At 42.7% G+C, this 72,089-nt stretch overlaps 1 protein-coding gene across 1 annotated transcript; it reads right to left on the bottom strand.

The window, feature by feature from the left end:
* Positions 1-56,319: 56,319 nt before the first annotated feature.
* Positions 56,320-57,099, bottom strand: LOC124805525 (mucin-4-like). The gene has a single exon (XM_047266093.1). It carries the CDS (start codon positions 57,097-57,099, stop codon positions 56,320-56,322), a length of 780 nt encoding a protein of 259 aa, XP_047122049.1.
* Between the last annotated feature and the right edge of the window lie 14,990 nt (positions 57,100-72,089).

The following is a 72,089-nucleotide window of genomic DNA, read 5'->3' as shown; positions in this document are numbered from 1 at the left end:
TAAATGAGTCTTGATAATACCTTTACGTTATTTGATTTCATTTACTGAACAGACGTAGATTATAACACATTAAAGATGAAAGCAACAGTTTCAAAATAGAAAATAAAATGTGTAAAACTTCTATTAGCGGTTTTGTAAAGGTGAAAATCAGGAAATTGTCCTACGATAAAACGCTCTTCTTACAGTGTTTGCCACAGACAACACTTTATAGCGTAGTGTAAAACAGACAAAGACGAAATTTTCTGACGAGTCAGTACAGTATGTCAACTATGAAACAGAGGGAACAAGAGAACTTTAGAGACGGTGATAACTGGATGCTTACATATTTTTTTTAAAGTACCATATATGTGGTAATTGTGTCAGTTACACCTATTATGTAATTTAGTATGTTGTTAGCGCAAGTTTGAGATGAAACATACTCACACGGGCATATAGAGTTCGAAATATAATATTTTTAGGGAAATGTGAGACCGAGAGAGAGAGAGAGAGAGAGAGAGAGACAGAGATGAAATTTACTGATGGTACAATACAATATTTGACGTAAACATTTGACACTGGATACGTTTGTACATGGAAGCGTAATTACAGCTGGAGCAAGTGGTCAGATTCCAGCATCATGAATATTTTTTAAATTTCCAGCTAGTATAAATGAATTTGTTCGGCAGTCCTGCATTCCTTGAGTTTCCCGCCACCCCATCTTGTTTTTTGTAACTTCCCGCCATGATCTTCTCGAAATTTTGGATTTTCCTTCAACGCTATCTGCGATATCTCGGCGACGCCGACTAGCGGTGGACGTTAGAACACTGGTCTAAAGGTGGTTGAGCTACCTTTACGTCGGATAGTCGAATGATTTTACCGTATTTATGTCTCGCGCCTGTCGTATGTATCGTAACAAAATCTGTTTTATCATTATTCAAGGCTACTGTGAAAAGGAAATGACTCGGTTACTTCAGTTGTTAATACTGATCATAGCTGAATTATTTTTAACATGCACAATGAGGTGGCAAAGATATATTCAGGAATCTATATTATGTCAACAGACATATAGTCCTGTTCGCAGGTTGGGATTCCAAAAGCTTCCAGAGACAACATGTACTGGATTTTCAGTATTTTTCGTGCAATAATTGACCTAATTTAAATTTAAAAAGCTGTCATAATCTGTTTATTAAGAGACATAATCTTAGCTTAATGATTTTATACAGTAAGTCAAATGTTAAAGTCGGAAGTGGAGTATATATCTTAAGGATGTATAACTCACGTAACAGAAATTACCCAAGCTACATACATCATGTATTAGACGATGAGAGCACTTTCTGTTTTGCAATAAACTTCATATATCATTGCAATCCTTTTAGAAACTGTTGTCTCTGACAACCTCCACAAATAATAACATGAAAAAAGTTTATCTCTTACTACTTCACCACTGCTCATGCAGTAAAACTTCAGGCATGACATTTCAATTTATTACGTATTCACTTGGAATTATCTTAGCAAAAGATTTTGCAAACTGAATCCACATATGCTCCTGAATGTACTTTCAAATTATTTAAGACCACGACATAATAATTAGAGAGAAGTGACGTCATAAACACTGAGATCAGTTTTGGTATCCACTTTTTCATTAGTCTGTGGATGAATCACACGAAACTAATAAAACATCTTTGATAAGGGTTCTACACCTTCAACCATAAACGTTTTACATATATTGCGTCAAATATTTAACATTTCAACTCATTTAAAGTATTTAGACATTAGACTCTGTGAGTTTGATTTTTTAAAGAACCGCTGGTGGAGGGTCGTTGTTCACCATCTAAGTAATATCATCAGACATGGCAATCAAGAGGAGAACATCCCATGAAATAGTCTCGTGTACGTGGACATTTTGCGTTTATTTCAACTAATATATAAATTAACACTGCAATTTAATATATTTTAACTGACAAGAGTCACGTTTGTTCAATGAAAGGGATGTTTTCGTATGAACGTGAGATATTTTCATCATATACGGGAGGTAAATAACGTATCTTTGAAGAATCTCAGGACTGATCCCCTAGACGAATACAAGAATTAAACATAGCCTCTGAAATGCAGCTAGGAGCACATGTTCATCTTAGATACTGTGAAACACACCTTTTCCATTGAACAGGTGCTCATAGCTCTGAAGGTATGCTTTTTAGAGCCCATGCTTAGTGAGTACTTTTTTTTTTTGTTTTGCCGTGAGGAATATGGTCTTAAAATCTGTAAAGGGAATTTAATCACCAATTGCACATGCGTTTTTGTAACACGTTGCCGGCTGCCGTAATTATAATGTAATATTGGTCTCTCTTCGCGATTTAAACTCCTACGGCAGGGAGTTCCCATACACGTCAATCATTAGTAATTTAATGCCCATCTGTCACTGTGCTGACGTTACATATTACTTTATTTAGAAACCGTGTTGCGGATTTAGTAATTGGATGGCGAGGTGACGGGCAAAGGTGACAGAAGTCACAAATGTAAAACAGTATTAAGTGTCATACAACAGAGCCACAGTACGCCACTGAAATATCATTACATAGTGGTAACGGATTCTTTCACATCGGCGTAACAAGAAAAGCTTCAAAAAATTAATAAAATAAATTAGAGTTGCTAATTAAGTTTTTACTGATTGAGTAATTAAATTGAATATTATATTTCAAAAACAAAAGAAAATTCTTTTACATAAACATAAAGCAACAAAAATGCTTTAATTTAGAACGGAAGCAAAAATAATATGCCGCCAGCAGCGGAACACGGCAAGCATTAGTTCTTTCCTTAGCGTGTCACTTTTTAGGATCTCTAGACGGCATTATCCTATCAAAACTACCCGTCTACAAAGTAGACGCACCGCAGGTGGTCTTCACTGATGACATAGCAACGTAGCAGGACGGTGGTTTCCATCTTGTGGGGTAATTAACTCCTTGGGGTTGAAATGAGATTTTCTGACGGTAAAATGAAAGAAATGGTTGCAACGTTTTTATAGTCACAACAATAAATTGTAAACCAAAATGTGTTAACTGTATTCTGATGTTCATTACGTCTTTATAATTATCATGAGCGACGAGACATCCACTGGCGCATAAAGACTTGCTACAGTCTCTTCTGTACATTGTGGTTTTCAGCTACACGAAGCTACTTTCATCGTGAATGTTATCTAATGTCATCCACTGATTTCGTCGACTTACTCTTCTATTACAGCTTCGTACCAGTCAAAGAATTGTCTTGGGCTACCATCACCCTTCGCCTGATTTCATCTTTGATTCACCGGCGATAGATTTCCGTGACAGTCATAATTACGTACAGAACACTGGGCTGATCTCCGATTAGATTGTTTTCAAGTTTCTCTTCATAATTTCCAGTATGAATCTCCCTGTTGCTCGCAAAAATACCATCAGTTTGCTTATACCTGAAAGACCATATTGACGGAAAAAGACATGCAAATTTAAATAGACCCAAAATCTCCAAGATTGATGATACTTTACAGAAGCTCTAAATTTAGTGAGGACTTCAATGTCAGATGCTTATAATAGTTTTCACAAACCTGGCAGGAAATCCAAAGAGATTCTGTTTGTATGTGACGTATGTTAGTGGAAAATTGCAATCATTGCTTCTCTGCGCGATAGCAATGGAGATACTATCGAAGACAGTGCTGCACAAAGCAGAGTTACAAAACACAACCTTCCGAAATGCCTTCACAAAAGAAGACGAAGTAAATATTCCAGAATTCGAATCGAGAACAGCTTCCAACATGAGTGAAGCAGAAGCAGATATCCTCGGAGTAGGGAAGCAACTTGAATCACTTAATAAAAGCAAGTCTTCTTGTCCAGACTGTGTAACAAATTGGTATGCTGATGCAATAGCTCCTTACTTAACAATCATATACAACCATTCGCTCGACGAAAAATTGGTACCCAAGGACTGGAAAGTTGCACAGGTCACACCAATATTCAAGAAAGGTTAGAGGAGCAATCCACTAAATTACAGGCTCATATAATTAACGTCGATATGCAGCAGGAATTTGGAACATATATTGTGTTCCAACATTATGAATTATCTAGAAGAAAATTGTCGTAACACCCAGTCAGCACGGATTTAGGAAATATCGTTCTTTTGAAACACCACTAGCTCTTTACTCTCGTGAACTAGTGAGCGCTATTGACAAGGGATTTCAGATTGATTCCGTTTTTCTGGACGGCCATTGACACTGTACAAATCTAGTGGTTTGTTGTGAAATTGGGTGCTTATGGAATATCGTCTCAGTTATGTGACTGGATTCGGGATTTCCTATCAGATATGTCACAGTTCGTAGTAATAGACGGAAAATCGTCGAGTTAAACAAAAGTGAATTCTGGCGTTCCCCAAGGTAATGTTATAGGACCTTTCCTGTTCCTTATCGATATAAACGATTTGGGAGACAATCTGAGCAGCCGTCTTACGTTGTTAGCAGGGGACCCTATCGTTTATCGACTAGTAAAATCACCAGAAGTTCGAAACAAATTGCAAAAAGATATAGGAAAGATATCTGGATGGTGCGAAAATTGGAAATTAATCCTAAATAACAAAAAGTGTCAAGTTAACCACATGAGTGCTAAACGTAACTCGTTAAACTTCGGTTACACGATAAATCAGTCAAATCTAAAGGCAGTTAATTCGTCTAAATACCTATGAATTACGAATACGAACAACTTAAATTGGAAGGAACACGTAGAAAATGTCATGGGGAAGGCTAACCTAAGCCTGCCTTTTATTGGCAGGACACTTAGAGAATGTAAGAGATCTACTAAGGACACTGCCTACACTACGGTTGTCCATCCTCTTTTACGATACTGCTGCACGGTGTGGTATCCTTACCGGATATGATCAACGGAGAACGTCGAAAAAGTTCAAAGTAGGGCAGCACGTTTTGTATCAAGAATTAGGTGGGGGGGGGGGGGAGTGTATCTGGAATATTACAGGATTTGGAGTGGACATCATTAAAACCATGGCGTTGTTCGTTGCGGAGGAATCTTCTCGCGAAATTCCAATCACCAACTTTCTCCTCAGAATGCGAAAATATTTTTTCTTCGTTGACGATCGCCATGACAAAATAAGGGAAATCAGAGCTCTTACGGAAAGATATAGATGTTCGTTGTTTCGGCGCGCTATATGAGATTCTAATAATAGAGTATTGTGAAGATGGTTCGATGAACTCTCTGTCAGGCACTTATAAGTGATTTGAAGAGCACCCATGTAGATGTGTATGTAGATATAGAATGTCCTGAGTCAATACTAATGAAACACAGAGTTGGTAAAGTTCTAGTTTGAGACTAACCAGGAATTCGATTAATCAATTTAGTTTGCAAGAAGTACTTCCTTTCATTATTTCCTCCTATTCACGCATTTTGTGCTAAATCCAATCACAGTTGTCAGCAGATCATGAAATAATAAATTATTAGGCAACAATATTCCTGATTTGCATGCTCGATACCATAATAACCGACTAATACGAACAATTTAAATTGGAAGGAACACACAGAAAATATCGTGGGGAAGGCTAACCAAAGACTGCCTTTTATTGGCAGGACACTTAGAGAATGTAAGAGATCTTGTTCTTCACGTTTTTCTTCACTTGTTTTCTTCACTTTCGAGAAGACAATACACTGAAATGAGAGTTCGTTACAACAGAATACGGAGAGGATGCAGAATAGGTGAAAGCAGGTGATACTATCCACCAAACTATGGAAAACGACTAATGTACACCTGGAATTATTGGTATGAAGTAAATTTTCGACTATGGTATCAATATAAAGAAGAGCGAAGATTCGTGAGAAGTGGTAGTATTATTTACGATGTGCATAGGCCGAAAGCAACTCAAATAAAGTTATTCAAGTAAGCAGCAGAGCATTTATCATTGGCTCATTAATTTTTTGTCTAATAAACATACTTCAAAGCACCTGAATTTTACTTGTTTCAACGTAAACTAAGTATTATTCATGTATTTAAATACAAGCACATCAATTTATTTTTAGTGGAACGAATCTGTCTGAAAAGTACACATAGTTCTTTGTAGCGGAGAGGGAGGGGGGAGTGATTACCGGCTGATATTCCCTCGTTTACTCTTTGGGAACACTGTTGTAGACAATATCTTCCTGTAGAAGTCGTCGTTCCAGATACAGTGAGTCTTTGCAGAGGAACGTGGTGTGTTAGGTTCACGAAGCTCGAGGGAAGGTTGGGATATCGTGGTCATACGATAGATGTAGGGAAGACCAAAGATTGGGATTATTAGTTACTACCTGACATTCTTTATCGAGTTGTTTTATCGTCATAAAATTATAACACTAAGAAATTTCAGATCATGTTTTTAGTCTCGAGCGAAATAATTTCGACTGCTGTTATATAATAACCACAGGGCTACTTAGCATAGAAATTTAATTTGAAACGTATCTCTGCTATTAACTTTGGTTTCAGACAAGTTAGTTTTGACGATGCGTGGTTGTATGCCAAAACCAGAGTATTGTGTCTTGCGGTGGATAACCTAGTTTACGATGGAGATTATTCAATGCTCACTTTATCTGTACTTTCTGTACTATTGCTAAATATACACAGGCGTTCGGCTGCGACACGGCTGGCACAGCAGTAAATTATTTCATAAATTTTGCCTCTGTAAGGCGTACCTGTATAGCACAGGACTTCAAGTTATTGAATTTAGTGCTCCTGATTCAATTCGATACGTTTGTCGTCTCACACTCTTACGATATGTCACTACTGAACAGAAACAACGTAGCACACCATCCATAACAATAACAACAAGGCGATTGATGCGAATTTCAATGTTTTAAAGCTTCGATTCAAACGTCATGTTCGTTGAGTCGGCATTGATATCTTGAATAAAATTACACTGAAATGACGGAACAGATGCACAAAACTCTTCTTTCAGAAACTAGTGGTTACTGTAGTGGAATTTCAACAACACTCTCTATTAGGAGTCTACTTTATTAGGAAAAGTTCATAGAGAACTGTCGAGATTGTTCCGTCGATGTATTAGTGAAGTACATATACGAGTACATATAGATTGCCGTTTTTGCGAAGTTTTACCAGCCATTCAAATTAGATATTTTAGAATGTACTTCTGGCTATTTCTGCTTAACAGGTGCTCGATAGAACTAGCGTTACCACTATAAAATGCGTCCATCGTAGCCCTCATGAATGGCATTTAGGAGCACCAGCAGTTCTATAATGCATAAATTCACATAATACCTATTTTAATTACCAGTCATAATGTGGAACATTTCACGGGACTACTGAAAAACGGGATACAACCAGTTGGCTTTGACCAATGACGTCAGTATTTGCCAGAGATTATTTGTTACACAGATTTAACAGCTGAGAGCAGTGTTCATAAACAAAGGAATGCAGGAGAGAAAACAGATGGTAAACACATATCACGGCCAGTAATATTTCAACCACAATGTAAAGCATATCGCTTGTTTGAGTCCTAGTACTACTGTAAAAAATAAAGGAAAAAATAGTTATAGAAGTAGCGGTAGCATAGAATATCTAACTGGAAATATATATGAGTAGCATCTCGAACTTCAGTCAAGCTGTAGAGGTTAACTGCAGAACGTGATCAAATTTAACGTATGTTGATTTCTTCGTTTTAGTTAGCATTAGTATCCTGTTTTTCAGTTAAACTGTATAGGTCAACTGAAGTAAGTGATACAAATTTTACAGGTGTTGTTTCTTCCCCCTCCGCCACCACTAATAAGTTGTTCTTACGTGCATAGTGTTACTACCGAGGACGGAAAGATCTACATACATTATAGTTACATTCCATACTTCAGTTGACCTATATAGGTCAATAGGATACTACTGCTAACGAATAGGATACTACTGCTAACGAAAACGAGGAAATCGACATACTTCACACTGGCAACCTGTACCACATGTCAACTACGAAAAGGTGGAAGAAGACGACAGACAGAAAATTTGTTGACCTATAGGGTCTGCTGAACAACGGGATAAAGTTTTTTTTTTCCTTCGGTGCTAATAGTATTGACTGAAAGTTATGATAGCCTTGCTAGTGACGTCAAGAATGCAAACAGCAGTGAAATTTTTATCCCATTCTTTAGTTGAGCTATATACTTCACCTGAAGAACAGATTATTAGTACTAGCGAATGGGAAATAACAACATTTATGCATGCGTATTCTGTACTTCAATTGGCCTATGTAGGTCAACTGAAAAACAGGATACTAGTGCTACCGAAGGCGAAAAATTGCACCATATATAACATTTGCATTCTGCTCTTCAGTTGACCCATATGGGTAAATCACATCAATGTTACATACATCGCTTTTTTTCGTACTTTTCCCGTACTTTAGTTGATCTGTGTAAGTCAACTGAAGTATGGCATACAAATTTTACGTGCGTCGGTCTTGTCAGCTTTAGCAGTGATAGTATAGACTCGAAAAAATCATTGTGATACTAGTGAAACATCCCCTTAGAAAAATTTGTGAGTTACTGAGCTGATACACCTCTTACGTTATTTGATTTTCAAACAGCTGAGCAGAACTGAACGTACTCAGACATTTCTCTCTTTACTTATTCTGATCAACACTAAACTGACACACAATATTTTTAGTGCAACGCAATCTGACTTTCAATAATCCCTACAAAAGGAAGTATGGCCAAACAGTGTAAAACACCAGTGAAGTACATCACAATAGACAAATTCAATGCAACAAAAATAGAAAAAAGTAAACTTACTATACGCAAACTCCTCCGCAAAAAACGGAAGCTCGCCTAGAAAGAGGTCAACAAAATCACATAGCCCTGATCACAAGAAACACAACATTACGAAAAAAACCACATATTCACACACACACACACACACACACACACACACACACACACACACACACACAGACACACACACACACACACACACACACACACACACACACACACACACACACACACATACATTCACATCAACGAAATGAAGTAAAAAAAATCCACAGAAGAAAATGACGTAACATAAGAAATTCAAGAAAGACTGATAAACCCCAAAAAAATCCAATAATATTTTAAATGTCTCGATCAACCCCACCCTTCTCCTTAATTATCAGTTACCCCCGATCCCCCATCGCAATCTGAAATTAACTTACAAAATTTTGCCCAACACGTTTAATGAAACACTAAAACAGGCAATATGAATCGAGTATACTATGCCTCCATGAATATTCATCTAAATGACTCTGAAGTGTCAAAATCCGTCGTTTCCCCCTCCGTACAGAAGATTTCATGACTGAATAATAACCTTCCATACTACTGGTGCAAGCCCCAGATGATGAAGATCTGAAGTCAATTTTATGATTGACAACAAGATGCTGAAACCCCCTATTCCCCAAATCCTTATATGAAGAAAAACCATATAAAATAACTACTGAACTCTCTGCGACACAATATTCAATAAATTTCACCAATTATCCCTTCGTTCGATTAAGAACTACTTTAAAAACTACATCGTCACATTCTGGACCTGACATTACAACCACCAAACCATAATCCTACCGCAGGTTCGTTCCTGTTGTACTTGGTTTTGCCAAAATGAGACTCATTGATTTCGACTACAACACCTTCCCCCCCCCCCCCCCCCCGCCACCTCCCACCACCCAAAGGCCCCCTATACTTTGTATATTCCTCACAAAACGATTACCAGTCTACAACGGTACACTCACTCACAAAACAATCATTCACACACAGCCACACAGGATACATCAAACACCAACACTATGTAATTTTTATGATATTCCTCAAGGCCAACTTAGACTTATCAAACCATGTTCCTCGGCTAATTGAGCACCATAACCGATCCTTGCTACACTTCCATAAGAATAAATCGTGAGTACGACGAGCAGACATACTCATCAGGCGCATATGTCCGCCGCACTCACGACATCGAACGTAACCGGCAAGAAGACCAGACATTTGCAAAAATCGAATGGTTGCCTACATGTCTACGCCCATAGCCTCCTTTAAGTCATCCATATTCATGGGAATAGATAAATCCATACGTGCAAACGAAAAACTAAATAGTCTTCTAAATTAAAAAAACTATTCGTCCAAATTATCTCAAACTCAATAAGAATGAATGAAAGTGCCGAATGAACTGGAAAGAATCAATTATTTAAATCGATGCACACGAAAAAAAATTTACGCAATGTCTAGCGTTGTCTTTTTTTTTCAATGTATAATGATGGTGCTTATTCACAGTAGACAGTCCAATTACTATCTATGGCTCGAAAGTAAACCCAAAATATCTATCGGTAACCTATGATGTCATTGGTCAAAACCGAGGGGTTGTATCCCGTTGTTCAGTAGACCCCACTTCACAGTACTAACCAAAACATGGCAATATTAATAAACGCTAAAATGCAAAACAGGAAGAAAAAACATATTATGGATTCGTAGTACGTCTAAACCTTTCATTCACCGGTGCAGCCTATGTGCAAACACGCCTCATAAATCTGGAGTGTATGCATCATAGTCGCTATGGAAATCACTTCTGTCACGATAATTGTTTCGGTCTTACCAATGTCATCATACGGCTGATGCATCTTTCGTCGTCATCAATTGACCATGTTATGATGAGTTTTTCGAAAACTCTCTGTTATTTCTATGATCGTACGGTGGAGATGAATGTCGCGTGTCACGCCTCTGCTGTCGTATTTTGTACAGATACGTTCGTCGGTGTCTAGTACCAGTTCTTGTAGAAAGTATCTTACCCACCAATCGTTCTGCACGCTGATGCGTCTTTGCAGCAGTTCAGTAAAGGTGACTTGTTTACAGTGGCCAGAAACACACGAAATCCTTACGAAGTTAATAAAGTAGCTTGGCTACAAAAGCATTTGAGACAAATTCGAACCCGACCTTTCGGAGAGAATGAACTACCGTGATCTCTAAAGTGGTTTATGAAAGCCACAGAAATTTTAAATTGGATCGCCCGGATTAGGAGGCTGTGTCGTTAGCGATCCCATAATGCGCTGTCAACTTGAAATCGTTAGTGATGATTCAGTATATCCGATACATCGATGTTTTCTAGTAGATAAAATTCCGTTGTTCACCACCCGTGAATCAGATGAAAAAAGTGAATGAAGGTGGTCACACTGCTAATGAACCGTGCACTTTCCGAATTTCACTCAGGATGACAACCACTGCGGTTTCTTGTCTACATTTTTAAAACTACTCTGCTATTCGCACTTAACTGTTTGGCAGCTACAACTTTCAGGCTATCTCACGACTGTTCCTCTCTCGAATATCTCGTGGAAAAAATTAATATCAGTATCTTTTCATGAGAGCTCTGATTTCTATTATTATATCATGATGATCATTTTACTATCTGTATGTGGAAGTCAACAACATTCAGAGCAGAATATTGACAACTTGAAATGAGGTATCGAATATATTACTTCCTCCTACTTATACCACCCGAGGAGAACACGAACGTACAATTAGAGAGATTAGAGCGCGCACGGAGGCTTTCTGGCAGTCGTTCTTCCTGCGAACCATACACGATTGGAACAGGAAAGGGAGGTAATGGCAGTGGCACGGAACGTGCCCTTCGCCACACACCGTTGGGTGGCTTGCGGAGTATAAATGTATATGTAGATGTAGACCAAGGGATTGAGGCATGCAATTCCATCCTACCAACTGGCATCTAGAATCTGTACAACACAATGCAGGCATGGTTGCATACCTGCGTTCAACATACTGGCGATTACACCGGTTATTAGTGTACCAGCATTCACATTTCCAATGGCTTATCTCATGCTTACATGAACCTGTGATCTTCCATTGTTAATCACTTCAGTGTGTTATGTAGACAAATGGATTCCCAAAATTTCTTTACTCTACGTTAACTATTATTTGGTGTTGCAATCTTTTTCCTCAGTGTATTGTAAATAAGTCGTTCTCGGAGCGTGTAGGTTGAGGACAGCAGGGCTATTGATCTGTAGCTCTTAGCGCTATAACCTAGTATTACATGTTTCAGTACAGCGATTACACTATAGCGTTTTAGTTGCGTATTGCCGGTTGGCATAATATCTGTGTATAAATGAGATGTACATACTGTCCTGTATTTACTGGGAAGTCACTATAGATATTGTCAAACCCTGGGTACTTCCTGCCTGTGTACGTTTAATCCCTGCTGAAACTTCTATACAACTGAAGAGACGGAAAGTTTCGGTTCCTGTAGCTTCGGTTTTTGGAGTTCTAAGTTCTCGTTCCATTTTGATTGTACGTTCTTTACGTCTTGATGCTCTGAATGTGGGTCCTAGATGTGATGCAATGGGTCTTGCATTAGCTGTTGTTTTATTCCTTGGTGTGGGAGCTGTGATTTCTAGTTTCGTTAGTAACGCCCAGGCTTGTCTATGAGAGGATTCAAAATTCAGGCTTTCTACTGTTTCCACCCACTTCTGCCTAACTGTGTCAGTTGCAACAGTAAACACATAATCTAACTTATCAATATGCCACCCAAATCATCAATCCCTATTTACTGCAAAGAGCACAGCTCAGCACGTCTGCCTCACCACAACCGCTTCACTTCGTAAACGGATACTTTGTCTTCCATTCGTCAGAGAAGCACCTTTGGATTTGCACAATAGACTTCTAGGTTGGCTCTGAGTGTACGAGTATATATACTAAACACTGCCGTGACATCGCAGTTATTATATGCGCTTGTTCCGGTCCCGAAATTGGAAATTTGTGCTAAAGACTACGGGACCGTACTGCTGTGGTCATCGGTCCCCAGGCTTATGCACTTCTTAAACTCACTACACTCACTTACGCTAAAGAGAACACACACACCACACACACCCATGCCCGAGGGAGGACAAGGGAGCTGCGCAAACCGCGACAAGACGCCTAGATCACGCGGTACCCCGCGCTTCCTCCGCTCCCGATCTTAGCGCGCACTGGCGCACGCACGCTCGCCGATCAAGAGACTTCAATACGCTTCACACAAAAAGAACCACATTTCTAAGATGTCACGGCACGGAGCAACGCCTAAAATGTAATCGAGGATTCCTTAAATAGTTTTAGCATCGACTTATGAGAGTCGATTCGTCTTACTGCAAGTGTGGAGAACAAAACACTACCCACCTGGTGGTAAACCAGCAATGTCCAACTACATACATTGGAGATACTACTACTTGAACTACCGAGCTTGGGATGCAGGGGACCCCTCAGCATCCCAAAGCTTGTACCTGCTGCGACGTTGGGTTCTTCAGACAATTAGCGAGCTCCCCTTCTGCTTTCAGCGGGGTACTATCAGTGGACGTAGATCAACCAGTCATGAAAATATAAAGTAAAACAGCGATGATTTAGCGTTGTGCGGAAATTTTATACATAAGAAACGCAACATTAAGAATTGTGGTGTTGGAGCTATGAACCGTTGTTTGCGTGTAGGGAAGAGTGCGTTAGTGTGATGACTTTTTCAATTGTATTCTGTGAATGAAAATGTTAGCGTTATAATATGTGAGATACCTGAATGCTTTACAAATCAATATGCAATAGAAAAATAAAAAAATTAATGTTAAATGAAGATGAGTCGCCACACGCTTGCGATCCCTGAAACCTCTGTTCTGTGGGTTCTTCGTGGTTGTTAAATCAGTAGCGGAAGTAAAGAACGATTGCGGTTTTGACAAAACGGATATTGAAAAACCGCAGGAACGAAATATCAGAAGAACCACATCATGTAGCCCGATGTGTGAGAGTTAAAGCCGCCATCCCAGATTATCGAAAGGACGGCGGAAGCTGAGCAGATGCTCTTCACCCTTCGCATTCGCTAATATTCAGCAGGGCAGTTCCTGCCATTAAGGGAGCTGAATAAAATATTAAGCTGGAAAACAGAGATTAATCTGGACTGAAATTAATTGCTGATGACAGGTGTGTATTCGTGCCTTACACAAAAAACAGGCATATATTTTATGACAACAATGATGTAGCAGAGAGGTATCACAAAATACTGTAAGTTGTTTGTCGGCTGCCGATATGTACACTTCGAAAGTGCTCGTTGGCATCTTCTTACTACATAACTTTACGCCACAATATTCAAGCACAAATGGTGCTGAAAAAATGCATCATAATTGGGCACGTATGATTATATGTAATGTAATTATATGTTTATCGGAAGAGGCAAACGAAAAAGCAAATATGAAAACTATACTTCCAGCAGCAGTAAATGCTAGCAATTCCGATCGCAGACTAAAGAACGTCGGAAATCAAAGGTACTGCTAGACTTTCCGGAGATTTGCCACTTTGGAAAGCTGTGGAAGACGGCAATCAAAATATTATTTTCTGGTAATATTGTGTAAGACGTACGTCGTTTTCGTATCTCTTACACTGAGAGTGCGAACGATTAATTTAGATTGGTTTCGTATTACATTTTTCCGTTTTTTCAATTAAGTGAGTAATACCGTTGCCTTCTCTGATCAGCAAGGAGGTTCCGTTAGCTTTCGTGCTAGAATAGCGGGTTGAAGACAAAAAAAAAAAAAAAAAAAAAAACCTCGTCGGCGTGTTCCGGTGTATAAACAGATATTCTTCACATTTCTCGGGAGTGACCTGTAGAAGTTACTTCCAGACTTCTTTTGGCCGAAGGGCGCCGAATAATATGGATTCCTACGCTCTCTCCTAGGTTTCTGATTGGTCTATACTGTCACGCGTATAGGCGTGACAATGGATATCAGTCGGTGCGGACTGCGAAGAAACGCGGGCAAGGTCCTGTCTTAGTCGCTGGGGTAAAGACAGACGGCTTTTGGGACGCCAGGAGGACAGCCGTGTTAGCTCTGTGGAAACTAAGAGTACAGTCTAGACAGTTTTGGGGTTGCTGACAGTGCAGTCTGATATACGTGTAATTGTATCTAGCTCATCAGATTGCGTTGGCAAGTTAAAGAGACTATGAAGAATAATTTCGTTTCTTTACGTAGTCTGTCAGCTAAGAGTAACTGGGAGCGAATTCAGTACTGAGGTTCTCAAGTTTTGGGAGCTGCATAAATCGGTGACTTCTAGAATGCAGTGGATAAGTGGTGAAAGATGGCATATGTTGCTGCCGTAGGGAGCTGCCCGAGTCTGCACGCTGAAACGGCAGAAAATGTGTAAATGTAAGATTGGTTAGCGGTAAGTTGTGCACCCCCGGGTAACTGACAGCTTCATCAGTATTTTATCTTTCATCTTTCGAAGAACATTTAAATAATGAGACAATTAAAATCACCGTTTTAGTTCTTGTGAGTGCTCGGTTTCTTCTTTCAGACTGGCTTGGTTTCGCTGTGGCCCATTCAATTACTAACCACTGAAGTTTTGTATAGTGGAGTTCTTACTTGTCTCCCTCAGTCAGTTTTATACATGCTGTGTAGCTTTCTTTGTTAAGGTTTTCCATAGTTGGCATTAACGTAGCATGTCTGGTGTTTGTATGATTGACACTGCCTCCACGGTAGTATCCATTTCCTCACTGTACTCAGTATGACCTCTGCCGATCTTTCTCCCATTTAGGCCGGCCGGGGTGGCCGTGCGGTTCTAGGCGCTTCAGTCAGGAACCGCGTGACCGCTACGGTCGCAGGTTCGAATCCTGCCTCGGGCATGGATGTGTGTGATGTCCTTAGGTTAGTTAGGTTTAAGTAGTTCTAAGTTCTAGGGGACTGATGACCACAGATGTTAAGTCCCATAGTGCTCAGGGCCATTTGAATAATTTGAATTTCTCCCATTTAGTTCGACTCCGTTGCGAATTGTGCGGCACTGTTAGATTAGTTTCCCTTATTTTGCTGTCAAACTGGATGTCAGTTGTCAAGAGAATGTTAATAAATATCGTAGTTTCCTACGCTTCTTTAAAATTTCTTTCTTCCCCGTCTCACGTAGTTGTAATCGGTGGTATAATTCAGAAAGATACCAACTGCACGCAAACATCTACGAATCGTCATAGTAGGGGCTGCACTAGCATTGCCATGCTTAGTGTAAAATTCTGATCCCTGTTTTAGATTCAGGAATTAAGTGATTCGTTTTGTTGTGGATAAAATCCGGTACGGCCATTGCACTTGTCGTTGACGAGCAATTCGAAAATATTAGAGAAACGTTTTGGATTCGCTGATGAGGGAAGACACTAATATACTTGTCGCTTACTAGTGTAGGTCAGCAAAGACCACGTGTTAAATTATCAAAAGTCTGTCAATTACAACCCCAAGTCATGTCCAGTGATCTCTCCTACTATGAATCATAATAAAGCAACATGTTATCGCGGGAATAACACATAATTTTCAAGTGACATATATTATTTTTTTAACGTTGTCAGTGTAGTGGCAGTCGACTTTTTCCTTTACGATACATGTTTTACCCCACCTTTGTTTTATAAGATTTCCATTTGGCTGCACGTTGTCGATATGGTTTTCATTCATCTGATGTTTTGTTTATGCGATTAAAAGTAAAGATACTGCAGAAGACTAAAAATTTAAGAAGTGAGAGAGGACATGTTGCTCTCTTACCTATTTTCCATAAATATTTTTGTTCCGACGTTACTCAACTGGTACGAGGCCCCAGACAGTTAAGAGCCTGAGCAGGCACTGGTGGAGCTAAAAGCATGACGAACTTTTATGGTTCTTAGTTCGTAGAAACGGCATGTTTGAAGTTGAAAGCAAATTGCGGCGAGGCATCCCTTAGCAGACCTTGCCGGAAAGGCCGACGGCCGCATAGGGTGGTGGACATGTTCCGCTTTTAACCCGCCCATGCTTGCTCGGTGGCCAGACGGGCAGGCCGCTACGCGTTGTCAACAGAACGGGCAGGCTGCTTCACTCCCAGCCAAGCCAAGCAGAACCCAACCCGGGCAGGCTGCAGGAAACTTGCTTGCCTGCCCATATTACTGCTGAGCTGCGCTACCCGGCCGTATAGTCTGCGCGCGTCATTGTCGTATTATGAACGTTAATTAAAAGTTTTTATTTTACCTGAGCACTAAAAGACAAACCCCAACAATATATATATATATATATATATATATATATATTAATTTCAGGTCAAAGAATATTGGGTTTTATTTGTACATTCTTCCTTTACACGTATATTTCGGGCTTATCATCTATATAAATTTAAATGAATTGCCAAATGTGTTGATAAGCGTAAAACTCGAGACCGGCTGGACCAATTCGACAAATTTTTTTTGTTGTGTTCGTAACTCTCAGGACAAGGTCTTTATGAAATAAAATTTTTGCAAAATCGACCGAAATATAGGAAAATTTGAGAAAAACTGAAAGTGCGCTTTCATTGTGTCCGTGTGCTTGTATTGCATACAATCTTGATAAAATTTTGCGCACTATACCTTGAAACCAAGAGGAAGGTCACAGTCTACATAAAATTTCGTAGGGTGCATGACAGAGGTTACTTTACCTAACGGAATTCGACAAATTGTACGTTTTTATTCCGATCTTGATGAAATTTGGCACAATTGATATTCAAACCAGGATGAAGGGCGCTGTCTGCTTAAAATTCTGAATGGTGCGTGGCGGAGGGTATTTTATTTACACACTTCTACCCCAACCTAGAGTTTTATTCCGATCTTGAAGACATTTTGCACACTTGACCATCAAAAGGAACATCACTGTCTGCATAATATTTCAGACAGTGCATGGAATAGAGTACCTTGCAAAAGGTTTTGACATCGTTTGCGGGTGACTATGAAAGTTGGCTCATGTACGCATGTTTCCATGGGGATGGTTTTTGAATATTTTCATATGCATCTTTGTATATATATATATATATATATATATATATATATATATCTGTGTGTGTGTGTGTGTGTGTGTGTGTGTCTATATATATATATATATATATATATATATATATATATATATATGTACATTTTTGTAAACGGAATGTCTGTGATCTTTTTGAAATTTGACAGATGTCTGACACATTCACAGTCATCGTGTTTGACAATTCGCGCTCAGCAAATGTCGTTTAACAATTGCAAACCATTTTTGGTTGAGCGAACGTGTTATATTGGCTGCAAAAAAAAACCTTGATGGTAACGAAATGAATTTTCAGATTCAAAATATGATACCCGGCGAATGGATGACATACAAGTCGGTTTTTTCCGTTACTAACCAAGATGATGTAGTCAACTACCCTACGGAATTTTTAAATTCGCTGGATTTGACCGGATTACTGCCTCCCAATCTGCAATTAAGTCGGATCGGCAATCATTACATTGCGAAAGGTAAACCAGCCACGCTGGCTGGTGTGGCCGTGCGGATCTAAGCGCGTCAGTTTGGAACCGCGTGGCCGCTACGGTCGCAGGTTCGAATCCTGCCTTGGGCATGGATGTGTGTGAAGTCCTTAGGTTGGTTAGGTTTAAGTAGTTCTAAGTTCTAGGGGACTGATGACCTCAGAAGTTAAGTCCCATAGTGCTCAGAGCCATTTGAACCATTTTTGAAACCAGCCACGTCTTTGTAATGGCACCCGGCTTGCGGTGAAGAAATTAAAGAACAACGTAATCGAAGACACAATTTTAAAAGGAAAGTACAAAGCTGAAGACAGTGTGATTCTACCTATCACTATGATTACGACCGACATGCCATTCGACTTTAAGCGGTTATAATTTCCAGTGCAGCTTGCATTTGCCCTGTCATAGACAAATCGCAGGGGCAGTCGTTATATGTTTGTGGCATCAATCTTGAAAATCATGTTTTTCATATGGCCAAATCAATGTCAAGTATTCCCCTGTCGGGACACCTTCAACATCATTTGTTTACGCACCAGAAAACAAAACTATCAAAGCTGTGTATCAAAAAGTATTACATTGAATGCTACCAAGTAATAAACTGTGACACTGCTTCACAGATCACCACAAACGTTGACAGATATATATGAGTTTTCATAGGTGAATAGGAGTTGAACTGAGGTGCCGGAGTCCAACAGAGAGAAGACGAGGAGAAGTATTGAGGGTGGGGGGAGATAGGCCTAAGGATGGTGAGTGGGGGGGAGGTGAACAGAGAGATAGTGGGAGAGGAATGAATGGATAGAGAGAAAATAGGGGAGGAAATAAATAAATGGAGTATGGAATAAATAAATGCCCAGGCATCGCCGGGTTTTCACCTAGTTGAGGTTTCACAATCTCTCAATCTCTATTCGAACCACCACCAGATCACATCTCAAACACGTTTGTGTAGCAAGCAGAACAATCACAGAAAATGGAGCTTCTTTGTACGCTAAAAGCTACTGATAGCCTCCAGGGGTGTAGATAACGGGGAGGGGGGGGGGGGCAGGGGTGCCCCCCCCCCCCAATCCCATGAACATAGAGTTTTTTGTTTTAGTGGAACGCAATGTAGTCTGTGTTGCAGTTTTCAACACTGAAACGAATGGATATTTGTACTAAAGAAGTGAACCTCCACCTCCCCCCCCCCCCAAAAAAAAAGAAGATTGGTTCCCTCCCCAGAAGAAGAAATTATTTACGCCCCTGATAACCACTGTACTGCAATGAGAACCAAATTACGATTTTGGAAGTCTACATTCTTTAACTTTAGTATGTTTCAGCCAAGTATGACACCAGTTATACAAATATTTAGCTACTTTTCCAGGATGTATTTTACTGTTTCTGTGAATTCATTCGAAGTTGGCAAAATCATTCTAAAACGCCAAAATGCATTTTAACAAAATCGAAGCACTTATTTCCTATCCATTTCGTCTAAAAACTATAGCACTGGGAATACATTGGTGACTCTTAGCCATTTTTCGCGGTGTCTACGTTTGCGTCATGAGAGTCCACACTTGTAGTCTAGGTCTGCGTCATGAGGGACTATAGTTCGGACTCTCATGATGTAGATCCAGGCGACGAGTGTTTAACTGCATGATGCAAACCTAAATGACGATTGTAGACCCTCATAACACAGACCTTAACGACGAGTCTGAACCCTCGTGACGCAGACGTAGACGCTGTGGAGAGTGGCTCAGATTTTCCATTATATTCCTACTACAATACATTCGTGGAAAAAGACGCTCTTCATTTTGAAAGCATTTGTAGCGTCTAGGTCTTCAGCATCCTGACCCTGCTTGTGGGATTCCCCTTAATATAGAAATACAGGAATAAAATTACATTTCGCAATGTGTGTGGAACTCAACAAAATAAATTGTAATTTAAACGCGTAATGTGTATTGCCTTTATCCACAAATGAATAATTTATTTTGCAGAACACTTTTCAATATAAAATATTTAAAAATTTTCCTTCAGTTCCCCTGAAAGTATTATTTAGGCCAAACCAGATACTCCTAAAAATATTTGGCTACTTTTGCAAACCCAGGTAACAGAAAAGATTTACAAACAATAATAAATGTCACTTGGGAGTATTGAAATCAAAAAGTTTAGTCTGAAATAAAAATGAACTGTATGCAGTACAAAATTTCTATCTCTGAAATTGACGCCTAGAAAGCACAAGAAAGAAAACTGCACTCTTAATTAGTAAATTTGCACTCAAACCCATAGTTTCCTGTTCAATGTTCTACTGTATTCTTAATGTGTCTGCTTATTAGTGTTTAAATTAATTATGACGAGATCGTTAAGTCTGTCTGCATTAAGACGTGTCGTTTTTCGCTAATTATGTTTCGAGCGCATCTAAAAGTTCTCTCACTAGAGGCACTAGTGGCTAGTATATTTAATATTTTTCTTACCACACACGCAAGTTTAGGAAGTCGTTGGGAGTTATTTTTCCACCACTGTAGAATATCTGCCTCGTTCACACAGTGTTATTGCAAGTATCTGCTGACTTCATCATGTAGGAGAGGAGACTATTCTGCCCAGTCCTCAAATTTCGTCATTTTGTACGGTCCTGGATTTGTTTCTTGGGTGCTGTGATTGGGCACTTGTACTGAATCTATACAGGTTCCAATTAATATTTGCACAATAATGTGAATATCGTACTACACATAGTTGAAATTATGATAGTTTTTCGATGATGTTATCATTTATCCACATAAAAGTTTTCTGGGTTTCGTACCGCGTCGTAATGTAAAAAACTACTGCTGCTGGAGAAAAACCAACGTTTCGGCCACGATTGCAGCGGCCATCTTCTGGGTCTAATCGTGGCCGAAACGTTGGGTTTTTTTCTCCAGCAGCAGTAGTTTTTTACATTATGACGCGGCACCAAACCCAGAAAACTTTTATGTCGACTGACTCTGGCCGCGGAAGCCTACGCAATTCTACTATCATTTACCTTCCAGTAAAGTCACCAGAAGATCAAAACTAACTCCAGAACGATTTAAATACGCTATATATTTTTCGTGTGAAAATTAGCAGTTTGCAATAAATAATGAATAGAGCGAGGTTATCCGTGTGTGTACTAAACTAAGTCCGTTAAACTTCGTGTACAAGATCAACCAGTCACATCTAAAGTAGATTCCACTTAATACCTCTGATTACAATTACGACCCACTTATATAGGAATGGACACACAGAAAATGTTGAAGGCGTTCTAATGACCAAACACTCCTTTGGAGCATTGCTACTCAGTTGGAGAGCCTTTTCTGGTACGATTGATGGAGGAGGTCGAAAGAGTCTAAAGTAGGGCAGCTCATTTGGTATTATCGTGAATCAGGGGAAAGAGTATCGCGGAAATTATACAGGAGTTGGGGTGGGAATCATTACAACAATGGTGTTTATTGACGTGGCGTGATCTATATACTAAATTTTGATCACCAACTTACACCTCCGAATTCGAAGATATATTGTTGAGTCCCATCTACTTTGGAAGAAATGATCATCAGAATAAAATACAAAAAAGCAGCGCTTAGACGGAGAGATGTAGGTGTTTTATCCTGCGCGAAATTCTAGAATAGGAGACAAATAAGTTGAAAGTGGTTCGATGAACCCTGAACCAAGCACTTGCGTGTGACTTGCAGAGTACCCATGTACATGTAGATGAAGAATATATGCATTATCTTAGGAGCTTACCTTCAGCACACATCAGTCATGCTGCTTGGTAAACATCAATTTTTTCATCCTCGGTTAATTTTCTTAATGTGCGGTAGCTAGGCACCATAAACGTTGCAATTTTATGCAACATACCAACGCACATTTTCTGTTCTAGGAAGGCACCGGCGGCTTGTTTCAAAGGTTTCATGTCCTGATAATACATTTTATCAACATACATATTTCACAAGTGGTTCTATAATATTCAGATGGAATAAAATTAAAAACTTCTTCATCCTTATCCCGTACAGTACCGTGAACGTTTAAGGCAAAAAATCAAGGTAGAACTGAATGTGGGGTTGGCTCCTTGTCACCCTCTAGATCAACTGTGGCTTCTTTAAGCGGCCTAAGAAATGCTATAAGCTGTCCAGTTATTAGGCGGTCATAACCCAGCATCTTATCAGAGGCACCTTCGTTATGTAAGACAGCCTTCACTGAATCAATCTGAAAATGGACTGATACAAGCATGTCAAAATAACTATTCCAACGAGATGAAACCCACTGCTTTAAAGATGAGTTCACTCTCACACACAGACCTCTTCTCTTGAAGTAGGAAACCGTAGCCTGCACTGTATTAAGAATGCTAATATATTTGGAATATTTTCTTTCAAAAAGTGTTCGCTCAAAACATGTTTCAAGACTGTTTATACTATGAGCCGTACATGGAAGACGCTGATATATTTCAAAAGCTTTGACAATGTTACTGCCCTGGTCTGTGACAAACGTATTTTCGCAATGTCTTCACGAGAAACACCCATAGTTTCTAAGCGATCTTCCAACTCGTTTAGAACATTCCAGCCAGTTTTTGGGCAGTCAGGAAACACAGAGCACATCACTACATATTTATTCAAACGCCAGTTTGAATTTATGTAATGCATTGTCACGGACATGCAATGCACCACTTTGTAATTGTCTGTCCATAGATCAATTGTACTGGCACATATACCAGAACGAATCTCATGCACTATATCTGGGAGCATTTTGCTGCGTACTTTATCAGCTAAGGTTTGAACTTTCCTAGCTACTGTCACTCGGGAAGCCATCATATTTTTAATATCAACTGAGCCATATTTTTTACCTATGTCCATCAGTGTCTGCCCTAATTTAAGAAATCCTTCTGCCTCTATAGTGCCAAATGGTCTCAGGTCCATAGCACACATTTCGACCACTAAATCTTTGTCCTCTTTCAGTGTATTTACGGAGTGACGCAACTGCTTGTCAAACCTGCACACATGTCGTAACATACTCGAGGTTCCTGGATAAGTACTTAAGAGCTTTTTACATAGTTTGCATTGAGGCCCACCTACCGATTTATTTGAAGCGGCCTCATAAACACACCAAAACGTTTCACATGCGGCACTTGTGCTCTGTTTCGTTACCAGCATGTATTCGCCAGTTGTCAATTTTGTTTCAATCTCACCAAAGTTCGACCTATTCATTGTGCTGCCCTCACCGTTGCGATAAATGAACTGCGGGCTAAGCACCTGGCTAATCTAGTCACGATAGCTTGACAGCGCAACCTGTTGTCAGTCGCAGCAAGCTGAGAGGGTCCTGTGAAGCTTGGCAGGCCTGCGGGAACCTAGGTAGCCCGGGCATGCGGGAGCCCAAGTTGGCCGCATTACCCACTATGCCTCAGTACACGCGCACTCTTGTGTTTACGTCGCGGCAGGCTGACCTCCATGAATGGTTGCAAAAGAGCTAGGGGCAAGCAGGCTCCAACGGGAATTCGTACACCTTTGCGGGCCGACAAAGCAACCCCTAGTCGAGACGGGACCTTAGCAGGCCAATGCCCGCTTTACCAGCATTGGCGTAAGCCGAAAGCCGGGCTGGGGCCGACAGACTGAAGGGACGCAGCTACACAATGGGGTTATAAAGAGGACATTGTGGACTGCGCCACGCCTAATACTTAGTTTTTGTGTTCACCAAGAACTGCAAATGGGCCTGTGACCCACTTCCATTGGCCGCCTTGGTCGTAAAGAAAGCGCTGGCTTCTAGGAAACGTTTATAGACAGAGTCTTTATTGCACCAAATAGCTAGGCCTAACTAGCTCCAAGTCACAGGAAACTAAGATAAAGATCTGTAAGACTGTATCTTTTCGCTTGTTGCCGTGGGAAGCGAAGCGAATTCAGGGAAAAACATCTGCTCTCACCGCGAAAACTTAAAAATGGCTGTAATTGGCAGTTTCTTTCTTTTCCAGAGATGCAGGTCTCTTAACTCTTGCGCTGGTTCGTCGTGAGTTTGTGCTGGCGTGTAGGAGGGCAAATTTAGCGCCCCTAAAACTCTGTGGTTGGCTCAAGTCGAAATGGAAAGCCTTGTTGTTCGTATACTGTGCGGAAAAACGGGAATTGTTTCTATGTGGAGAAGTGCGAGGCGCTCTGGCTCTAGACTTCGGTCTGGAAGCAACTTCTGGTCGAAGCTCTGGCAGGTGTGGTTGGTAATTGGAAACTGTCCTAAGACTGACTCAACTTGCGAGAAGTTAGACTCGGGAGCCTGTGGTGAAGTTTTCGCAGTACCGACAGTGCGACTTCAAATGTCTCGGACTACTCGTTTATCGAGGGCACACTTATTGGATTTGGTTTACCACTCTCGACATTTGGCATCCTGGTGCGCTCTGCCGTATAAGTGAACTGAATTGGTCCATGGTACGACCAGCGAACGGGTGTGTCACACACTGAAATGTTCCGTGATTTTAAAGGCTCTAGTGGGAAGCAAACTGGGATCTGTGTGCCTGATCCCTACATCGTGGGATTTTTCATTTCTTTCATGTGCGCGATCGACTCATAGGTGCCACCTTAGGTCTTGCCACTGCCGCACACGACTCGCCAGCTGCAAGCTACATCGCTGCACGAAGCAAGCAGGGCAAAGTAGTGCTGCTCCAGCCTCGTCTAGGCATACAAACCCCAATCGCCACTCGCTCTGATCTGTACCCACATAGCCTAATGTAGATTGAACAGCCAATTCTGCTCAGCATTAGATTAACACAGAGAGCGTTATCCACATTTATAGGGCCAGTGTGTTTGACTTACCTCAGCCACCCAGGACCCTTGTCCATTGTGGTCTTAAAACACCTCTTAATTGTTAACGATATTCTAACATAACAAGTTTGCGTGTGATAAGGCTTGTCTTTGTTTCTTTTGCTTTTTGTGTTTGGAAATAAAAATTTTGTCAGTAAACTAAATTTGTCTTGCATTTTCAATGAAATCATCACTTTAATATAGTCCCTCAAGTGTTGACTTTCATTGTGTACGACCATACAACGTAACCTTTCATTGTGTACGACCCTGCCAGGATATCATGCATTTTAACGTTAGCTGCCAAATGTTGACTTTCAATTTAGCGTAGCCTGCCAGGATATTATCTTAACCATTCAATTCAGCGTACCCAGTAAGATAATTCAATTAAACTTTCTATGAGCATCTCCTGCCGGGATCACCTTTTTATAGTAAGACGTTTGTTAACTTTCAATGTGGCGACTCTGCCAGAAATCTCGGACTGATGGCACCTTCTGTGACTGTAAGACCGCACTGATTAGCATAGTCATTCAGTTTGACGTCTCTTGTGCCAAATTTGGAATTGATGGCACCTTCTGTGACTGTCAGATCGTAGATAGTGCTGCATACTGAAGTTCATGTTCCTCATGTTTAATGTGGTGCACTTAGTAGAATGGATTCACGTTGCTGCCGCCTGGACATAGTGCTAATATTTTGTAATTGTGTGTGTGTGCATTTTCATGTTTTGGTCGTAACTTTTGTGTCACTTGATTGTTTGTTTAAGATAGCGAAGGCACTGTGCTGATTTGTTACGATTGATTGAGATTTTCGTCAGTGATTATAGACAAGCGTGCTGTTATTTGAATTCGTTGTCAGGAACTAGGAATCAATAGCTCACGGGAGAGTAATTTAATGTAGAGTCTGTGTGGCGCAGCAATGTATAGTTTTTAAATTCGTTTGGGTCAGAGTTAGGGTGCATGCTAATAAGAAACATGACAAGTTTGCTACAGAGAACCGGAGTAATTGTGTTTTGTTAACCATGGATCCACGTCAGATTATTAGCGATGAACAGGTAGATATTACAGGAGATTCTCAGGTATATGCATTTTCAGACCGCGGAGAAATGTCGAACGCTGAAGCTGCCGAGTTTGACCACCAGTCTCAGTTGGGTAACGAAAGTGATTAAAAGACCACAGCAAAACGAAATGAAGGCGCTGCTGGTACGAGGAACACCATCATTGAAACTGACACACCATAATCACGAAAGAGACGTCATAGAATGACGGAATTTCGTTCATCTAGCCCGGAAGGTGTTAACAGTGGATCTCAGTGTGAGCCTCTCATGCAATTCATGCAATAGGCAGAAAGGAAGAGAGAAGAGGCCAAGAAATAGAGACAAGAGGAAGAGGAGGAAAGACACAGATTAGTCATAAGAACGGTCACAGACGGTGTAGATGGAGTCAATAAAGAGACCGCAGGAATCCAAGAAGAGCTAGAGAAAGTCAAGAAGACAACCGTCTAGACACCACGAAAACATAAAGTGACGTTCGTCCGTCCCTTGGACAGTGTACAAGAAACAGCGGAAAGTAAACACAATCATTATCATCTAAGATGGTGATAATTGTGAAGGCTCTTCTACGAGCATGCTACCGACAGAGTACGACGCTCAACAATTGTGAGGCCCAAAGAAATAATAGCAGTATTCAGTTGTTTGGAGTACACAGTACTGCAACGTTCCTGGTTTGGTATGCCACAAAAAAAATATGCCTACTGGTGATGAGATATAATTGCCTACAAAATTTTAATTCAATCTGCCACGAGCAAGCGAATGTTAGCGTGAAGTTGTCACAAATTCGCAACTCATTTGACCACGTTCAACAAGGGTTCATGCTGAAAACTAATGGAAATGACAAACAAACAAAAGAACTCCGAAATACAACAAATGGATAATTACGCTAAACAACATAATATCAACAATAAATTACGTTAAACTGTTCATCCATGGAGACTATTTACATACTGCACCTTCTCTGATCTATTAATCTACTATTTACACTTATTCTACGAATGGTATCAATTCCTGGCTGAATTTTGTCTGCATGACCCCTGCGATTGGTTAGGTGGTCTCAATTTCACATATTTGTGGTGTCGGTCATTCCACTGATCTTGACCGTTTTATGTCCTGCTATTGATTTGCTGTTGGTCCCTAGAATACTGCTGGCACTTGTTCGAATTCTGCTGCACCCTCAAGTTTCAATTTCGCCTGTGCTTGCTATGATTATAATTTCCTCGTGTTCCCCTATATCCCTATAATGGCTGGTTATTCCCATTGAAGTTTGAATTTTGATTTCGATTCGACCGATGTTTTCCCACATTGCGTCCATCGTCATTCCTCTGTGCCGAATCTGGCCAGTTACGGTCATTATTTCTATATCTTTTCCGCAAGTTGTCAGTATAAATCACGTACTCGAGTTCGCACAGCTCGATCTTGAAAACTTCGATTGAATCGTTTCACCTACCGATGAGCAGTTGCTGGTAGCGTAATGGTAATTTAATGTTGCAGCGCCTGATAATTTCTTTGGGACTGTATGGTTGATCTAAGAATCGGTTCTTTTTGACCAGCGATTCGAAGAATTTGACAGGACTGCGGTACCCAGAGTCTTCCAACTCCTTTTCTAACATAATATCTTGTTTTTATCCTCTCCTGTGTGTCTTAGGACCAATATGTGTTGAGGAACGAGTCCTTAAATTCTTGGCAGGAGCGACAACTCTCCGCAAAACCGCGCTTATGTTCTGCAATGGACCCCTCTAACAAGGGACCCTCCCTATCGCACCGCCCTCAGATTTAGTTATAAGTTGTCACAGTGGATAGGCCTTGAAAAACTGAACACAGATCAATCGAGAAAACCGGAAGAAGTTGTGTGGAACTATGAATAAAATAAGCAAAATATACATACCGAATACTCCATGCGCAATATAGGCAACATCTAGGAAGGTGTTGGCTCAGGAGCGCCGTGGTCCCGTGGTTAGCGTAAGCAGCTGTGGACCAAGAACTCCATGGTTCAAGTCTTCCCTCGAGTGAAAAGTTTAATTTTTTATTTTCAGACAATTATTATCTGTCCGTCCGTCTATGCGATACGAGGCAACTGCGCCGTAGTATGGGGACGCTACACCTAAACAAACAACAAAACAAAACATATGTTTTGACAGAGCAAAGGGAAAACTGTGCGACTGTGAAACTGTTGCATTCATTTGATGCAGTTTATGTGACAAACTCCTATGTTTTCATCACTTTTTTGCGAGTGATTATCACATCCACAAGAAAACCTAAATCGGGCAAGGTAGAAGAATCTTTTTACCCATTCGCCAAGTCTACAAGTTAGGTGGGTCGACATCATATTCCTGTCATGTGACGCACATACCGTCACCAGTGTCGTATAGAATATATCAGACGTGTTTTCCTGTGGAGGAATCGGTTGACCTATGACCTTGCGATTAAATGTTTTCGGTTCCCATTGGAGAGGCACGTCCTTTCGTCTACTAATCGCACGGTTTCGCGGTGCGGTCGTAAAACACAGACACTAAACTTATTACAGTGAACAGAGACGTCAATGAACTAATGGACAGATCATAACTTTGCGAAAATAAAGAAAGTAAACTTTTCACTCGAGGAAAGACTTGAACCAAGGACCTCTCGTTCCGCAGCTGTTCACGCTAACCACGGGACCACGGCGCTCCTGAACTCGCATTGTCCTTGATGTTGCACATCTGGCACATGCACTACTCAGTTTGTATATTTTGCTTATTTTTATCAAAGTTCCTCACAACTTCTTCCTGTTTTCTCGATTGATCTGTGTTCAGTTTATCAAGGCCTATCACTGTGCCAACTTATATCTGAATCTGATGGGGTGAGATGGGGAGGTTCCCTTGTAAGTAACCACAGATAAACTGGAACTTGTACTTCAGTGGCCAAGATTCTGGTAGCACGTGATCGTACTGAGCCGTCCACGTCTTGGGATGTAATGTGTTGTTTCCCTCCGTCTAGATTTGAAAATTCTTGATGGTCAAGAAAGATATGTGGTCGAAAGGTTCGACGTGTCCCCCGTACGTATTGTCTTTCTCTTCTGCAGCGCGTGATTCAATGTATCAATGTCCAAACGATCCTCGTGCCCTGTTATGTTGTCCCCTCGTGTTTTCAGACGCACGACATAACGTATCTGTCCTCCGTAGACGTGTACAATTGTTTTCCGACGCGGTCTCTGACATGCTGCGTGTTACCGACGGAGCATTTTCGATTACACGTTCCTCCGCAGCAGGCGCATGTTCCTACTGCATTTGCCCATGTGCCGAGGGTGTGTCCTCATATAGCGGTTCGAAGGGTCACAAAACATTTTCTTCCCTTCTGTGATGCTCTCGATGGCGGTCTACCGCACGAGATTTTAATTTCGCGAACCTCTCACGTTCCTGCCGATCTTCCTTAGCCAATTCGTTTTGTTGCGTGGCGACTTGGGTCTGCTGATTTTTTTACTTCAAAGATTTCAGCCTGTTTGATTCGTCGCCTCACTCTTATTTCCTGGGTCTCTTGAACTATTTTCTTTACCTTGCTTTAGGAGAGCAGTGATTGCCTTTTTTGTTTTACACACCTCAGATCTTGCCAGTTTAACTTCATCTCTGGCCACCTAAGCGTCCTTTCGTGCTACTTTGGCTGTCGTAGAAGAGCCTTCACAATTATCACCATCTTAGATGATAATGTTTCTGTTTACTTTCCGCTGTTTCTTGTACACTGTCCAAGGGACGGACGAACGTCACTTTATGTTTTCGTGGTGTCTAGACGGTAAACCGTGCCATTGAGAATGAGCGTCTCGTGTTTCATAGGGAGTTAGCAGCCTGCGCTTTTGGCGTGTGTCGACGCTAAGACTCAGTCTGCCATGAGCACGGGCATCTCGATTTTCGGAATTGTGTGTCGTATGGTATTAGCGGTCCACACTTTGGACGGGTGTCGACGTTAGGACTCGGTGTGATATAAGCCATCGCCTGTCGTGCGATGTAGCCTATCTCAAGATGGAATTTTCCAGCGCCATGTGAGCCCCATCGGCGAAATATTGCGTATGAGGAATTAACACAGACAAGTGCAAGTCATGGGAGAGTGAAGAACCGCAGACCCAGAAACAGGAAGCAAAAACGAAATGATGGACCTTGGATGACAGATTAGAAAAATATTTATGTGTAGGTGTAAATAATATATTATGTACATGCTTCATTTCAGCAGCAGTGATCCTGACATAAGAGACAGGGGACATACTTGTACTGCGTACAATTACGAGTACACAATCATAAAATGCCATTTGAAAGGTTTCAGGAAACTCACCAGCACCTTAGTGAGTTGACACACTTCCTGGCCACTTCAGTGTCAGCAGTCAACACCGCCGGACATCGAAAAATAAGAGAGGAGTATACAAGGAATAAATTGCATGAAAATTAGTTTAGATAGTATTAGCAAAGGCATAGGGTAGGCAATAAGTTAGTATTTAGAATTGGGAGAAGTTGGCACGTTTGGTGGAGGTATAGAGGTAGCACCAGCGTAAAAAATTAGTGTGCATGACAGGAGTAGAACTAACCAAAAAACTTAGAAGAACGTGCGCACACAAACAATGATCCCTCGCACCACAGTCCGCAGCTCGTGGTCGTGCGGTAGCGTTCTCGCTTCCCACGCCTGGATTCCCGGGTTCGATTCCCGGCGGGGTCAGGGATTTACTCTGCCTCGTGATGACTGGGTGTTGTGTGATGTCCTTAGGTTAGTTAGGTTTAAGTAGTTCTAAGTTCTAGGGGACTGATGACCATCGATGTTAAGTCCCATAGTGCTCAGAGCCAATTGGAACCATTTTTGAACCTCGCACCACATAATTTACGTCCATACAACGTCAACAGGGCCTGGAGTCATCCAATTTAGTTTTGGACTTGCGTCCTTAGTAATAATACAAATAAATAAATATTTGAAGTAAGGATAAAAAAAATTATTCATCTATATTTTTTCTGTAAATTGCTTATATCGAAGTGACGATATTTGTGAGAGAATGTGGCACTTGACCACTCCTGAGGATTGTGCATACTCGACATCACGCCTCACGCCAGCCAGCGAGGACGAAGGGAGCAAACTGCGACATAACAGGGCCACGGCCAGCTGACGCGCTCACGTCATGCAGTCCAGCCGTCTATGGGTACAGGCAGCGGGACGCCACCACGTGCTGGCAGCAACCCCTAGCGCCCGATAACCCGCCAGACCACTATTCGAGGGACAAGAGAGTCACGTGGCACCACAGTGGGCGTTCGCGCCAGGTCTGACTGATTGAGCAGGATGCCGAGAGGGACATGTCCCGTCGGCAAAAGGCGAGCTATTCCGATGTCCCGCCTCGGCAAGTGCATTCTGATGCAGAGGTGAACACATAGAGCAGGGGTGCCTCACATCCCGCTCACGCTGAATGGATTTCTAGGCGAGTGGGTGGGAACGCTGTCACGCCAGTCGCTGACGACCAACTGCTGCCTGACCAGGATGACGCCAAGGTTCCAGCTGCAGTCCGTACGTTGCAAAGAAGCCGGTTACTGCCCAGACACGAGATGCTGCCTTGAATCAATGGGAAATGCCAGAGACGTCTACCACCACATCTGCCACGTCGTGTGCTGAGTGAGAGGCCATTCCTTTTCGGCGCAAACTTCTGTTCTTCTGTCACAGTTTGTGCGAGTGCATAAGTGTCATGTTTTCACGTCGTGTGACACTCTCGATTATAAAATTTGTCTCCCCAAGGACCCTTGTGGAGGGAGCGATTAGATACCTTTCGATAATATCATTATCTAATACCTTTTTGTGTCTTTGTATGTGTCAATTGAGCTGTCTTCATTGTTTTTTATGTTGTTCTACAAATTTATTACTGCTCTGATTATGTGCCTGTATTTGTTTTCATGTTGTTGAAAATAATACAATAATTTCACAACTTAGATAATAATACTAACAGATTATACATTTGATTTCCTTGTTAATTGCGAATTTGAGAATGTATGTGTCTTATAATTGAGATAAAATGAGTGACAGAGCAGTGATAAATCAATGAGCAGAGATGTTCATACTCGAAGACACAGTAAATGATTAGAGACATTAAACATCTCTGACTTCAGAATATGGTGTGAATGGATATAATCAGCACTACAAAGCCTTTTAACCACCTATCAATTGTTTATCAGAGCTCTCTGATGTAGCAATGATCCCTGGGTCTAACATAATTCATACTCCTCACAGAAAATTTTTTCATCTAATCTTGCAGCTTAATGTGGCTGAATGGCCCCCGGAATGAATGAGGTCAAACTAGGATATGTTTTAGGTAAGGGCAATCCTAATTGGGAAAGTAATTTTTTTACACACATATACTTATCGTTTATAAGGATGAGATTCTGCTACTATTTTCAATGATTTCCTCTGGTTCGTAGCACACTAACAAATACAGAAGTGAAACACTACCCATGCAGATATCAATGGCAGGTAGAGGGCAGTAAGAGAGGACCAGCTACTGTGTCACCTATTTTTCATAAATATTTTTCTTACAACGTTACAAAACTGGTTCGATACCCCAGGCAGTTAACAGCCTGAGTGGGCACTGATGGAGCTAAAAGCATGAGGAACTTTTATGGTTCTTAGTTTCTACAAACGGCATGTTTTAAGTTGAATGCAAGTGGCGGCGAGGCATCCCTTAGTAGACCTTGCTGGACAGGATGACGGCCGCAGAGGGGCCGATAAAGCAACTCCTAGTCGAGACGGATCTCCAGCAGGTCAATGTCCGCTTTACCTGCACTGATGTAAGCCGATAGCCGGGCTAGGAGCGACGGAATGAAGGGATGCGTCTACACACTGGGGTTTTAAAGAGGGCATTATGGACTGCGCCACGACTAATAAAAATTGACAAGTTATTATGTTCACCAAAAACTGCAGATGAGCCTGTAACCCAATTCCAGTGGCCGCGTTGGTCGTAAAGAAAACGCTGGCGTCTAGGAAACGTTTAGAGACAGAATCATTATTACACAACATAGCTAGGACTAACATGCTCCAAGGCACAGGAAACTAAGTTAAAGATCTATAAGACTGTTTCTTTTCGCTTGTTGCCGTGGGAAGTGAAGAGACTTCAGGGAAAACAACTGCTCTCACAGCGATAACTTAAAAATGGCTGTAATTTCCGGCTTCTTTCTTTTCCAGAGACGCAGGTCTCTTAACTCTTGCGTTGGTTCGTCGTGAGCTTGTACTGACGTGTAGGAGGGGAAATTTAGCACCCCTAAAACTCTTCCGTTGGCTCAAGTCGAAATGGAATGCATTGTCGTTCGTATACTGTGCGGAAACACGGGAATTATCTCTATCTGGAGAAGTGCGAGGCACTCTGGCTCTGTACTTCGGTCTGGAAGCATCTTCTGGCCGAAGCTCTGGCAGGTGTGGTTGGTACTGGGGACCTGTCCTAAGACTGACTCAGCTTGCGAAATAATACACTAGAGGGCCTGTGGTGAAGTTTTGACTGAACCGATATTGTGACTTCAAATGTCTCAGACTACTCGTTTGCCGAGGGTTTATCAGTCTCGACGTTTGGCATCCTGGTGTGCTCTGCCGTTTAAGTGAGCAGAATTGGTCCTCGGTATGACCAGCGAACGGGTGTGTCACACACTGAAAGGTGCCTTCATTTCAAGGCTCTAGTATACAGTAAACTGCGATCCGCCTACCTGATCGCTAGATCGTGGTATTTTTCATCGACTCACCACTGCCGCACACGACTCTCCAGCTGCAAGTTACATCGGAGGACGAAGAAAACTGGGTAAAGTACTGCTGCTCCGGCCTTGACTAGGCGTAAAAACCTCAATCGCCACTTGCTCTCAGCTGCACCCACATAGCCTAATATAGAATGAACAGTCAAACTCAGCATTAGATTAACACAGAGAGCGTTATCCACATTTATAGGCCCAGTGTATTTGACTCACCTTTGGCTCCCAGGACCCTTGTCCATTTTGGTCTTAAACCACATGTTAGTTGATTACGATATTCTAACATATTATGTTTGAGTTTGATTAGGCCTGTCTTTGTTTCTTTATTTTTTTGTGTGTTTGGAAAAATTAATTTTGTCAGTAAACTACATTTGTCTTGCATTCTCAAAGAAATCATCACTTTAATATAGTCACCCCAGTGTGTACAACCACAACACGTAACCTTTCATTGTGTACGACCCTGCAGGGATATCATTCATTTTAGCGTCAGCTGCCAAGCGTAGACTTTCAATTTGGCTTAGACTGCCAGGATATTATCAAACCATTCAATTTGGTGTAGCGAGTAAGAAAAGTTTCTTAAACTTTCAATGTGGCATCTCCTGCCAGGATCACCATTTTATTTCAAAATTTTCGTTGACCTTCAGAAAGGACTTCTATATATTGCAAGATTCACTGGTTGTGGAGTTTTTGAGAGTGATCAATAGGCAAGGAATAGGAATACAACAGAAGGCATACGGATAGCACCGAGAGATAAAACAGGTAACGCTGCTGAGGGTCAAGCCAGCAAAAAAGTCTACATCTAGGTGAAGTCAGTGGATAACGCACGAGAAGTTGAATTTAACAGACGAAGTGGGAAAACATAAAAATGCAACGTACGAAGGTGGCAAAAGAGAATACAGAAACCTAAAAATGAGACTGAATGAAAGTGAATGGGATGGCTAGACTAAACAGTAAGCCTGTAAAGCGGTGATTGACTAGGGGGAAGACAGATGCAGGCTGCTGGAAAGTAAGAGAATCCTTTGGACAAAGTCACAGACCTGGATGAATATTAAAAGCTCCGGTGGCAGGTCCAAAGCAAATAGCTGAAAGATGAAAGGAATATGTACGGGTCTGTATAAGGTCAACAATCTTGTTGACTATATTATAAAAAGAGAACAGAAAGAAGAATAAGATGATATGAGAAATATGACAATTTTAAGGATATTTCTCAGAACACTGACTGATATACCTGAAAAAAGTACCCTGGACAAGACGACATTCTTGCCGAATTATAGAGGTCTTTGAGGGAGCGAGTAATGTTGTACGAAGGATATATGAGACAGGCAAAACACCCTCCCCCATCAAGTAGCATGTGATAATGTCTATTCTAAAGAAAACAGATGCTCACAAGGGTGAAAACTACCATTCCAAGACTTAGTAAGTCATGGTTGCAAAATGCTGACCTGAACTTTTAAAAGAAAACTGAAAAAAATATGCAGAAATCGATCGTGGGGAATATGAATTTCGATTTCGGAAAAGTGTAGGAATACGCTATGTGTTATTGACCCTATGACCGATTTCAGAGGATACATTTACCAAACGTAAATCTACATTGCTCAGTGTATTCCTAAAATACACAGTTATATCTCATAGCGAAATTTAGCATATGCAGGAGATAAAAATGTGACATGAATATGGGTCCAGAAACGTATATTAATGAAGATAGAGGGTATGGATGTCGTTTACCGTGTACACTATGAACTTACCCTAACGGTCCGCATTCCTGTGTGACGACACCGTGGCAAGACAGCGTTCACTACACACAGTGGTCGGGCTGGAACTACTGTATATCGTGGCGGGCCCCACAGCCATCTCTGGCGGAAAACAACATACAACATTGTTACTATGTACTCCGCTCCCGATTAGTTGGTTCGCTGATTTGGAGGAGTGGACCAAACAGGGAGGTCATTGGTGTCATCGGATTAGGGAAGGATGAAGAAGGACCAGGCTGTACCCTTCCAAAGGAACCATCCCGGAATTTTCCTGAAGCGCTTTTGGGAAATCGCGGAAAACCTAAGGCAGGACAGCCGGACGGGGGTTTGAATCGTCATGCTCTCAAATGTGAGTCCAGCAGGCTAACCATTGCGCTACCTCTATCAGTCACTGCTGCTCATGTGAGGTGGGTATCTCCAGGTACAATTTACGAGCGGGAGTGTTATATTGTGACCACTGATATTCCTGTAAGTATGGATTTAGACAGTGGTGCATTCATGCATCTCATATATGGGTTAACGAATGGCAATGCTGTCGATTGTACCAAGAACGACATCCAGATCGCCGGTGTCATGAAAAGAACACATTCCAAGAAGACTACCGCTGCTTACATTAGCATGTTGCTTTCACAGTTTCTCTTGGAAGAAGAGGACGGCCACGACGCAGTACGTCAGTGACTGTGGTCGCTATAGTTGATGCTCCAGAACAGAGTCCCCGCATCAGCACTCGCCGCTTAAGTCGTCAGCTGGATGTCATTTAAAGCACTGTTTAAACGACTGGGTGAACAACAGCTGCATCCGTACCACCTGTAGCGGATACAGACATAGGTCCCTGCGTGTCTTCCTGCAAAGACTCGTGTTTTGTTGGTGGTTTATCTAACAACGCGGCAAGAGACCTGGTTTACCAGAGTGATGTTATGGACGGATGAAGCAAAATTGTTGCGCGAAGGCATTCAAAATTTCCATAATCAGTACATCAATTCACATGTAACGACTGAAATGGCCCATCAATAAAAATTTGCCATGAGTATCAGGGCGGGTGTTCTCGAGGACCACTTGATGGAACCCTATGTACTTCCCTGCCACAAGACTGGGGGATGTAGAGACGGCGCATGTGCAGAAGACTGCTCCCTTTGTTAGAAGATTTTTCAGTATAACTGATGTACTTCATGCATGATACTGCCTCTACCCATTTTAGTGTTCTTTTCTGCCAACACCTGGCTCTCCTTTATGCAAATCACTGGATAGGTGGAGGTGGACCAGTTGCTTAGTTTCCGTGCTAGCGGTGGCGCTTATTACTGAAACAAACTATTTAGAATCTATAGTTCCTCTTCCCACGGCACTTAAACCTAATTGTTAAAACCACTAAGAATAACGGGTTTCTTAAATAACAGATTTTCGGTAATTTATTTCTATTATTTCCTGTATTGAAAGTAGAAATCGAACAAATATTGAAGACCTTTAGCTCCTTCAGTTTCAATATACAAAGAATCCAAATATTAAATTAAATAAGTAAATAAAAGAAAACTTAATCCTTCCCTGGTCCTTACTTTTGTCGAATAGTAGTAAATGGTTGAACAGCACAAAAAATCAGCAGTATTCTCCCACTGATTAATATTTTTTGAAACTATGGTCAAAACTCATGCTGCAATCGAGGATCATATCATTATCTGGGCATTACGAATAGTCACTACTAAAGCGTGAAAACTGAGATTTAAGAACTTCATTTTTCTTCTTGATTTATCCACTTTAAGGGCTGCAAGCAAATAAAGGCATGTTGTGTACACACAAGGAGCAGATGAGCTACTTTCTGTCTTTACTGTGTACTACGAATGTACTGTTGTTCAATTATTAATTTATTATTGTTATCTTAATATCCTTCCTCTTTTATTATTTCATAGAAATGACGGATAATTCTTTAATTTGTTAAAGCAAATGAAGCGTTGTACATCACTGCTATGTAACTTCATAGAAAATTTTCCGAGCTAGGGTTGGTGCCATTCTGCAATGCAACGGATGTGCGCCAGCGACAGCGAGAAACTATGATGTAGGCTAAGTAGGGTTAAGTCTTGTACACTGCACGTAATTGCATACCTTAAACCACGACACACGGCAACAGGAACATCATTGTCTCAGCAATGCTGTACTAATTGTTATGCCACGTGTTGTTCATTTACATGAGCGCTGTTATTAAAATAACAGAGATCGCATTATCCCTTTTCTATAATAACGCAATATTTGAAACTAAACAGAATATTACAAATAAAAGATACTAATTGTTAAAGCAACCTTTATATTAAAATGAAAAATGTTAGCACTGCTACTATGCCTAATAGAGATGTTGATTTTTATCCTTGATTATTTGTAAAATAGAAAGAAAGAATACCTATTATAAACAAGGTCAAACAAATACCGACAGATATCAATTACTGAGAAATGAATACTAGTATCGGTTTTAATCGGTCGCTTTCCCCTATCGCTCTCTACGCTCTGCTGACTGAAACATGTTGGACTTTTTCCTGGCGGGCTATTTAAAGGCGCTGGTGTACGTGACACATGTGGAAGATGGAGCATCGCTTCTTGCAAGTTCTTCCAAAAATTCAGGAGGGCGGTCAAAGAACAAGTACAATCCCAGGAATTTTTTGATGCGTTCGTGCCCTAGCCCTGCGGCAAGCAGATAGCAGAATACTGGCAGAGCAGACATTCCGAACACATAAGATAGTGAACTGGGTGCATCATTGTGACTATAAAATGAAGTTTTCACGTACTAGCTGTTATCCCAACAAACATCCACTTCCAGACCCATGTTTATATGAGATTATTTTACCTTCATATGCTGATCCTCTCACTGTAATACTGTCGTGTATTTTTGGAACATCCTCTATAGCACTTGTACATTCAGAAAACGTTTTGACTTTGTTGACTGGACCACACAAACTGAAAAATCTAAGGGTATCAGTGATAAGAGAGAAGGAGTGAAAGGTTATCTACAAAAATGGTTCAAATGGCTCTGAGCTCTATGGGACTTAACTTCTGAAGTCATCAGTCCCCTAGAACTTAGAACTACTTTAACCTAACTAACCTAAGGACATCACACACATCCATGCTCGAGGCAGGATTCGAACCTGCGTCCATAGCGGTCGCGCGGTTCCAGACTGTAGCGCCTAGAACCACTCGGCCACCCCGGCCTGCCGGTTATCTACAATTTTCGCAGAATTCAGACTGTAGTTGTATGATGTGAAGGATATGAAAGGGACTGATAGTTCACCAGAAAGGTGAAGTATTATATTCCACGGAAGAATATAGGTCCATTTAGTATAACTGCTTGGGATGTCCCATTTCCTCCAAGTTTATTCTCGAGGCTAACAATATGTTTGTAGACAGGCATGCGGTGGCGGCGTTGACGTCGACGAGACATAGTGCTTCAATGCTGTTGCAGCGGAATAGTTCCGCTGGCGTGCACTGCCCGCTTATATACAGAGCGAGTGACCCTCATGACTTAACACGCTGATAACCGACTTAGACTCTGCAGGCACCAGCTGGGGTGGCTTATCCCGTACGTTCGCTGTAGACGTACTAGCAGCTTGCTCCTGCTGGTGCGCCGGCCCGGCTCTGAGAAAAGTCGGGCGGGTTGCATCACCGATTCGCTAGGCGCTCAGCGGGCAGTGCATCCTTGAGCCCCCGGTTCGCGATGTACGTTCCCCGGTTACAGAGAGCATGGATCTCACTTTATTAATAATTATAGTACAAAGTGATATCTACAGTAACAGTTAAATCGCAAACTGAGGGGTCAAGGATGCTACAGATTGAAAAAATTCGAAAACATTGCGCCGCACTGTCCGCTGAGCGCCTAGCGAGTTGCCGGCACGGTAACTCAGCGTGTTCCGTCAGAGGGTTAGCTGCCCTCTGTAATAAAAATACTGAGTTAATGGATCAACAACGAACTGAAACGGGTGTCTTACGACGTCCGCACCGAGCAGATACAACGAACGAAAACGATCAAAATGAGACTTAATAAAGAAAAAAAAAAGCGAGTCGGTGATGCAACCCGCCCGACTTGGCTCGGCGCCAGGCAGGCACACCAGCAGGAGCGCGCTGCAGGCACCAGCTGTGGTGGCTTATCCCGTACGTGCGCTGTAGACGTACTAGCAGTGCGTGGTCTGGTAAAAGCACTTCTGGTCGATGCACTGGCATGTGTGGTTGGTGCTTGGGAACTTTCCTGAGACTGACGTCACTTGCAAGTAGTTAAGACTGGTAAGCCTGTGGTGAAGTTCTTACTGTACCGACAGTGTGACTTCAGACGTCTCGGACTTCTCGTTTGCCGAGGGCACACTTATTCGTTTTTGGTTTACCAGTCTTGACGTTTGGTATCCTTGCGCACTCTGTCATATGAGTGAGCCGAATTGGTACAACCAGCGAACGGGTGTGTCACACACTGAAATCTACTGTGATTTCAGGAACCCGGTAGAGAGTAAATTGGAATCCGTCTGCCTGATCGTTACACTGCATTTTTCTTTCATTTCTTTCGTGGCCGCGATAGATTCACAGGTGCTGCCTCACGTCTCACCTCCACTTCACACATCTCGCGGGCTGCAAGTTACATCAGCGCGCAAAGCAAACAGGGTATGCACAGCCGCTCTGGCATTGTCAGGGCATACAGATCTCAATCGCCACTTGCTCTCCGCTGCACCTATATAGTGAAACTACAGTAGATTTGATCGATTAAAGTCAGCTCAGCGTCAGAATAATTCAGAATGCGTTACCCACATTTTTAGGGCCGAAGTACTTGACTCACTTTTGCCACCCACGATCCTTGTCCATTGTGGTCTTAAATCTCCTGTTAGTTGGTTACAGTATTCAATCAATAACTTGTTTAGCATAATGTATGTCTGAGTTTGTTTTTGGAAAATAAATGCTGTTAGAACACTAAATTTTGCATACATTCTCATTCATTTATATATTCTCCGCATTGTTAAATTTCGAGGCATCACACAGTTGTGCCCACCCAAGCTGCAACACTTCATTGGAACATTCTTCATTATCCATCCAACAGCCCGGATCACCTTCCAACATCTATTGTTTCGCCTAATGAAGGTAGAAGCGGTACATGGATGATGAGGAGGTTACTAATGCAGTGCGACTGTGGCTTCAACGTCGACCAGTAGAGTGGTACCTTAGAGGTATACACGCCCTCACAATAAGGTGGTGTAAGGCCATCACTCTGAACGGAGATTACGTTGAACAGTAGGTTTTTGTACACAAAAGCGTGGGAAATAATATGGCGTTTTGGAATACCAAATAAAACCAAACTATTCTCAGGAAAAAAAATGTGGCATTACCTGTTAAACGCCCGTCGTACTATGTGCATCCAAATTGACAACCTTCATCAGACTCGATTCATTTATTCGTACTGCTCAAGAACGTGTTCTTGTGACCTGTCCGGCTATGCCATAATTACTGCAACACTAATGTTGTAAGCTTTTTTGTATGTACGAAATGTGTGCATTTGTTGAAACTCATTTGTATGCCCACATTTCCGTTGAAACTCATTTGTATGCCCACATTTCCAGATAGTTATCTTCCATTCCTCTAAATAAATGAACATGTTTTTTCCACGAAGTTATGAAAGGGATCCTCCATCTTCGGCGTCCAGTGGAGCGCTAGAGCACTTCTATCATGAACCAATCTTTCAACTCGATTGACGTGATCGATTTCGATGAAGTTTGACACAGTGCAAGGACATGATACAATGTCGTAAATGTATTACAAATTGCTATGTGAGGGATGACTAGGGAGTCCTCAATGGAAACAAAGTTGGGGCAATGCAAACAAAAGATTAATAGCTATTTCAATCACAGTGTTGAAACTTCCTGGCAGATTAAAACTGTGTGCCCAACCGAGACTCGAACTCGGGACCTTTGCTTTTCGCGGGCAAGTACTCTACTCTCATTCTGGAATCACAGTGTTGGTTACCAAGGGAGTGGCGGCATTACAGACACCTTCGCCGTTTTTAAAGCTTCCAAACACAGTGCATAGAAGTTAACCTGCTATTCAGATAATGAAGCAAGCAGAAAAGAGAGGGCTGTAAGATTATTTGCACTTAACAGCAATCGGACGACAATCACACGGAACATCAACAAGTTTCCAGGAACAGCTGGAGAAATATGGCTGTAGTAGACAATCGCTGGGAGGATATACCCCGCCGTGACCTGCTTTCGGAGGATCTATAGCCTGGCGTGAGACATCACATACACTCCAGGAAATGGAAAAAAGAACACATTGACACCGGTGTGTCAGACCCACCATACTTGCTCCGGACACTGCGAGAGGGCTGTGCAAGCAATGATCACACGCACGGCACAGCGGACACACCAGGAACCGCGGTGTTGGCCGTCGAATGGCGCTAGCTGCGCAGCATTTGTGCACCGCCGCCGTCAGTGTCAGCCAGTTTGCCGTGGCATACGGAGCTCCATCGCAGTCTTTAACACTGGTAGCATGCCGCGACAGCGTGGACGTGAACCGTATGTGCAGTTGACGGACTTTGAGCGAGGGCGTACAGTGGGCATGCGGGAGGCCGGGTGGACGTACCGCCGAATTGCTCACCACGTGGGGCGTGAGGTCTCCACAGTACATCGATGTTGTCGCCAGTGGTCGGCGGAAGGTGCACGTGCCCGTCGACCTGGGACCGGACCGCAGCCACGCACGGATGCACGCCAAGACCGTAGGATCCTACGCAGTGCCGTAGGGGACCGCACCGCCACTTGCCAGCAAATTAGGGACACTGTTGCTCCTGGGGTATCGGCGAGGACCATTCGCAACCGTCTCCATGAAGCTGGGCTACGGTCCCGCACACCGTTAGGCCGTCTTCCGCTCACGCCCCAACATCGTGCAGCCCACCTCCAGTGGTGTCGCGACAGGCGTGAATGGAGGGACGAATGGAGACGTGTCGTCTTCAGCGATGAGAGTCGCTTCTGCCTTGGTGCCAATGATGGTCGTATGCGTGTTTGGCGCCGTGCAGGTGAGCGCCACAATCAGGACTGCATACGACCGAGGCACACAGGGCCAACACCCGGCATCATGGTGTGGGGAGCGATCTCCTACACTGGCCGTACACCACTGGTGATCGGTGAGGGGACACTGAATAGAGCACGGTACATCCAAACCGTCATCGAACCCATCGTTCTACCATTCCTAGACCGGCAAGGGAACTTGCTGTTCCAACAGGACAATGCACGTCCGCATGTATCCCGTGCCACCCAACGTGCTCTAGAAGGTGTAAGTCAACTACCCTGGCCAGCAAGATCTCCAGATCTGTCCCCCATTGAGCATGTTTGGGACTGGATGAAGCGTCGTCTCACGCGGTCTGCACGTCCAGCACGAACGCTGGTCCAACTGAGGCGCCAGGTGGAAATGGCATGGCAAGCCGTTCCACAGGACTACATCCAGCATCTCTACGATCGTCTCCATGGGTGAATAGCAGCCTGCATTGCTGCGAAAGGTGGATATACACTGTACTAGTGCCGACATTGTGCATGCTCTGTTGCCTGTGTCTATGTGCCTGTGGTTCTGTCAGTGTGATCATGTGATGTATCTGACCCCAGGAATGTGTCAATAAAGTTTCCCCTTCCTGGGACAATGAATTCACGGTGTTCTTATTTCAATTTCCAGGAGTGTAGATTTTCCTCATCATTTCCAATACGTACAGGCCTGTGCGGGATGAACTTTGCAATTCCCTTAGGACGGCGTGGTACCGTACGAAGATCGGTATTGTACACTAAATTTTTCTTTATGTTATCCAATCCACAAAACGTGGATTTATGTTTTCTACACTTACCAAATCTGTATTGTCATCACTGGATCGTCACGGTGGAAATCACTGCATACGACATTCACTGATGGCCGTGAAATTGCCACGTAAAGAACAATCGAAAATAACCCAATTTTAAATATGTGCATGTACACTGCAGAATATGAAGATATGATCAGACTTTTAAGATAACTTTAGTGGATAGGGGGGAGGGGGGAAGAGAGAAGTGGACGAGTATACATAGTGCGAAATTTACTATATAGAGCTGTCTCCTCTGGAAGCAACATGGGTTCTATCCGGGTGGACCCCAAGCCCAACTGAGCTTAGATGTCAGATTCAAGTACGTTGTTCCCTGCTGATTGTGCTCCACTCCAAAGTTCATCGATCATAGTGACTGATGATCGGTGGTGATGGAGTCTTTCAGCGAATGATGATGAGATATTTCCAGTGGGAGAGACGTTGGGAGAAAATGAAGAATGAAACAAGCAACGTTAGTTCTCCTCAGAGTCATCACACGGGTACACATTTAACATAATACTGTGTGTAGAATCAGAACTTGTCTGAAAGCACGACGTGGTGTCACTCGTATGCCGACTGTCGTCAGTGGCTCGGCTCTGTCGGCGCGCCTCACTCTGTTGCAGCATCAACATAAGCCGCAACACAGTCTCTGTGCTGACAGACCGTTGTGCTTCAGAAGTCATTCACAGTCCTGACTGCTCGATGTACTCCAGAAGCCATGCACGGTTTTCGTGTCACGTCGAGGTAAGCCAAAACAGTAGTCTGGTCTCTGTGCTGACAGTCTATTTTGCTCCAAAAATCTTGCACACTTGTGCTACCATATCAAGGTTAGCTGCAATAACGGTCTCTGTGCGAGTAGCCTGTTGTGTTTAAGTAGTATTGTACATTCATGCTGCCACATTAAGGTAGGCCACAACAATGGTTTCTGTACCGACAACCCATTGGGCTCCAGAGACCATCACAGTCTTGCAGCTGTACAACAAAACTTTTGTTAGGGTCATCAGTCTTCCGACTGGTGCAATACAGCCCGACATCTCAGAGTAGCATTTGCAACCAACGTCCTCAGTTATTTGCTAGATGTACTCCAATCTCTGTCTTCCTCTACAGTTTCTGCCCTCTACAGCTCCCTCTAGTAACATGGAAGTCATTCCCTGATGTCTCAACAGATGCCCTATCATCCTGTCCCTTCTCCTTCTCAATGTTTTCCATATGTTGCTTTCTTTTCCGATTCTCAGCAGAAGCTCCACGTTTCATACCTTACCAGTCCACCGAATTTTCAACATTGGCCTGTAGCACAACATCTCAAATGCTTTGATTCTCTTCTGTTCCGTTTTCCCCGCAGTCCATTTTTCACTACCATACAATTCTGTGCTCCAGATGTACGTTGTCTGAAATTTCTCCCTCAATTTATGTTTCATACTAGTAGTCTTCTTTTGGGCAGAAATATCCCTTTTAACATGAAGAGTCTGCTTTTGATGTCCTCCTTGCTCCGTGCATCATTGGCTATTTTGCCGCCTAGGTAGCATAATTCCTTACCTTCTTCTACCTTGTGACCATCAATCCTTATGTTAAGTTTCTCGCTGTTATTTCTGCTACTTCTCATTACTTTGGTCTTTCTTCGATTTCTTCTCAGTCCATATTCCACACTCATTAGATTGTTCATTTCATTCAGCATATCATGCATTTGTTCTGCACCGTCACTCAGGATAGCAATGTCATCAGCGAATCGTATCATTGATATTGTTTCACCTTGAACTTTAATCACACTTCTGAACCTTTCTTTTATTTCCATCTCTGCTTCTCCGATGTACAGATTGAACAATGGAGGCAGGGTGAGACTACAACCATATCTTACACCCTTTTAATCCGAGCGCGTCGTTCTTTGTCGTCCCCTCTCATTATTCCCTCTTTGCTCTTCTTCATATTATATATAACCGGTACCTCTCTATTGCTTTCTCCTATTTTTCTTAGAATTTTTAACGTCTTTCACTATTTTAGATTGTAGAACGCCTTTTCCATAGTAACAAAACTTATGAATTGTCACTTCCCCCAATGATTTTAGAAATGCTGATGGAATGTTCTCTATCGCTTCCGCCCTATATGATGTTAAGTTCTCCAAAGCTCTCTTAAATTCTGCCTCTAATACTGGATCCACAATCGGTTCTAAATCGGCTCCTGTTTCTTCTTCTATCACATCAGACAAATCTTCCCCCTTATAGAGGCCTTCAATGTACTCTACCCAGCTACCAGCTATCTCCTCAGCACATTACAGTGGAAATCACATTGCATTTTTGATGTTAGCACCCTTGCTTTTTATGTAATCGAAGGATGTTTTGACGTTGCTGTACACTGAGTCAGTCCTTCCAACAATCATTTCTTTTTCGATATCTTCACATTTTTCATGCAGCCATTTTGTCTTCGCTTCCCTCCACTTCCTGTTAATTTCATTCCTCAGGGACTTGTCTGTCTGTATTCCTGAATTTCCCTGATCATTTATGTGTTTCCATCTTTCATCATTCATTTGAAGTATTTCTTCTGTTACCCACGGTTTTTGGATTTACCTTTTTTGTATCTTTGTTTTCCTTTCCAACCTCTACGACTGCCCTTTTTATGAGATGTTCGTTCCTCTTTAACTGTACTACCTACCGAGCTATTCCTTATTGCTGTATCTATAGCTTTAGAGAACTTAAAGCGCGTCTCGTCATTCTTTAGTATTTCTGTATACCACTTCCTTGCGTATTGGTGCTTCCTGACTAATCTCTTAAACTAGAGCCTAGTCTTCATCACCACTACATTGTGATCTGAGTCTATATCTGCTCCTTAGTACGCCTTACAATCCAGTATCTGATTTCGGAATCTTTGTCTGACCATGATGTAATCTGACTGAAATCTTCCCGTATCACCCTGTCTTTTCCAAGTGTATCTCCTCTTGTTGTCGTTCTTGAAGAGTATGTTGGCTATTACTAGCTGAAACGTATTACAGAACTCAACATCACAAGAAACCATCATCAAGAAAAGCCAAAACAGCAGTCTTTATGTGGACGGCTTATTGTGTTCCAGAAGCGGTAAACAGTACGTGTGAGTCCTGCTGTAATCGAGCCCCTTTCCTGGCCCAGGGTTCATGGCGTGGCTATAGTGTTCTGTACGGCCATGGGAGCAACATGTAAATCATCTTGGGTGCTGGTTGTGTAAGGCAGTTGAGATTCTGCACAGCGTGTGCTCTCTCTACAGTCCCCTTGGAACCCACCCACCCAATACTTGCTAGTATTAAGTAAGCTCCCCTACCCCTCACCCACCCCGCATCCTGGAACCCAGCGATTCAGCTTCATATGATAATCGTGATGTCCCGATCAATGTTAATACTGATATAGACAACGTTATAACACAATAATGTTGGGCTGGTATCCTTCAATTGCAGAATTCTGACAGGTGCTGGTTGAAGTTTCTATTTCATGCATGAGACATGCTACTATTATCTCACAAACAAGCAACATTCAAACGCAATTTCTGGATTATTACCCTGCTGGGTAAGCTTTCCTCGTATATACTGTGTGATTCAGCTTTCCCTACCACTATCGTTTTGTGCACCCTGAAATGCTATATCTGGCCTTCAAAAACCACACGCGACGGTATCATATTCCTTCGTTAGCTACACACAAACTATTAGTCCTACAGGAAAAAGTGAAGCAGACCCTCCTTGTAGGATATTTAATGTAGTTTAATTTTATAACGGAATCCGTTCCCGCTAGGGGCCGCGGTTGGCGAGTTATTGGAGGAAAACCTACAAACGTGACCTCCAAACGCACTTGCACCCCAACACTCATCCCCATCAGTCAGGGTTGCGGTATGTTGTTCGTGGGTCTCCCTCGTATCACTGTACAGCAGGTTTCGACTGCACGAACTACTTCCCATATTCAACATTTTTGGTCCCTGTTGACTCGGTAATTATGGCACCAGCACATCCGACTATTTCGTTATCGTCATTAATTTAAATTCGTTCATGTGGGTAATGAAAGGAAAATGACTTTAGTAAACCTACCGCTGAAACAAATAGTTTTGACAGTTCGATCCAAACTTAACACTTACTGGCAGAGTAGAATCGTAGTCAGAAATACTAAAGAATACGACAATTTTTCCTCCACGCTTTTGAAATTCACAAAATTTTTATTTAAAATTTACTCTAAAGCTCAGTCTTACAATATGTAAGTGCTCTATTAAGCTGGAGAAACACGGCCACTCATTGAATACCTACAAAGATCAAATGGCTTTGAGCACTATGCTACTTAACTTCTGAGGTCATCAGTCGCCTAGAACTTAGAACTAATTTAACCTAACTAACCTAATGACATCACTCACATCCATGCGCGAGGCAGGATTCGAACCAGCGACCATAACGGTGGCTCGGCTCCAGACTGAACCGCACGGCCACTCCCGCCGGCCACCAACAAAGATCGAAAGTGGGAAATAATTCGTGGAGTCACAACTTGTCGCATTTGTACAGTGGTAGGAGGGATTCCCATGAACAACATACTGGTAATTCTGACCGGTAGGGGGCTGAGTGTTGGAGTAGGGGTGCGTTTGAAGATCGTTTGTGTACGATTTTCTTGAGTAACTCGAAAAATACGGCGTCTAGCAGAAAGGTATCCAGTAGAAAATTTAACTAGGTATTTTCCATTTTTCCTGTAGGAAAAACAGTTAGTGCGGAGAGACCGAGAGGATATGAGAATGCACTGTTTTTTTTTTTTGTTTTGTCTGAAGGCCAGACTTAAGATTTCGGATTGCATAAAACCACATCGGTAGGGGCAGCTGAGTCGGCTTACACAATTATAGAATGTTTGGACGAGATGAAAAGAAACAGTTTTCTTATATGAGAATAATGTTGTAATGTTACAGGAGCACCGATTCCTCGGTAGGGGCAGATCACGGATTTGATGCTAATGATGTTCACTGTTCGAACCGGCTTGTGACGAAAACTGTTTTTGAGATGTTGCTGAAAATGTCGTAAGATAACATTTGTACACATTTGCAGGTATTATTCGTGAAACGCGTGGTCGTTTTAAGCGTTTCAGACAGAGATTACGACGCCGAACCCAGTTATGCATTAATGTAAACTAGCAACATTTTCAGCAACAGCCCTAAACCAATATTCATTACATGTGAGTTTGAAAGTCGTGTACGAACATCACTATCGCAAAATCTTAACTGCATCATTTGCGGTCTACCTGTCCACCCGTAACATGTTTACTTTTTATCTCTTCTAAACAGTGATATATTGTTTTAGTAATTCTTTTACATCCTGTAAATGTCACTATGTAGACCTGTTTTAGCTGTTGCAATGAATTCTAATAATTTGCGTACCAAATCATATAGAATATATCATGCAAATTTTACATGTGTAGCTTTCTATCTTAATGGCATTACAGTTTCATTGGCCAATGGCGTATCTCATCTCAAAGTGGATCAAGCATGAGATCCAGGTTTCCACCTGACTGTGGCACTGTCTATTGTCAAAGTATGTTTCACGAAATATAGCAATAAGAACGTTATAGCATTTACAGCAGTAAGTATATTATTTATGTGTATCGATGCTTTTTTTTCGATTAACGGTCGACTCACGTTTTCTCAGTAGAGCTAAAAATATCCCGTTAATGTGCCAGTTGCACTTTTAATGCAGAAGCTGTGTTGTTCAAAATACTAGCCACCATGTTCCCCGAGTCCGATCTTAAAATGCAATCTCCTACTTCCTTTATTCATTAGCTTCTTGGTGTTATACGCATATAATATGTACATTTACGCTGATGATTAAACAATTTCGTTGTACAAAATTACTCAAACGAAAACCAAAAGTTCATGTTTATAACTAATGACGTACTATTTCTATGTTGATTTTGATGAATATTCAAGGACTAATATATCACTCTGTTGAAGAAGAGGACAACACGTTAATCTAAACGCTATCATTGAAATCGATTAATCCTGTTGTAAGATACCCTAAAAAAGGCTTGACCAAATATAAAAATATACTTTACTCCGTAAAATTCCTGTCCACTATGACGACAATTAACATTTTCTCTAGCTCCGCTCACAGATAAGTCATAAATCGACTAATATTCCTTCCTTAAATCTCATTTAATCATCGTCATTAACTTATCATATCGCTTGCAAGACCATTCCCCAGTGTCAGGGGAGAAAGGGGGAGAAGTTGAAACTTCCTGGCAAATTAAAACTGTGTGCCCGACCGAGACTCGAACTCGGGACCTTTGCCTTTCGCGGGCAAGTGCTCTACCATCTGAGCTACCGAAGCACGACTCACGCCCGGTACTCACAGCTTTACTTCTGCCAGTACCTCGTCTCCTACCTTCCAAACTTTACAGAAGCTCTCCTGCGAACCTTGCAGAACTAGCACTCCTGAAAGAAAGGATATTGCGGAGACATGGCTTAGCCACAGCCTGGGGGACGTTTCCAGAATGAGATTTTCACTCTGCAGCGGAGTGTGCGCTGGTATGAAACTTCCTGGCAGATTAAAACTGTGTGCCCGACCGAGACTCGAACTCGGGACCTTTGCCTTTCGCGGACAAGTGCTCGACCATCTGAGCTACCGATGCACGGCTCACGCCCGGTACTCACAGCTTTACTTCTGCCAGCACCTCGTCTCCTACCTTCCAAACTTTACAGAAGCTCTCCTGCGAACCTTGCAGAACTAGCACTCCTGACAGAAAGGATATTGCGGAGACATGGCTTACCCACAGCCTGGGGGATGTTTCCAGAATGAGATTTTCACTCTGCACTGGAGTGTGCGCTGGTATGAAACTTCCTGGCAGATTAAAACTGTGTGCCCGACCGAGACTCGAGCTCGGGACCCTTGCCTTTTGCGGGCAAGTGCTCTACCATCTGAGCTACCGAAGCACGGCTCACGCCCGGTACTTACAGCTTTACGTCTGCCAGTACCTCGTCTCCTACCTGCCAAACTTTACAGAAGCTCTCCTGCGAACCTTGCAGAACTAGCACTCCTGAAAGAAAGGATATTGCGGAGACATGGCTTAGCCACAGCCTGGGGGACGTTTCCAGAATGAGAGAGAAGTTTATAGCTCAGTGTGAAACGACGTCACTCACTGCACACACCTCACACCTTTATTTTCCTGACATTTTACGCCGTTCCCTTAAACCGCGGAGAAGCAAACTTTTGTAAATTTTAAGTCGGTGTGGCGGCAGCACTAAGGGTAAACATGGTAAGGTGGATTTCATAGCACAGACGTAACGGCGTTACGAACAGAACACTTTTTAATTTACATGTTTAATATCTTGCACCGTTTCGTTAAAACGTGCAAAAGGAGATCTTAGTAAATTCTTGCTCCGCTTGGTGGCAGCGCAAAGAAAAGTAAACTCTACAGTGAGAGAATTTATACAACCTCCAGAACTGTACCAGTTAAATATTAGTGCTAAATTATACGCGGTGTTTTTCAACTCCTATTTTGTTCTTCTGTGGGTTTCTAGTGGGAACTTATTAGATAAACGATAGCCGGTCTCCGCTTCAACCTGTCCTTTACGCTCGCCAATTTTTGCCTTCTCGGCCCGGCTTCTCCTCCTTTAAAAGAGAATGTAACATGATGATGTGGAAACGCGCTTCTTCTGACCGACAAACTAAGTATGCCCCTTCTGCGGCCTTTGTTTGCAACATGGCTTGAATAAAAATAAATGTAAATTCCATTGTGAAGGTATTCGCATAACTATTATGGAAACGTAACTGCATCTATAACTTTCTTTCTCCGTGGTGGTAAAACGGAAAGAAGCAAACTCATTATTGCTGATAAGTAAAATTCTCTTCTTCAGAAGGTAATGAATTAAAGTAGGCTACTGCTGCTTGATTTTACACATAAATAACATAAATATGTCTTCCTGTGAAAAGAAGGAATGAAAGAAAGAAACTAAATAAAGGGTGGATACCAGTTTCATCACTGTGTCGTATGCTTCCCTCAGAACAAAGTAATATATACATATAGGCTTAACTGGTCTATATTGATGATCTTCTGTGATTACATGGTGTTGGATATCCTCCTCTTGCTACGTGAAATGCAACCTTGTACCACAAAGCATTCGTCTAATAAACGAAATGCTTCGGTGGATCATGTAAATTACGCACTTCTATTGGTTACACTATTGTTTTAGTTTAAAAATTTGCGTAGTTTTCTTTGTATTTTTAGTACACATCAACTTCTGGTGCTCAGTTGTCCTATACCCAGAAGTCCTCCCTATTGCTTGATTCTTTTGTTAGGATGTAATGCATCGTTTGGCCTTTCAACCAGTTGATTACGTTTCGTTTTGTTTTAGAATAAGGTATACTGTCAGGGTTTAAAAATTCGGCTGGCGTAACGGCGATGGGCGTAGTTCTGCTGACGCTCGCTATCTTTTGTCTTATGTAGAGCCATATGTCTTTTACCTTGTCACACAACAATCTATGCTCTTCGGTATCTGGTATATTACATAATGTACACAGCGGTGACTCGGCCAATCGATTAGAGTGCAGTTTAGAGTTCGTCGTAATTTTCCAGTTTACATCATAGTACCAGGTCGATCTAACATACACTCCTGGAAATTGAAATAAGAACGCCGTGAATTCATTGTCCCAGGAAGGGGAAACTTTATTGACACATTCCTGGGGTCAGATACATCACATGATCACACTGACAGAACCACAGGCACATAGACACAGGCAACAGAGCATGCACAATGTCGGCACCAATACAGTGTATATCCACCTTTCGCAGCAATGCAGGCTGCTATTCTCCCATGGAGACGATCGTAGAGATGCTGGATGTAGTCCTGTGGAACGGCTTGCCATGCCATTTCCACCTGGCGCCTCAGTTGGACCAGCGTTCGTGCTGGACGTGCAGACCGCGTGAGACGACGCTTCATCCAGTCCCAAACATGCTCAATGGGGGACAGATCCGGAGATCTTGCTGGCCAGGGTAGTTGACTTACACCTTCTAGAGCACGTTGGGTGGCCCGGGATACATGCGGACGTGCATTGTCCTGTTGGAACAGCAAGTTCCCTTGCCGGTCTAGGAATGGTAGAACGATGGGTTCGATGACGGTTTGGATGTACCGTGCACTATTCAGTGTCCCCTCGACGATCACCAGTGGTGTACGGCCAGTGTAGGAGATCGCTCCCCACACCATGACGCCGGGTGTTGGCCCTGTGTGCCTCGGTCGTATGCAGTCCTGATTGTGGCGCTCACCTGCACGGCGCCAAACACGCATACGACCATCATTGGCACCAAGGCAGAAGCGACTCTCATCGCTGAAGACGACACGTCTCCATTCGTCCCTCCATTCACGCCTGTCGCGACACCACTGGAGGCGGGCTGCACGATGTTGGGGCGTGAGCGGAAGACGGCCTAACGGTGTGCGGGACCGTAGCCCAGCTTCATGGAGACGGTTGCGAATGGTCCTCGCCGAAACCCCAGGAGCAACAGTGTCCCAAATTTGCTGGGAAGTGGCGGTGCGGTCCCCTACGGCACTGCGTAGGATCCTACGGTCTTGGCGTGCATCCGTGCGTCGCTGCTGTCCGGTCCCAGGTCGACAGGCACGTGCACCTTCCGCCGACCACTGGCGACAGCATCGATATACTGTGGAGACCTCACGCCCCACGTGTTGAGCAATTCGGCGGTACGTCCACCCGGCCTCCCGCATGCCCACTATACGCCCTCGCTCAAAGTCCGTCAACCGCACATACGGTTCACGTCCACGCTGTCGCGGCATGCTACCAGTGTTAAAGACGGCGATGGAGCTCCGTATGCCACGGCAAACTGGCTGACACTGACGGCGGCGGTGCACAAATGCTGCGCAGCTAGCGCCATTCGACGGCCAACACCGCGGTTCCTGGTGTGTCCGCTGTGCCATGCGTGTGATCATTGCTTGTACAGCTCTCTCGCAGTGTCCGGAGCAAGTATGGTGGGTCTGACGCACCGGTGTCAATGTGTTCTTTTTTCCATTTCCAGGAGTGTACGTTGGCGTGTTCCGGCAGTGAACATTTTGCCATTTTGTTTCCCAGTTATAACTAGGATACTTTTGTTCTACGTTGTTTCTGGGTTTGTCTTTCATCAAGTTATTGTAAAGTTCTTTCACTTTCATGATGTCTTTTTCAGGGCTCCTTGCCTGTATGTAGCTGTATTCCGCTAAAAAGTATTTCATGTGGTATAGTCCGTTGGGTATGTGTTGGACATTTATAGGTGCACTGATGCCATCAGGAGCAATTTCATTTAAAAATGTGCAGCAAGGGTGCCACGTGGTTCCTTCCATTGTTTGTATGTGGTTGTAAGGTATAAGGCTTGCGCTTTTTGCTGATATCAGTGAGATTTAACCCACCGCATTTCGTAGGGAGCATCAGAATGTCGTATTTGACTTTGAAAATATGACCGCGGCTGACAAAATGTCCTAGTGCAGATGCGATACTTTTCGACAAGGGCGCAGGTGGTGGCAGAACTTGTGCTACGTAATTGACTTAGGGTGTGATATATAAATTTGTCACCATTACTTTCTGAAGTACATCGAGTTTCCCAATACTATGTGCTTGTACAGAGGCGCGTATGCTGTTAAGTAATTTTCGATAATTCGCAGGAATAGTGTGCTTGATATTTCTTTTCAAATCTATGCCGAGACATTTCATGGTTACAAGCTCGCGTAACAGACCCTGCGTTTCCGCCCCAATTCCACGGCCGATGTTGAAAATCCCCGACTTTGTTCTATTTAGTTTTGCACCGGATGCCTGTTCATATTTTGTTACTGTTTGTAGTGCGCACTCTACTTCAGTGCCATTCACGACTAAGAAGCCAACATCATCAGCGTATGCCTTGCACACGATCTTTTCTCCATGTATTTGTAGCCCTTGTAGATGTTTCATAAGAGAGGCAAGCAGGGGCTCGTTGGCGATGGCGAAGAGTGCCATTGACATTGGACACCCTTGCCTAATGGAGCTGGTGACGTCAATCGGGCGGCTAATGTGCCCATTGATGACAAGTCTGGCTGAGTTGTTTGTTAATGTATTTCTTACTACTGCAATGAATCTAGGAGGGAAGCCCATCGCGCCCATGGTCCGAAGGAGAAAACGATGATTTACCCTGTCGAATGCTTCATGAAAGTCGAGTGAGATGAGTGCACATTTAATTTTGCAGACGTTGGCCGTTGAGATTAGGTCTCTGTAATCACAAAGGGTCTGGAGAATTCTCCTATCTTTGCCCACACTTGTTTGATAAGGGCCAGTGACGCTGGTCATTGTGGTTTCCAGCCTGCGACCGAGGATGAGGGCAAAAATTTTGTAATCGCTGTTTAAAAGCGTAATTGGCCTCCGAGCGCTTACAGTTTTCGTGTTGGTCGTTTTTGGCACTAACACTACGAGTCCCTCACGAAATTCTTTCGGGATGTCATTTTCAGGGTTTAGTAGTTCGTTGCAGGTGAGAGTTAACTTGGCTTTTACGAGGTCACTAAATTTGCGATAAAATTCTGCCGGAATTCCATCTGCCCCTGGAGCCTTATTTTTCATGCTTCCATATATAGCTTATTCGACATCTTCTTCAGTCACTTCCGAGATGAGAGTTTGTGCTTCCGCGTGGCGTACTTTGCCCTGGAGGTTGATCGTTAACTCGTCTTGAAGCTATTCGTCAACTGGTTGACTGGACATTACGGATTCAAAATGCTGTACGATTGCCACTTTAATCTCTCTTTGCTTCGTCAGCTTCCTTCCATTATCAGTTATTATTTCAGAGAATATCTTGCGAGACGCCCTTTTGCTCTCACGAATGACATGATAAATGGAAGTGACCTCGTGCTGTGCTATATTCTGGGCACGCGACGGTATTTGGTAGCCTTCCAGTTGTTTACGCCGAAGAGCCAAAATTTTTGCTTTAATTTTGTTAATTCTTACGTAGTTGTCCACAACTGTTGCATCGGACTTGTACAAATCCCTTAGACACTGAAAGTAGTATTTTATAGTTGATTTGTACCAAAAGTTTTTGTCTTTTGAGTAATTTATGAAAAACCTCCGTAATTTAGGTTTGGCATGTTTTAGCCACCAGTCAGTGCCAGAGTTGTACGAGCTAAATTTGCTTTCACACTCTCTCCATAACATGTAAAATGCCTCCTGACAAGCTTGGGCTTCCAGATGTGACACGTTGAGCTTCCATGTGCCTCTACCTCGGTAGGTCTCTTGTTTTTACAGATTGATTGTGCATATGTACGCAGCATGATCCGAGAAAACAGTAGGCCATATTTCGGACTGCAAAATGAGGTGTTTCAAATTATGAGTTACATATATCCTGTCTAGACGGCTCGCCAAGTGACTTGTAGTGTCGGTGAAACCAGGGGCTGCCCCGTGCATATGCTCCCATGAGTCTATTAGTCTTAGGTCGTTAACTATACGTTCCAGTTGAGTACAGTTGTTGAAATTGGGAGTTTGGTCTTTGGCATGCAAAGCACAGTTAATATCTCCTCCCAGGATAAGGTGTTCATATCGAGTTCCAATTAGTGGGACAACTTCTTCTTTAAAGAACTCCGCTCTGTGGTGCCTGTTGCTGGATCCTGAAAGGGCATATACGTTAATGACTCGTATTTTGTTTATTGTGGCCGCTATGCCTTTACTGTTTGGTAGTTTTACCACATCTTGGACTACTATGCCCTCCTTTGCGTGCAGAGCTGTGCCCATTTCCGTTGCATGCCCTGGGTTTATAATAGCGTTGAAGCCAGGTACATTACCGAGCTCAATGTCCGTCACATCTTGTAAAAGGATAATGTCACTGTCAGAAGCATATATAAAATTTTTTAAGTTCTGTAATTAAAAGGAACGATGAATCTTATTAAGGTTTACTGTAGCGATCTTGTACGCTTGTATGTCAGACATTGTTGGTTCTACTTGATCAAACTTTAAACAACATTCTTCCGTTTTGTCTCTCAAGCGTCAGCTATAATACTAATTTTAATAATATTCACCGGTAGCAAAAGTTTCGGTGGTGCGTTCTTGGTCTTTAGAAATTTCGTTCACGGAGACGTTTTCGTTGAACAAATCAGACTCCTTTGGGGCTGGAGTACAGTCTGTTTTAGTTTCTGAAACTTCTGTCATTTCTTCATCCGCATTGTTATGATCGCTTTCGTCTGCCCAGCTGGTTGACGTTGTGGTCGTGGGTTGGACGAGTGAATCTTCAGGAGAGTGACTCGCTTCTTGAGGGTGGGTGTATACTTTCTTTGTTAGCTTTCCTTGGACGTCCCGTTTCTCCAGCGCAGAAGGGGAACGCTCCTCAGAAACTGGTGGCACTTTCGTGTTGCCAGCCATCTGTTGGCTTAAGCTACTACCTATTTCCTTTGCCTTTTGTCGGAGTGTAGGAGCTGTCTCCTCTGCACCTATGCATGCCAGCCGGCGTTTCTTTTTTTTTTTGTTTTGTTTTTTTTTTTTTTTTGGAGAATTGCCTCTCGACGGACTTTCTTCAGTATCCAAGTTAGTTTCGCTTCCCTGCAAGGTGTGTCGGTCTTCAACTTCCTGCCGATCTGCTGCCTTAATAGTTGCAGGTGCCTGTTTCGGTGGAACTTCAACTGTTTCCGTAGATTGGCGGGACTCTTGTAGGTCGTCAGCTATGACGGCACTGACGTCCATCGGAATTTCAGTGTCTGGAGAATTTGTATTAGCACAAGATTCTGGGGCTGAGGAAGCAGTCGGCCGTTCGCGTGCCACGGCCGCGTAAGTTCCAGGCAGTGTTGTCATCGCCGGTGGCCTGTCGGCCTCGCCGGCCGGCAGCTGTGCAACGCGCCACTGTATACATTCTGCGCGAACCTGCTCAGGCTTGTTACAGGCGGCACAGGTTCGCGTTTGGTCGTCATAAATTACAATCCCTTTATATCCGCAGACATTGATGTACGACGGGATGTGCTTTTGTAACTCTACTCGAAGCTGCCGTACTCCAATTAGTACTGGGAATTTATGCGCGCTTGACCATTTCTCGGCAAAGGTGCTGAGCACTTTCCCGAAGGGTGAAATTACGGCATTAATTTGGTCTGTTGAAATCTCAAAGGGCAACTCGAAGATTCGAACTATGCGAATGCCAAAACCAGCATGTGCTACGGTGACTTCACTAACGTTTCCATCTGAGTACTTAAATTTCATGACAACTCCGGAAGACTCAACTATTTTCTCACACAACTCGGAACTACGCATTTTAGCAAGCACGACACAAGCAACAATCGACAGGTGGATCCCGATGATATCATTAAAGGAGAGCTTCACATCTTCTTCTAACCAATTCTCTACTTCAAACGACTTAGGTCTGGCATATCGAGAATCAAAGGAAAGTTTCAACGTATCTTTTCGACTTGATTGAGCCATCACTGCATACTACTCATTACTTCCCGAAGTGTTCCGTAAACAGAGCTTTAAGTTGCAGCAAACACAAGACTTACCACGCGGAAGCACAGACGGCGCAGCGCACACCACACTACGTCCTACCTCCACGCCGTCCGCCGGCGAACGGACCAGAGCACAACGGTTAACAGCGCTGTACGAACTACTCATATTAAGTGCCCTCCCCAGCACAAGCTTAAATTCACATTTTCTGCTTATTTTCTCTTATACTGTCACTACTGCCAGGGTTCTCCGCCATTGACACATCTTATGATTACAATTTTCCCTGAATCATTTAAGTCTCTTCTTTATCTGCGATAATGATTGAAGCAGCTTGTGTTCGGGAGGGTGTTCTACTTGGGTAGTTGGTGAAGCAATATTAACCATAGTACCGTGGTGGTGTAATGGTTAGCATTTCTGCCAACCAAGCAAAAAGACCCGAACTCGAGTCCTGGCTGCAAAACAATCTTTTAATCAATTTCTTCAGCTTCAGTCATTATCGCTGATAAAGAAGTGACTTGAATATATCAGGAAAGAATATTATTATAAGATCTTAGTTGACCGAGTTTTGATAAAGTAGCGATATCCGGAAATGTATCATTTGGATAACAAAGAAATAGCAAGATCAGATCACTTTCAAGTCTCCCGTTTCACGATACACAAACAAACTGAAATGAGGAAGCCATTGTGCGTCTCTGTTGTGGTTACGAGATAACATTCCGTTTTTATCCTAATAAAACGACTGCAGCAAGAAACTGATACGTTGGAAACTACGCTACTGTGATGGTCCACAGATACACCGCACTCTCGACATTTAAGATGACGTCCTTCGTCACGTACTAGACAACCCGAAGACGACTACTTGAAACACTGCCTTCTATAGAGGACTCAGGTGGAATCTCATTGGCCATACTGAGTGTACTGTTAAGTAGGAATTTTGAAAATGATGAAAAGAAGACTGAAGTGTAATATGCCATAGACAGCGCAGTTATTAGAGAGGAGCACAATAAAAACGATGGGGAAGGAAATCGGCTATGCCATTTCCAGAGGAACCATCCCGACGTCTACCTGGAGGTATTTAGTAAAAACATGGGAAACATAAATGAGGACAGGCGGACGAGGATTTGAACCAACATCCACCCGAATGCAACTCCAGTGTGCTAACCACTGCGCCACATATTGTGGTAGTTTCGAAAGTGATCTTATCTTCAAACTAACTGTACATTCAAACGGTATGTTTCCGAGCTTGATTCCTTATCCAGACTTTATCTGCTACGCGCACTCAACATGCCCAAAATGGGCCCCTCCCGCTGGAGGTTCAAGTCCTCCCTCGGGGCCTGGGCGTGTGTGTTGTTCTTAGCGTAAGTTAGATTAAGTTAGTTTAAGTAGTGCGTAATTCTAGGGACCGATGACCTCATCAACTTAGTCGCTTAGGAATTTACACACATTTGAATATTTTTGCACTACAATGCTGTAACAGGAATTGTGAAACATTCTGTAAAATGCGTGACTCAAAATATGGGATATTTTGTGAACACTGCCTGTTAGGTGGTGCCGAACGACATACAAAATGTTGGTCGCACTGCCTTCCTATCTAGTAAACAGTAAGCATCTCAGGGTGTACAGCGTGCATCTGTGGTAATTGTCTATTACGGGAATGGGGTCCGCCCTTGGTGGATGAGTGGTCAGTGTGACAGACTGTCAATCGTAAGGGCCCGGGTTCGATTCCCGGCTGGGTCGGAGATTTTCTCCGCTCAGGGACTGGGTGTTGTCCTAATCATCATCATCATTTCATCCCCATCAACGCGCAAGTCGCCAAAGGGGCATCAAATCGAAAGGCTTGCACCAGGGGGCGGTCTACCCGACGGGAGGCCCTCGTCACACGCCATTTTTTTATTTACGAGAATGGAAGTGTGGACGCCGCGCGTCGAGAATTTCGGTGTCATACCAACATCGAACTGCATGGTCGTGTTCCCTCAGCGCATGCACTCATCATCTGGGTCCAAAATTTTGAAGTAACGGATTCCTCTTGGAAGAAGCAATCTGCGGGGAGACCCGAACCGCTAGCACGGGAGAGAATATGGATTCTGTGCGAACAGCTTTCACAAGTTGCCCACAGCGTCCTACTCTATGTCACACAGAGGCTCTACAGATGCATAGTTCTACGAATATTGAACTTGGATGTGAAGTTTCACCCGTACGAGGAACAGATCGTTCATCACGTTCCGCTAATACGTAGAGAACATGCTGAACACATGTTAGCAAAAGAGCAGGAAGACAACAATTTCAATGAGAACCTGTGTTTTCCGGACGAAGCTAACTTTCCTCCCAGTGACTTTGTCAACACAAGGAATTTTCGCCGTTGGTCTCACGAAAATCTGCGTCATCTACACGGACCCCATCACCCAGCAGCAAGTACGCATCTATCTTTGGGAATTCTGACCACCGCTACAACTACTTTATATTTCCTCGGCATATCTACGTGCAGGACAGAACTACGTATCACACAGTCACAGTGTACATACGTGGTTCGAAGAGCATCAAGACTAGTTCACTGTACTCCCCTGGGCCACCAAACTTCCCGCAAGTAAACCAAATCCAATATCTGTGGGACCACTTCAATTGGGGCGTAGGCGCCATGGATCCTCAACCAAGAAACTTAGCACAGCTGGTTACGGCATTGAAGCCGGCATGGCTCCACGTCCTTGTCCGTACCTTCCAGAACCTCACCGACACTCTTCCTGCACCCGTCGCAGCGGCTCCCACTGCGAAGGATGGCTGTTCAGTCTTTCCACCGGTTGTCACACTGATGTCACTGAACAGTGTACAATAGTCGAAGAATGACAGTGGGAAGCAGTAGTTAAGAGGGTAGGGTTGTAGTGTATCCCAGGTGTTATTCAATTTGCACATTCATCAAGGGAATTAAAGATCGCGAAAAGGAATAGAAGAAAGCTGAGGCTGGCTAGCGACTGTATAGCACCCAGCACAAAACATTTCATAGGGGCAACAAGAAATACACCACTGGCCATTAAAATTCCTACGTCACGAAGATGACGTGCTACAGACACGAAATTTAACCGACAGGAAGAAGATCCTGTGATATGCAAATGATTAGCTGTTCAGTGCATTCACACAAGGTTGGCGCTATTGGCGACACCTACAACGTGCTGACATGTGGAAAGTTTCCAACCGATTTCTCATACACAAACAGCAGTTGACCGGCGTTGCCTGGTGAAACGTTGTTGCGACGCCTCGTGTAAGGGGGAGACATGCGTACCATCACGTATCCGACTTTGATAAAGGTCGGATTGTAGCCTACCGCGACTTGGGTTTATCGTATCGCGACATTGCTGTTCGCACTGGTCGAGATCCAACGACTATTAGCATAATATGGAATCGGTGCGTTCAGGAGGGTAATACGGAACGCCGTGCTGGATCTCAACGCCCTCGTGTCACTAGCAGTCGACATGAGAGGCATCTTATTCGCATGGCTGTAACGGATCGTGCAGCCACGGCTCGATCCCTGAGTGAACAGAAGGGGACGTTTGCAAGACAACAACCATCTGCACAACCATCTGACATTTTGCAGAAGCATGGACTATCAGCTTGGGGACCATGGCTGCGGTTAACCCCTGACGCTGCATCACAGACAGGAGCGCCTGCGATGGTGTACTCAACGACGAATCTGGGTGCGCGAATGGCAAAACGTAATTTTTTCGGATGAATCCAGGTTCACAATCATGATGGTGAAATCCGTGTTTGGCGACATCGCGGTGAACGCACATTGGAAGCGTGTATTTGTCATCGCCATACTGGCATATCACCCGGCTTGATGGTATGAGGGGCCATTGGTTACACGTCTCGATTACCTCTTGTTCGCACTGACGGCACTTTGAACAGTGGACGTTACATTTCAGATGTGTTGCGACCCGTGGCTCTACCCTTCATTCGATCCCTGCGAGCAGGCCGGCCGGGGTGGCCGAGCTGTTCTAGGCGCTACTGTCTGGAACCGCGCGACCGCTACGGTCGCAGGTTCGAATTCTGCTTCGGGTATGGATGTGTATGATGTCCTTTGGTTAGTTAGGTTTTTCTAAGATCTAGGGGACTGATGACCTAACAAGTTAAGTCCTATAGTGCTCAGAGCCATTAGAACCCTTTGAACCTGTGAGCAGGATAATGTACGACAGCATGTTTTAGGTCCTGTGTGGGCCTTTCTGGATACAGAAAATGTTCGACTGCAGCCCTGGCCATCACATTCTCCAGGTCTCTCACCAATTGAAAACGTCTGGTCAATGGTGGCCGACCAACTGGCTCGTCACAATAAGCCACTCACTACTCTTGATGAACTGTGGTATCATGTTGAAGCTGCATGGGCAGCTCTACCTGTACACGCCATCCAAGCTATGTTTGACTCAATGCCCAGGCGTATCAAGGCTGACATTACGGCCAGAGTTCATTGTTCTGGGTACTGATTTCTCAGGATATATTTACCCAAATTCCGTGAAAATGTAATAACAGTCAGTTCTCGTATAATATATTTGTCCAATGGATACCCGTTTATCATCTGCATTTCCTCTTGGTGTAGCAATTTTAATGGCCAGTAGAGTAATAAGTCTCCCACCCTTCCCTTTTGCACACTCTGTGCAAGCGACGTATCGTGCTTGGTGCAAGTAAGCCCATGTGTCATCAATACATATTAAATTCTTCGTACGCCCTGCTAGCATCACACTAAGGTCGCTACATCCAGGTGTCACAATATCTCCTCATTCCATAAACACCTTTCTACCTGAGAAGTTTTTAAAATGGTTCAAATTGTTCTGAGCACTATGGGATTTAACAGCTGAGGTCATCAGCCCCTAGAACTTAGGACTACTTAAACCTAACTAACCTAAGGACATCACACACATCCATGCCCGAGGCAGGATTCGAACCTGCGACCGTAGCGGTTTCGCAGTTCCAGACTGTAGGGCCCAGAAGTTTTTCAGTCAACATAAACTGAAGGAATGATTGCTCATACTTCCTGAGAATAAATCATTTCCCGACTATCTAAGTGTCGAGTACTCTTTCCCGACGAATACAGTCCATACTTTGATTAAAATAGCTTTTTGATTCACATTTCATGGAATTGGGTGGCGGGAGATAGCCTCCACATGTTTGCTGCGTTACCTGTAAAACAGGTGTATACAGAGCCCAGTCAAGCTCGGTTGGTTGCACACTGTCAACACTTCCTCCGTAACGCAAAGTGTCTGTCACAAACTTACTTTATTCCAGCAATAACATCATTTACACCAAACTTGCCAATACTTGTTTCGAAGTACGACCACTTCCTAGTCCTGTCAGGCAATAGGAGACCAGAGCTACCACACAAATTTCCAGTTCCGTCATTCTCTTCAATGTCAATGCACATATTCAAACAATATATCAGTCTGGCAATTAATGCTGTGAAAAACCTACCATTGTCCCCTTCCCTTGTGAAGTAAGGTCGATAAACTGATTACGAACTTACGCATTAGAGCTTTCATTGTAGCTCCTCTCTAAATCTTGCTTTTCCCTGCGTTACAAGAAGCCGTTACCTCGATAACCGTCAAAGAAATTTACAATAGAAGAGCAGAAAGTTTACAATGAAAATCTCCCAAAGGCCACCCGCCGCAAATCTAACTGGAAACGGCATCCATCTACGACTGTGGCAACACTCAAGCACCCTCAGAGAAACATAACGAAAAGGCGTGCTGACGCAGAAAGTTTGAGTTGCAGGCCCACTGTAATTGTCTCTGGCAATATACAGCTGAACTGTTTTATTACTCATTTATTTATACACCAGATTTCTTTCATTATTTAAGGCATGATTATTAGTATGCTGAAAATAAGGAGGCAATAACATTTTCTACTGTTCAGTCAGAACCAGTGATTCAGGAACTGGGCAAATTTGTGATGCATTTCTGAAGAGTAAATACCTATCACAAACATGATATCTGGTTAAAAATCTTACCGACTGACCTGAACATGCACGATTTATAACCCTCTAAAGGTAACGTTCCGGTTTATAGGCCCTCGAGACGCACAACTACTCTATCAGATGTAGACACAGCTGCGTAATGCGGAATTGACCATTAGAAGTTCGTAAGAGGAGCTCTCGCCATTATAAAATGTGGCGGGAAGAAGAGCGTTTTCCATAGGGAAGCTGTTACAGCAGAATGGGTCGTTCATGGGAGCTCACTGGCTTCGAAAGTTGACTGGTAGTTCAACGCCACCTGAGTAACGAATCCATTAGGGACATTTAAAAGCATCTGAAGCTGCGCATGTTGACTGTTGCTGTTCTTAATGTAGGTGGAAACCCTAAGGAGCAACAACAGGTAAACTAAGACCAGGCTAACTTCCTGTACTGACGGATAGGACCCTTCGAGAATTGCCGAGGATGTTTGTTGAAAATCGCTTGAAATGAGAGAATGAAATCATCGTGAGCTACAGTGACCGCGCGTAAGTAGTCAAAAACAGTGGAACAGAATGGTCGAGCAATTCTTCATAAGTCACAAACTTCTGTAGTGATTTGATGAAGCACCCTGTTCCCTGTGGAAACCCGATGGAAGTATTTGGCTGTGGAGGATGCGTAGATAACGTAACCAGCCATCATATGTAGTATCATCCGTGAAGTACGGAGGAGATGGTTTTCCGGAACGGCCGGCCTGTGTAGCCGAGCGGTTCTAGGCGCTTCAGTCCGGAACCGCGCTGCTCCTACGGTCGCAGGTTCGAATCCTGCCTCGGGCATGGATGTGTGTGATGTCCTTAGGTTAGTTAGGTTTACGTAGTTCTAAGTTCCAGGGGACTGATGACCTCAGATGTTAAGTCCGATATTGCTCAGAGCCATTTGAACCATTTTCCGGTATGGGGACGGAGGATATCAGCACATTTCAAGGTATTCGACACTGCGTAGAGCAGAGGAATGTTCGAAGATGAAATTGTTTGTATCAGTATGACCATGAATCATGTTATAATGCAACTTCCATGAGACACACAACATTTCTGAAATAGGTTGACCCGATCGGAGTCCAGACCTGAATCCAATGGATCACATTTGCAGTGGCGCCCGCAGGACTGAGAGTGGCGAAAGGGGAAGGTGGCAATGGAGGCAGTTGTTGCTAGTGAGATTTCATCTAGTTTAGTAATATGAATAGGAATCGGCAACTGCAGGGCCGAATATTTATCACCGAAAATATCCGGAAAAATGTCACTAAAATGACTTTAAAACGTAGATGAGATTACGCAAAAACAATGTAAAACGTATGTAGAATGAGTTACAAAATTCAATAGACTAGTGAAAATATTTGTAGGAGACTTGCACCGTAATTACAAGAAGGAAAATAAATATGAAATCTTTATACTTTCATTGAAGAAATTATATCCCTCAAAGATTTACGAAAATAAGTGTAATAATACCGTAGAACCTTTGCAGAATATGACAGTTAGCATCTGCAAATTCTTGCAAATGAGGGGACGTCTTCATGCTTATAAAGACAAGTTGTTCGTCAACCGTGTTTCAACATTTGATGAAACACCTAGAGCGTGCACTTTGATACTTTTCGTCAGTTTCAAAAGCAGATATAAAAAAATCTACACACAAGAATTCACAAATGAACATCACAGTTGGTACAAGATTCACACAAATCATCGAGATTTTAGTTTCAGTACCCATACCTGGTAAAGGATAACAACAGTAGGAGACGCCACGATGTTAGTAATTAGAAGGACAAACAATTTGTTTCAACTTTCGTCAGCTGTATTATTGCTTGTATCCTAAAGAAACCTGGCTTCCTCATTCAAGGGTACAGTAAAAGAATTAAAAGTTGTATCACAGACGGACATTAAATACAAATTTTTTGAAAAGTGAAGAGTACTCTTAAGAATGACATCATCCATGAAAAATTCAATACAGTACGCCACCGTTATGAGAAAACGCCAAAACTAAATGTACGTTCCTATAGAAAGAATATTGACGATTAGTACTTGTCATCAACACGTAGCTTATAAGAAAATAAAGCTTACATACCAATAAACACTGGCATCTGGTCTTTAGTAATACGCTATGTGATCAAAAGTGTCCGGACACCGACAAAAACAAACGTTTTTAATGTTACGTGCATTGTGCTGCCAAAAGTGGCAGGTACTCCATACCAGCGACCTCAGTAGTCATTAGACATCGTGAGAGAGCAGAATGGGGCGCTATGCGGAACTCACGGACTTCGAACGTGGTCAGGTGACTGGGTGTCGCTTGTGTCATCCGTCTGTACGCAAGATTTCCACACTCCTAAACCTCCCTAGGTCCACTGCTTCCGATGTGATAGTGAAGTGGAAACGTGAAGGGACACGTACAGCACAAAGGGGTACAGGCTGACCTCGTCTGTTGACTGTCAGAGACCGCCGACAGTGGAAGACGGTCGTAAGGTGTAATAGGGAGACATCTATCCAGAACATTACACGGGAATTCCAAACTGCATCAGGATGTACAGCAAGTATTATGACAGTTAGGCGGAAGGTGAGAAAACTGAGATTTTAAGGTCGTGCGCCTGCTCATAAGCCACACATCACGCCGGTAAATGCCAAACGACGCCTCGCTTTGTGTAAGGTGCGTAAACGTTGGGTGATTGAACAGTGGGAAAACGTTGTGTGGAGTGACGAATCACTGTATACAAATGGCGATCCCATGGCAGGGTGTGAGTATGGCGAATGCCCGGTGAACGATATCTGTCAGCGTGTTTAATGCCAACAGTAAAATTCGGAGGCGTTCGTGTCATGGTGTGGTCGTGTTTTTCATGGAGGCTTGTACCGCTTGTTGTTTTGCGTGGCACTATCACAGCACATGCCTACATTGATGTTTTAAGCACCTTCTTACTTCCCACTGTTGAATAGCAATTAGGGGATGGCGACTGCATCTTTTAACACTATCGAGCACCTGTTCATAATGCTCGGCCAATGGCGGAGTGGTTACAAGACAATAAAATCCCTGTAATGGACTGGCCTGCACAGAGTCCTGACCTGTATCCTATAGAACAACTTAGGGATGTTTTGGAACGCCGACTTCTTGCCATGCCTCACCGAGCGACATCGATACCTGTCCTCAGTGCATCACTGCATGAAGAATGGACTGCCCCTCACGAATAAATCTTTCAGCACCTGATTGAACGTATGCTTGCGAGAGTGCATGCTGTCATCAGGCCAACACCATACTGCATTCTTGCATTACTGATGAAGAGCGCCACGAACATGTCAGTCATTTTCAGCCAGGTGTTCGGATACTTTTAAGCACATCGTCTATGTACTGCTATACAGAGTCTTTGTTTAACGTTGTTAGCAAAAATCTCGGAATGTTCTAGCCAGTTTACTTCAGATTTTTACACGATACTCTAACAAACGTTCGGTCGGACGTAGGCTATATATTTTTAATATATAAAGTATGTAAATATATGTGTATACTATACAAAGGGAAAGAAAATATCTCGGAAATTTATTGACCGATTTACTTCAGATATCTATACGATAATGTAATGAACAGTGAAAGAATATCTTCTACATTTTTTCAATATATAGGATATATGTACATATGTATATAAAATACAGAGGGTAAGCGTAGTTAGTAGCAATCTAGAAAAATCTGGACCAATTTCCTTGAGATTCTTTAATGTTTCTGTCGAGTTTTGTTTTTATATTTGTGAGTATTCATATGCTATTTGAATATAATTAGATATTATTTTGGTATTGATTATTTTTCTTTTAGTTTAATATGGTTGAGTTTTTTAATTTGTGCTTTAATAATTACTGCTAGAGGTTCAGTTTATTTGAGTTCTTATCATTCAAATTTTTTTGTTTATATGGTTTTAATTTTAATGATTCTTATACCATACCATAATAAATAATTAAATAAATCTATGTTTCGCAGCGCGATTTCTCACATGCTAGCGATGCAGAAATATCTGTCACAACATTTCGTCTCTCGTATATTCCCGGCACTAAATAACCGTTAACAAACGGCAATCAGGCAACACTGTAATCACATGTGTGGTAACTACGTATGCCAGTAGAAATGGGTAACGCTGTGTAGTTGGTGCAGTGGATGCAAGATATCAATGGTTAGATTCTGGGTAGAAATGTTCTGTGTATATACCGTTGCTCATTAAATGTCAGTTTCATTCTGTCACATAGTGCTGCACTATAACCGCTTCTTCAGCCAGACATATCCGACATTTACGTAGTACAATGTTTTACAACGGTGAACATAATAAAAACGTGGTCAGGCAAGTCTGAAGTAGAAAGTAGAAACAAATGACCTGTCTTAGGAAAGAATAACAAAAACAAAAATAAATATCAATTTAGATATGGTAAGGTGACCGCACACGTAAATAGCTCAACACCTACTAATCATAAGATTTTTGAAATTCTTGAAAACACTGTTAGCGATCTTAAAATTAGTTAAAATTAAAATTTAAAACAGTCTTCATCGCAATCTTGTTACCGGTCACTCACTCCAAATAAAGAATATTTTAAGAAGACTGCGAACAAGACTGTTTAAAATTGTAGTTTTACCTACTAATCAATTTCACTACATGCAGTACGTCCGCTAAGATGTAACATATTAGCAACCATTGAAAATAATAATTTCCATATTAATGACCGTATGATGTTTACCAAAGAGTGTGTTGTCCTCAGAGCAGAGAATCAAGGTGACGCTCCTGCACGTACGAGTACAAACACTGCGGTACCCGCTGGATCATATAACTCTGGACTCATTACAACATGGATGGATCCCCAGATACAAGAGCAGAGTGAACACGAGCTTCCAGTTGATCCACATGTGTCGGCGGGATAGAACACCTATGATCCATCAAGTGTCTCCAAAGGAAGGAATTCAGGGGGTGTAGATTAGGTGAACGTGGAGGCCATGCAACTGGTCTTCCCCACCCGAGCCATTTCCCTGGAAATGTTGTGTCTGAATACCGCCGCACATTAATTTCGAAGTATGGAGGTGCACCATCATGTAAGTACCATAAACTCTGCCGAACATTAAGTGGAACATCTTTCAGTGACTCAGGCAATAGTTTTAGAGGAATTCAAGGCAGCTTTGTACAGTCAGCTGGTCAGGCTACAAGTACGAAATCAGATTCTTGTCTCCTAGTACTTCCGCCCAGATGCTGATGACAATGCGAACTTAATATCCACGGTCACGAGTGATGTGAGGGTTAACGCTACACCAACGCTGCTTCATCCGATTATATTACAGTGTTCATGAAGTCATCGTTCGCTTCCTGTTGTTGTCGGAACCAATCACAGAATTGCATCCACAGACGGCGGTCTGCACGTGTTCCGTTAAAGAATAACGACAGGGCAGCCACCGATGCTCGTGTAGTACGTGAACGACCGTGCGTTGCTATACACGGAGCTATGCTACGTGTACTTCGCTGGGGTTCTTGGTGTATAACTTACAGAATAGCTTCCCCACTAGCTGGAGTATGGCTAATCCGAGGACGACCTCTGTCACTAGATGGAGGAAGGAAAGAACCTCCCGAATGCGAAGCTCCAGACGACGAATCGTATTTTTATTTCGATGACGTAGACCAGGAGATCTAGCAGCATATTCACGAGAGGTAACATCTGTCCGGTAATCAAATACACCAAAGAGGTGAAGCATGCCTACTTCATCATCATTTGTGTATGACAAACGTCTGCCACACTGTTTTAGAATAACACAAGAAGAAAATAGGATATGTGCACTAATGAACGTGGAGTCTATTACGGGCACGTTATTCGACTACCAACTAGTCCCTGTCTGGTGGAAAGCGCATACAGTATAAACATTTAATTAGTCCCAGCGGGGCTGTTCTATTTAACGAGGATCACTTCTCTTACAGCTTTTTTTCTATATGACTCATACCGACACTGGTAACTGCGATACCTTCATTTTGGAATTACACTGTTTCCCTAACGGAGATGGATGTGATGTTTCCACATTTCATAAGAGTACGGCATCAAGATACAAAATAGTATACGTTTATAAGATTCAATGTTCAAAGGCGTGATTAGTGATTACACGGTGGTAATACATACAAATGGTAGCCGAGTTTGGAATTTTTTTTTTTTTGTGAAGCACATTGCTAGCCCTACTGGTGACGTAAGAGCCGAAAGAAATGTAATGCACCTGAATGTGGCAAGAACAATACTTGGTACTAACCGATGGGGCCATTGGAGGATTGTACACAGAAAACATGTATGTAATCTAGTAGATTCAGCAAAGTGAAACTGGAGTCTACGGCGTGCAAAAGGTTTCTTTAAAAGGTGGCCAATGAAAACGATTGTATTCCTATTTCTGTGTTGCAATACGTAAATGCAAATGTTTCGTAGGAGACCTACTGTATTCGCTGTCTGGCGACTAAGACGACAGATACCGTTCCAGGCAGACTACATTTAGCAAATAAGAAATTGAAAAAAAAAAGAAAGAACTTCGTGCTAGAATCGAACACTCTACCTCCTGCATGCTAACCGAAAACATTATCCACTACAGGAGCTGCACAGTACTAAGCTTATATGATGAAAGAAGCGGTTTCTAGAGTCCCGCCTAACTGGATAGGCTACCCGCACTAGTTCTAGTGACCGAGCATAGGAGCCGTGACCGAATACGTAACACGGAACTTCAAACACATTACACGTGTCATTATCCGTGTGAGACTGCAGCCAGTAAGGGCTTCTCATTTGCGGTGTCTCTCTGTAATCATGCAGCGGGAAGAAACCAGTGCAGTTAGACGTAAGATTGAAACCAATGTTTACACATTGAAGAAACGGGAAGGTCTAAAAAGCCAAGTATGGAGTACATTTCTGTTAGTTGTAGACGAAAACAGTGAGTCTACTGGGTACGTATCGTGCATAAACTGCTCCACATTATTGTGTTTGCAGTCGGGAACCACTCATTTAAAGAAACACAGTTGCCAGAAACCTCACATAGATGCAGCTCCTCCAGGGATACTGGCAGTAATAAAAAATTGTATTACAGCAAAGTGTGTTCCAATGTGTGCTAAAGCTATGAGACCTTTTAATACGGTTTCCAGTGAATGTTTCAAAGAACTAGGCCAAGAATTAATACATCTAGGTGCGCATTATGGAGAAGTTAACGTGGCAGATGTCATGCCACATCGCTCTACTATAAGAAGACATGTCAAAGAGCAAGCTGATGCAATACAAAAGAGCATAATGCCTTCTGTTATTGCGGAAGTTATTAATAAAACATGTGCTGCGGCATTTGATATGTGGACTGATTCGTATAATAAGGTGCACTATTTGACGGTTACAACACATTACATTAACACAGACTGGTCTCTTGTGAACAATGTTTTATATACAATGATGATGACATCTTAAAGTGGTGAAGCAGACATGAATCAAATCTGCCAGGCCTGGCTGCAGTTTCAAAACGTATTTTATGCATCCCAGCAACAAGCGCACCTAGTGAAAGATGCTTTAGTAAAGCCGGCATGTTACTAACAAATCGCCCCAACCAAATAAATCCGGAACGCGTTAGTGATTAACTGCTGATCAACAATAACTATAATTTTGTTTCTGTTGGAAACAAGTGCAAAGTGTGACAAGTTAAGTATGTAAATGTTTAATGTTCTTTGTATGCTTTCTTTATGAAGATGGTTGTCTTCTATATTACAGGGCAGCACTTATTTAATGTTTTCTCTTAATGAAAGAAAAAATACAGTTTCTGTTTGGAATTGAGACTCGTCCTCTATCCGCGATTGTATTTAAATATCATTTTACTTTCCAAGTGCTTTATGAATTTAGCTGTGTCGCGTACCCGTTCTTGGAAACGTTACTTATCTATCAAAACAGAGAGAGAGAGTCAGAGATAAATACATTGTGTGTGTGTGTGTGTGTGTGTGTGTGTGTGTGTGTGTGTGAGTGAGAGAGAGAGAGAGAGAGGGAGAGAGAGAGAGAGAGAGAGAGAGAGAGAGAGAGAGAGACGTCAGATTTGTACAGTACAGTGCAGCGTGCCGGGGCGAAGCGAGGTGAGACGTCAGCGGTGACCGGTCATGCTTGGTTATCCGCGTGTCCAGAATCCAGACAACAGGCATGGGGCGAGTACGTGACCGAGCCGAGTCGTGTGGGGCCGGAAACGAGCGGCTCGGTCCTCCCCGTCAACAGGCGTGCCGTGACCGGTCAAACATTGAACGTTGCAGCACTCTAGTGGTTACCGCACATCTTACTACTGTGATGGCGGACTGCCAATTTTTCATGTACATTTATCGCCGGAAATACACGCAGCACAAAATTTTGTGAGATGCATTTTAGTGTTGCTAGTATGTCAGAAAGGACAG

Source organism: Schistocerca piceifrons, chromosome 7, assembly GCF_021461385.2.
Source record: "Schistocerca piceifrons isolate TAMUIC-IGC-003096 chromosome 7, iqSchPice1.1, whole genome shotgun sequence".
Classification (NCBI taxonomy): Eukaryota; Metazoa; Arthropoda; class Insecta; order Orthoptera; family Acrididae; genus Schistocerca; species Schistocerca piceifrons.
The sequence above is the reverse complement of the archived record's forward strand: the minus strand, read 5'-3'. Positions and strand labels throughout refer to the sequence as shown.

Excerpts from the sequence above, each read along its gene's own strand:
- LOC124805525 (XM_047266093.1), bottom strand. The coding sequence starts at position 57,099 with ATGACAACACTGCCTGGAACTTACGCGGCCGTGGCACGCGAACGGCCG.